The sequence below is a fragment of the Mangifera indica genome, chromosome 6, assembly GCF_011075055.1.
Source record: "Mangifera indica cultivar Alphonso chromosome 6, CATAS_Mindica_2.1, whole genome shotgun sequence".
In the NCBI taxonomy this organism is placed as follows: domain Eukaryota; kingdom Viridiplantae; phylum Streptophyta; class Magnoliopsida; order Sapindales; family Anacardiaceae; genus Mangifera; species Mangifera indica.
In genome coordinates, this window is record NC_058142.1 from 13,181,733 (window position 1) to 13,253,821 (window position 72,089).

The 72,089-nt window shown below is 30.9% G+C and overlaps 5 protein-coding genes, 2 long non-coding RNA genes, 4 other non-coding genes and 2 pseudogenes across 14 annotated transcripts; 6 read left to right on the plus strand and 7 right to left on the minus strand.

Moving 5' to 3' along the window:
* The first annotated feature begins 16,273 nt into the window (after window positions 1–16,273).
* On the plus strand, window positions 16,274–21,787 carry LOC123219154 (ADP-ribosylation factor GTPase-activating protein AGD12-like). Its single transcript, XM_044640922.1, has 9 exons — window positions 16,274–16,566; window positions 17,183–17,269; window positions 17,927–18,008; window positions 18,681–18,756; window positions 19,788–19,951; window positions 20,307–20,442; window positions 20,763–20,879; window positions 21,054–21,149; window positions 21,235–21,787. The coding sequence occupies exons 2-9, from the start codon at window positions 17,230–17,232 to the stop codon at window positions 21,514–21,516; spliced, it is 993 nt and encodes a 330-aa protein (XP_044496857.1). The 5' UTR covers window positions 16,274–16,566; window positions 17,183–17,229; the 3' UTR covers window positions 21,517–21,787.
* A 617-nt stretch (window positions 21,788–22,404) lies between these two features.
* On the minus strand, window positions 22,405–24,168 carry LOC123219155. The gene is made up of 2 exons (XR_006502822.1): window positions 23,661–24,168; window positions 22,405–22,931 (listed from the first exon to the last, which is right to left on the minus strand). It is a non-coding gene; the product is annotated as an uncharacterized LOC123219155 (long non-coding RNA).
* Window positions 22,765–22,868, minus strand: LOC123219837. Its single transcript, XR_006502918.1, has one exon. It is a non-coding gene; the product is annotated as a U6 spliceosomal RNA (small nuclear RNA).
* On the minus strand, window positions 23,978–24,080 carry LOC123219858. The gene has a single exon (XR_006502936.1). It is a non-coding gene; the product is annotated as a U6 spliceosomal RNA (small nuclear RNA).
* A 58-nt stretch (window positions 24,169–24,226) lies between the features above and the next one.
* Window positions 24,227–28,424, plus strand: LOC123219682 (annotated as a pseudogene).
* A 756-nt stretch (window positions 28,425–29,180) lies between these two features.
* On the minus strand, window positions 29,181–32,957 carry LOC123217933. Of its 3 annotated transcripts, XR_006502589.1 has the most exons (4): window positions 32,821–32,944; window positions 32,498–32,554; window positions 31,555–31,812; window positions 29,181–30,970 (listed from the first exon to the last, which is right to left on the minus strand). It is a non-coding gene; the product is annotated as an uncharacterized LOC123217933 (long non-coding RNA). The 3 variants fall into 3 exon arrangements; XR_006502588.1 differs by lacking the exon at window positions 29,181–30,970 and having other exon boundaries at window positions 31,522–31,812; window positions 32,821–32,948; XR_006502590.1 differs by lacking the exons at window positions 29,181–30,970; window positions 32,498–32,554 and having other exon boundaries at window positions 31,522–31,812; window positions 32,821–32,957.
* LOC123217932 (probable mannitol dehydrogenase) lies at window positions 29,437–31,254 on the plus strand. Of its 2 annotated transcripts, none has more exons than XM_044639022.1 (5): window positions 29,437–29,559; window positions 29,625–29,725; window positions 29,814–30,327; window positions 30,421–30,580; window positions 30,760–31,254. In XM_044639022.1, exons 1-5 carry the CDS (start codon window positions 29,437–29,439, stop codon window positions 30,972–30,974), a joined length of 1,113 nt encoding a protein of 370 aa, XP_044494957.1. In that variant the 3' UTR covers window positions 30,975–31,254. The 2 variants fall into 2 exon arrangements, with proteins under 2 accessions (XP_044494957.1, XP_044494955.1); XM_044639020.1 differs by having other exon boundaries at window positions 29,437–29,532; window positions 29,610–29,725.
* On the minus strand, window positions 32,809–32,911 carry LOC123219859. The gene has a single exon (XR_006502937.1). It is a non-coding gene; the product is annotated as a U6 spliceosomal RNA (small nuclear RNA).
* A 13,109-nt stretch (window positions 32,958–46,066) lies between the features above and the next one.
* Window positions 46,067–47,831, plus strand: LOC123219201 (probable mannitol dehydrogenase). Its single transcript, XM_044641000.1, has 5 exons — window positions 46,067–46,246; window positions 46,319–46,432; window positions 46,516–47,029; window positions 47,116–47,269; window positions 47,364–47,831. Exons 1-5 carry the CDS (start codon window positions 46,143–46,145, stop codon window positions 47,561–47,563), a joined length of 1,086 nt encoding a protein of 361 aa, XP_044496935.1. The 5' UTR covers window positions 46,067–46,142; the 3' UTR covers window positions 47,564–47,831.
* Window positions 47,832–51,234: 3,403 nt separating this feature from the next.
* Window positions 51,235–52,847, plus strand: LOC123219683 (annotated as a pseudogene).
* A 2,014-nt stretch (window positions 52,848–54,861) lies between these two features.
* Window positions 54,862–54,964, minus strand: LOC123219835. Its single transcript, XR_006502916.1, has one exon. It is a non-coding gene; the product is annotated as a U6 spliceosomal RNA (small nuclear RNA).
* A 4,133-nt stretch (window positions 54,965–59,097) lies between these two features.
* LOC123219409 lies at window positions 59,098–59,831 on the minus strand. Its single transcript, XM_044641367.1, has one exon. The coding sequence runs from the start codon at window positions 59,782–59,784 to the stop codon at window positions 59,320–59,322; it is 465 nt and encodes a 154-aa protein (XP_044497302.1). The 5' UTR covers window positions 59,785–59,831; the 3' UTR covers window positions 59,098–59,319.
* Window positions 59,832–69,141: 9,310 nt separating this feature from the next.
* Window positions 69,142–70,025, plus strand: LOC123219684. The gene is made up of 2 exons (XM_044641678.1): window positions 69,142–69,370; window positions 69,472–70,025. The coding sequence occupies exons 1-2, from the start codon at window positions 69,142–69,144 to the stop codon at window positions 70,023–70,025; spliced, it is 783 nt and encodes a 260-aa protein (XP_044497613.1).
* Window positions 70,026–72,089: the final 2,064 nt, after the last annotated feature.

The window sequence follows — 72,089 nt, forward strand, 5'->3', positions numbered from 1 at the left end:
CTGGGAAGATTCGTCTTTTCCGTCGAAGTTCTTCATCTCTCAAAGCTTCTCCAACGTCGATCGGATGTCCAAATGAGAGGAAAGAGATCATCGGAAAGAGATGATGTTTCGGGAGGGAGAGGCCGTCGGCAATGTCGTCGAAGATTTCAAAACGAAACTCTAGGGTGAAACTGTCATTTTTTAAAACTTAGGTTGGGAAAAACTTTTAGTTTTTAAAGTTTAGGGGGGTAAAAAGAGATAAAATTTTCAAGCATTAGGGTTCTATTAAATTTAACTTGCTATGGGTGGGTAAATGGTATTTCTATAGTTAATGGGGGGAACTTTGACAGTTTAGAATAGTTTGGGTGGGAAATAGTCCTTTGGCCTTAATAGAAAATGTTTTTGTTGGATTTTTCATTTTAAGATAATTTTGTGATTATTTTATATGACGTTCTAGTTGGAATATTTATTTACTTATTTTAATCAATCTTCTCGTGCCAGATTTTACTCATTTAATAAAAATATTCAACGCAGCCCCACAACTAATATTCAAACATACATAATTTTATATCAACTGCTAACCGATCTTCAACAATCCATTATTTTATATCAACAATTGACCCATTATTTTAGGGCTCTATTTTATTCAAAGCATCTGTGCAAAAATTTATATATCCTTAATTTATCATACACCCAATTCGATTCATTTATACTAAATTTTGTTTTTCTTCTTGTTAAAATGGTTCCCGAAAAAAGTCTAACTATTAGAAAATAAAAGTCTTACAAGCAATTGAATCTTGTGTCCAAGTTATACCTGCGCATGTGTTTTGCGGTTTTTTTAACACATTGAAAATGTATTTGATTGAAGTAATATTTTATTATCAAAACTGAAAACTTATTATAAAAATAGATTATATAGAAGATTATTGAGTATAATTTATTAATAAAATTATATATATTTATTTTATATACACAAATAGATACATATTTAATATGTATCATTAAGTAATTGAGAATTTTGAATTAAGAATAAAGTAACATTTAATCATATGATGATACATAATATGTGTATGTATTTATATATCAAAAAGTGAGTACATATAACATTGCTCATAAGTTATTATTGTGTTTTGATATAATTAATATATATAAATAATTATTATGTTTGATTGATAATAATTAGACTTGTCAATTGGATTGGGTTAAAGGGAGGTCCTGTTCGAAGCATGAATTTAAAGCCCACTCCGATAAAGTTTGATCTTGTATTATAGCATGTTGGACTTAGCCCATGTGCTTTTTAGATCCGGCGATGAGTTTTAATATTAAACCCATACGTTGGTATGCCTGATCTATTACTATTTAAAAATATAAAAATAAAAAAAAAAAAAGATGACAAAAAGGCTTCAAAGGGGCAACCAAGGCTTCTCTCTTTGTGGTAGAGGCTTTTAACTTTTTAAAAAAAAATCTTTTTATTTATTTATTTTTCTCCATATAAACTAATCTAACTGTTTATCGATTTCAATTTCTTTCAATATCAATTTTTTTATTATATTTTTAATTTTATTTTCTTTCATTAACTCTTTTTTGAAAATTATTTGAATTCACAAATAATAATTTTTTTATATTTATAATTTCATTTTCATTTCAATTTTATTATTACAAAATATTACAAATGGATTCAATGTCAAAAGAATTTTGAGATTTAAATGTTAAAAATAAGTAAATAATTAATATAATATATATATTTTATTTATGTTTATAATTTATACAGTATGTAAGTCAATTTATTTATACTATATTATAAACTTATAATATTTTTCATCATATAACCACAATATTTCTTCACCACATATGAGAGATTATAAATAAAATGTTTGAAGTATTGTTCTTGATTTTAATAATTGAAAATAATTTATATTTAAAAATTTTAATTAAAACTTTTAAAAAAATTATTTAAATGGGTTGACCTATTTAAGGTCTGGCTCGACCCATTTATATATAAGGCTAGACTTTGGGTTTTAAAAAATATATGAGCCAATTTGATCCGAAACTTCATTACTATATAGGTCTTTGACCTGACCCGACCCATAAACCCAATGGGCCAAGTCGGCTCATTGCCATGTTAGATTGTAATAGATTAAAATGATTGTATATATTAATTTGAATTAAAGATATAGAGAGAGGACAAACTACAACAAATCAAAGTTAGAAGGTGGGAGAGAAATGACAGGGATTGAACTAACACAAAACTCTTTGTCATAATGTCATCTCAATCTCCTAGATCTACTCTTAGCCACATCTTGATTTGATTTAGACATAATCGTTCTATTGTGATTGTGGAAGGGAGGTGATCGTGTGGGTGGCGACAACGTGGGTTGTGCGAATTTTGTAGGAGTTTGTAGTGGCAACAAGGGATGGTGGGTGATGTCCACAAGTGGTGTGGGTGCTAGGAAAGTAATTTTGATTTAGACTGGGGTATGTATGTCTGATTAATTATTTGAGCAAAGGTAAAATAATCATAATATGAGCTTAGGGTTGATATTTTAATTGAATATGAGAGCTTCTTATCCTCAAAAATTAGTAAGAAAAAATAAAATTTTAATGAAATTAAAATTATTTTGATAACTTTACTATAAACAAGATATATATTTTTTTAAATAAGCTAATTTATTTGAGACCCTAAATGAAATTGAATAGTAACTGATGACTTATTAGTAGACTCAAGCAAAGATAAGTAGGTATGAATTAATATAAGTTAGTCTTACATTGGTTAATCCAATATATTTATATATATATATATATATATATATAAATAATTATTATATTTGATAGATTATAATAAAAAAATATTTATATATTATCTAATACCTATCGTCATATTAATTATTATATATCAAGAATAATATTAAACATTTAAAATCTTATTCCAAAATTCAAATCATCAACTAATGGACATGTCATTAGACATGACATTACTAAGTCACCTATCACACCAACTTATTTATAAGAAATTAAAAAAAAAGAAAAACTTTAAATAAATATGTGAAAAAGAAAGAAAACAATATTTCTGATTCATAGCTTAGGATTTATGCAATAGAAACAACATTTTTAACAATATTTCATCCAAAACTTTTTTTTTTTTTAGGGCATTCTTACAAATAAATTAAAAAAAAAATTAATAATTGAGTTTAATGAAATCAGCATTCTTTACTTGTAAAATTCATATTCCATTATCCATAGTGATGAGCAATAATATTGAGAATGGCCTTAAATAGAATTCAAACATCACTCTCTTTTTTTTTTTTTAAATAAAAAATATTAATTGTATAAGTTCTGCCTTCTTTTTCCATCAAAGATGTCAACTTCCATTAATTTTTTTCAATACAGTTGTGCGCGCGTGTGTGTGTGCATGCGCATCAAAAGTGTCGGGCTAAATTATTTTTTTTCAAAATTTTTTCACATAAACTTCTCTCTCCCTCCCACAATTTATGCACTCTCCCCATATCTTATTCTTCTCAATTTCACATCCTCTTATCAATTTCTTATTTTTAAACTCTTTAAATTCATAAAATTTAGTCTTCGTTTCAATTTGGTCAATTAATCATTGCTTTTCATTCATTAAAATATTACAAATTGATCTAAATTTTAATGACTGAAGATATTATTGACGATGCATGTGGTGGAACAAGAGCATGGGTACTAATAGATGAAAATGGAACAACCATATGCTTGGTCAAAAAAAAAAAGAAAACAAAAATTTATAGTATGAGATCATTTTAATCAAATATAAAAAACGATCAAAGGAAAAGTAATTTGATGTGTGATGTGCAAATATTGCAGTTCATGTTTGACATGTACCAATTCAAGTGGCACCAATTATCTTTACCGACATATTACAGATTATTATAAAAAAAGTTCATACAAGATGAGAGGGCAACAATAAATTGTTTTTATGAGATCACGATTCATTAGAGCTAATGTTAGTGCAACAAAAGGTCCGAACAGTTTCAAACACATTGGAGAAATGTCTAATTTCATCTATGATTAAACTAAAATGCAAGACTATATGAATAAGTATGTTATTGCTTCTGACTAACATTTTTTTATGTTGAAGATAAAATTTTAGAATAGATGATGAAAAATAGTATTTACTCTGCATTTAAAAGAATTCCTAAAAGTACCCTTAGGGTAGATGTTCTTAGAAATTATAAATTAATGAAATTAAAAATTACATGAGTGCTTAGTATTTTTAATAGCGTTATTTCAATAATTTTACATTTATGAACTGCTTCAACTCAAAACATAGAATATCTACATGTAGCTACTCATTACATTGATTCTAATTGACAGTTGTGAAAAAAAGTAATTGTATTTAGGTATTAGAATATCCATATAGTAGTGTTACAATTTATCAGACATTAGGTTATATTTTAGATGAATATAAAATTTATAACTTTATTTTTATAATGACTTTTGATAATGCAAAAAATAATGATAAAGTAATTGAAATAATGTTGATTAATATATCTATTCCATTTAATGAAAATTATTTTATATTAAATGTGCATATTATATTATTAATTTAATAGCTTAAAATGGTTTAAACTTAGCTAAAGATCATATATCAATAATTAGACATATCATTGCATATATTTCATCGTCCCTATCACGGATGTAAACATATCATGAATTGTGTCACGAAATGTGGTTAAGACAAAAAAAGTTAAAAGTAGATATTAGAACTAGGTGAGATTTAACATACCTCATATTGAAAAAATGCGAAGAATATGAAATAACTATAAATACTTCTTTAATACAAAACCAAAACATTTGAAAAATCTGATCTTTTTGACAGATTATGACCGAGAGATTGTCATGACTTTAATGAACATGTTAGAACCTTTGAAGACAATCATAAACCAATGTTTGGGTGTATACTATCCAATTACATGTTTAATTTTATATAATATATTAGAAATTAATGATATTTTTAAAGAATATATATGTCATAATACATTCCAAAATATGTCAAGAAAAATGGAAGCGAAATTTAAAAAATATTGGAACGAAGTTCTTTTATGTTATGCTACTGTGACTTTTTTAAATCCTAGGACAAAATTATTAGAAGTAAAAAATTGTTTATATGCTATTAATAAAAAATTATTAATTTCCAGAGGTAATAGAATAGACAATGTTTAGAAATTTTTATTGGAAATGTATAATATTTATGAAAATAAATACTAAAGTAGGCTATAAAGTTTTGAACTTGAGGTAAGTTCTGGTAGTTCAAATAGAAGAAAATTATGTATATGGTCCCTCTTGTGCAAAGGTAAACAGCTTGTGGGTCAAAGTACAAAATTTGGTAAGTTTTATAATTATATTAATATTGATCATTATCTATAAATTATTAAATGATATAGTAACAATGACAAAGTCGATGTTTTAGAATGGTGAAAAGCAAATTAAGAAAGTTTCCTTGTGCTTTCTACCATGACATGAGATCTAATAACATTGAAATACACTTTTAGTGTAGGTGGATGCATGTTGATCAATAGACGATCCAACTTACACTCTAACATGGTTGAGATGATCATGTGCATAAAAGATTGGGTGAAAGTTGACATCAAATTACAAAATCGGGGTTGCAAAAGATATATCTGAAGAATTCAAGAATCTGGATGTTGAGAACGAGTAGATGGTATATATATCACACTTATATTTGTAATTATACATTATATAAATGAATTTATTTATAATAATAATAATTGAATCGTGTATCAAAAACCTGATTTTCTGTATTGTATATTATGTATCGTATGATATGCCTTTTAAAATAAACTAATAAAATATTAATAAAAAATTATAATTGATACATCATCATTTTAAAAAAATATTACAAATACCTATAAAATTTAAAAAAATTTTATATATAGCCCTAGTGCATCATCATTTTCTTTTAAAAGGTATATCAATTTATATCGGTAATATATATCGTATTGTATGATACGTTCATCGTATTGTATTAATTTGATATACTTTTTAATACATATCATTTTTCACTTATATTGTATCATATTATAAGATACTAGTAACTATGTTTTTAATATATTAGAATATTTTTCATCATGTAACCACAATATTTCTTTGTCACAAGTGAAGAATAATTAATAAAATGTTTGATGCATTGTTTTCGGTTTTAGTAATTGAAAAATGATTTTTATTTGAATTTTAAATTAAAAATAAAAAAATTAATTTTAGTTAATTATTGGATTGGCTTGTGAGCTTGGTATAGCATGCCTTATATAGTGGCATGTTGTGAGCCTTAATATGTTGGTGGGTTGACCAACATGAAAGGCCTGCATTGACATAGTCCACGAGCACAATAAATTGTGCTGAAGCTAACCCAACATGACCTACGAACACCTCTCTCTCTCTCTCTCTCATATTGAATCCTTTTTCTCTAATAACTAACTGAGTGCATATTTTACTCAAAGTAACAACTAATTTTTTATCGACAATTTTCATATTGGTTTAATTTTTACTTTTACTTTATACGTTTGTAAGTTTTGATGGTTATTCATACAACTCTTTCAAGTTGTATATATCCATGTGCAATGTTATAGAGGATTGGATTTGAATTGAGTCAATTTGATCTTGAAAGTCGGCTTAGTTTAATTCAGTTCAATTAGATTTGAATTCATGCAGTTTAAATTCAAATCAAGTTTTACTCCAAAAAGTCAACTTATTTTTCAAACTAAATCAAACTTGAACTAGTAGGTGTTTGATTTAATTTAGTTCGATTTGAGTTAAACTTAAATTCATAACTCGAATCCATAGTTTGCATTCGTAGCTTGAGTTCAGCTTAAATTTATAGTCTAAATCTATTAGTCAAATTCATGGCTAAGGTTTTTTTTTTGAGTTCACGACCTATTTATAAAATGATATTGTTTTATTCATTATTAGGTCAAACGATATCATTTGGACAATAAGTTACAAATTAGAACCTTGAATTCGACTCAAAAATTTGTCAAATTAGTTAAAATAAGCATGAAATTTACCATGTAAACTTTTTTTGGCAAAATTTTTATAGTTTTACTTTTTTAAGTAAACCTTATTTTCTATTCCAACAATACCCTTTATCCTGTTTCTTTTTATCCAGATTAGTTTTTACCAGAAAATGTTTTATTTTTTAAAGTATACAGATTACATTTAATTTTTTCGTAATTGTTAAGATTTACATATCAAAAACAGATTAATTTCTGATGTAATAGTTGATATTTACATACCTTTAGAAAAATGATGAACATAACTACACAGAGAGTGCATGTGGGTTGTGCATAGGTGCTAAAGGTGCGCGTTTTTTCAAAAAGGTGCGTGTTTTTTTTGAAAGGGTGCGAAATGCTGCAAAAATATATGAAAGTGTAAAGGGGTGCGGAAAAATATGAAGGAGTGCATAAAAATATAAAGGGGTGTGTGAAACTGTGAAGGGGTACGTAAAAATGTAAACGGGTGCGTAAAACTGTGAAGAAGTGCTGAAAATGTAAAAGAGTGCGTAAAAATAATATATATTATTAATATATAAAATATATTACTGAGTCTTTCAATGTTTTGACACATACTGCATGAGGTTTGCCCATCACCATATTGGTTGAGTTTATGAGGAATATAATACAACATTGGTTTTACAATCGATGAAACTTGACAGGTATATTTGTTAAAATTTGGTATATTTATTTATTGTTGATTACATTGGGCTTGACTAGTTTTTTAATTAGGTGAGCGATCTCACCGATTAACACCATTGGTGGAGGATAAGATTGTTGGATATGTGTGCAAATTTACAAATATAGTTGTCAAACTGATTAACATCCATAGATACGAAGTTCATAATTTGGGGCAGCAAGTGTTTCTTCTTAATCTTTTTTACTAGATATGTGGTTGTGTGAAATTTTAACTTTCTCAAATTCCATATACTCATGTCACGACTATTACGCGGTTCAACAATCTTTTAGATAGTTTCAAATGGGCCAACATATATTACTCAATGAATTATTTACAAGTGGTACATAGAGAATATGTTAATTCGGTTGGCCATCAATCAACATAGGCACTATCTAATATGTTGACAATTTATCAATCCTAGATGCAATGAAGATGATCCAATCATTCGTCTAGCCATGGTAGACAACCACCACAAAATTGCAACCACTGTCATCAACCAAGCCATAATCGATTGCATTGTCCAAGTCTAGCTCCGGTGCACATTGTTGGCTTGTCCTATACATTAAGTAACAACAAACAATGAGGTCGTCGTATAGACACGACAACCCATCCAGTAGAATAAAATATCATGGTTTGTTTTCTTTATTTATTGCTTATTTTCTTTATTGTAGTTTTGTGTTTTGTCACTGCATAAGTGTATTAATGTCAAAATGGTTTATTATGATGCTATGCCAATCATGATTAATTATTTACTAATGTTTCAATTGCACGTTATTGTTGGCATGAAATCTATATGTATGTTAATGAAAAAGTTGCCACTTTTTGTGTAACAAAGCCGCTTGTTCAATGTTACAAGTTATTTGTTAGTTGTAATGTACAAGTGAGTTGTTAAATAAAGGTTGTAGTTTTTTTTTTTTTAATGCATTTCCTTTCCAGATAAACATCAAAAGACACTCTATTATCATATTTGGTTTATATTAATGTTGTAATGGTTTATATGATGATTGTTTATTTTATTTTGTTATAGTTTATTTTGCGCTAATGGAAAATAACTGCATGATTAAAAAAAATATAACATTGATATTTGTGACAACTCAGTACTAATATAAAAATCATTAACATGAGTAAAACACCAATTAAATTATGCCCATAAAGTTTGCATGCCGGCCCAAGATTAAGGGTATTCCTCCAAGTTTGTATAAATAACCAAAAATATTTCATTAATTAACTCATCTAACCAATTACCACAACAAATGAATTGGAAAAAAGATTATTCTTATAAAGTGTTTTCTCATAGTATACTGACATGGTGATATGCTCTCTCAAAACTTCGAGTGTTTAGCTATGAATTTGAAGTCATGATTCTATGTTAGGTACTCTATAAACATTAAAATAAAAACTCCACAATCACCTAATTTAGGTTGTTGTTTTGGGACATCTTGCACGCACCTAAATTTTAATATTGGGGGTGACGGTGGTGGTTGGATAGCCTTTAAGTTATAAAAATTACTAGCTGAAATCATGTGTGACAGAATCTTATATGGTTTCATAAACTTTTTGAAAATATTTTTATTAGTGGTGTATATTGTGGAGTTGTATACATACATCATCAAGGAGATGAAATCAAATACACCACATACTTAGTGTTGATTGTCAAAATTGATTGAGAAAAAAATACTTGAGACGTAATGGAATTATATAATCAAATCGATAATACTGCATGTCAAAATTTGCATATAATAGTTTGCATAACAATAAAGTATACCGCCTTGTCAATTTGACTCCATGCTCGAAAATATTAATTCGTAGTATTGGGAGAAATGTTATGGATTTGATTCAGGAAAAATGATGACCAATCACCATTCGCTTTTTGACACGATTGGTGGTACCATTAGATCCCATAAAAAGGACATGTCTATTGTTTCTATCAGATGCACCAAGGTACCAATTATTGAAGGCTAAGTAGGCTTAGACTAAAGTTTGATTCGTAACACCGATTTCTTGAATGGGCATATTGGTCTTAATTGCAATATTCTTTTGTGTCTTGGTTGGGTTTGTGAAAGGACTAATCAATTAATTGTCCTTTTAGAAAACATGACTAAATGATGACTGTTTTGGTAGTGTGAGAGCCTTCCCTACATTTTTCTACGGGGGAAAATCATCTTGTCGCACATCGTCCTTTTGAGTGACAACACCTTATTGAGACAATGGCTCTAGAGGCACATCCACCTGCTCAGAGACATCCATCTGAACATATTACATATATGTCATTGCATATTAACACGTATATACACATGAACACAAAATAACAAAGTTAACTATCATAAACCTACCTTTATCCCAGTCTTTGAGTATATGAATCCTCAAATTCTTTTATCCGGTATAGTATAAAGGATTGAAATTGTTGCAAATCACCACATAGTTGTTGCATCTCCCCCCATAACATCTTAACATGCTGGTCAAGGTGTTGTTGTTTTGCAATCCAATCATCAAGACCTGTTATGATAGGAGCTGTTAGAGACGGTCCTTCGATACACCGCTATAAACAATACCATGAATTAACTGTTGTGCAAGAAAGGGCCTCTGGGATTGTTGGGAGTGCGACATTTAGGAAGTTAACTTATATGGTAGGGACATCTATAAGTGTGGGAAGGCATCAGGGAACATAGGTTAGAATCCTTATGATATGAACCCTTGTGAGGGAGAAACCCAAATAAAAGAGATGATATGGGCATATATGGGCTCTGAACACCATTAGTATACGATCGAGAAGACCCATCTGAAGGTGCTTAGAAAAAAGCATGACGTGTTGAATCAACATGCAAATTGTTATTAGAGGTTGTCAACTCATCATTGGATGATAACACAAGTGCCTCTTCTCCCATAAATGCTAATGTCGAAATATACCATTCTTTTTCCCAGTCAAACTACATTGGATGCAAGATAGGTGTAGTCAAATGCTAAAACAAAATGAAACTTTGTCAGAAGTAAACAAATGATATCCTAAAATAAAATGATATACTATAAAAGTAGAATGATTAACTTATCGGAGTTTTCACCATAATTGCTTTAATGTCATCCTATATTGGTAGCAAAATAGTCTTCTACTTAGGCATTCGGGTGATGCGATCATGTGCAATGATTCGTATAAAAGGCGATAGGTTTCCCAGTGTCTCATAAATCTAATACTACATAAAGAAGAACATAAACAACAACATATATGATTAATGTTTATGATAATATGTTTACAAATTTTAACTTGATTGATAAAGTGATGCTTACCTGAAGTGCAATAAGGATTCCCATCATCAGGTAATTAACCACAGGGATTAACATCGTGTAAGACTATTGGTTCTTTAGACAATACTCATATCTTAAATTTGTGCCCTACCATATGGAGGTTATTATCTTATTCCATGACAACAAACCTCATGGGTACCAACTAAATGCATCAAGATCATCGGCCAGATGCAAGAACTTATCGTTGATAACATTCTTATTATCTACCCTTAATAACAAGACATGCGATAAATATAGTACCTCAAAGTTTACAATATCCTCATCATTGTTTCTCTAAATCTGGTCTTTTACTGCACTTTAAATGTCCTTATATTGTAATGATCTTTGAACCCTTGGGAAGTATTATTGCTTCAATCTATGCCTTCATAAAATATCCACATAGTGTGACACATTTGTATCATCACTGAATATAAAACTAGTCATAAAAGCAAATTCAACTAGGCTGAAATGAACTTTGGTGCCATTTATTCTGAACATAGTTTTCTCCCAATGAACTCGTGGTTAATTAAATAGACTAGCATTACATGCATAAGAACGATGCTAAATCACATCTCATCAAATCCCAAGAATCTCCCAATATGGGTAATCTGAAAAAGCTCTTGTTGCATCATTGTTGGTTTCTCATTGACAATGCTTGCCATATCATCTTCATGCAGAGGGATATTTGGACACAAAATCTAAACGCTTCATGAAATTTGTACACCCTCTGCCAAATATTGATTTAGTGTTTTTGAAATAGAAAAGTGGAAAAGCATAACTGAAAATGGAAAAATGGAACAATTGAAAAATATGATGAGAACCCTAGCATATGAGTAGTTATAGTAGGCGAAATCGCCTATAAGGTGATATTGCCTACATGTTTTTTGTGTTCATCACCATTTCAATCCTAGGTCACACAACCAATTGCAACAAATCACAAACTTCATTTAAAAAAAAAAAATCCCTAATTTTGTATTCATCCAACCTTAGATCTAACCATAAAATAAGCCATCATTTAACAATGTAATCTTCTTCGGATTTTCTTCTTATCCTTGGCATCAGTTCATCTTCTAATGGCCAACATCGGTTCTTTGTCTCGTCGACGATGGTGATCTCCTATGGTCAGCGTTGGTAGTGAAGGCTTGCAATGGCAAAAACTTGCTTTTACTTTTTCTTTTTTGCAAACTAAATACAAGTTCACATGATGTTTTCAGATCCAAATTGCTTTTCCTTTGCTTGGTTTCAAAAGGGAATTGCCTATAGGGTCATTCATGCATGAACAATTAACCAAGTATGGATTCAAACATTGGTCAAAATAGGGGTATTATAGGATTTGTGTATATTTTATGGTATATTTGTTTTGTGTCTAAACAGTGTGATAGAATTGTATAGGTAAACCCAAAATATGGTTTTTTTTTTTTTTTTTCAATTTCCCTATATTTAATCATCACACCATTATAAATGAGAAGGAAACAACTAACAATTGCTACATTCACAATGGTCACTAATTTTTTCACATAAAGATTGTGGATATTGCTATTACTATTTAGTATTATAAATTTTAGACTTTCATAAATGTTATTGGATCTCTTTTACTCGAAAACTAGTTTAAGAGTTGAAAATTTCTCACATATTTATATACACATACCCAATTTGTTTCTCAACTAAAGTGGTATGCTCAACAATCTTCTCTTTCATGCAATGGGTCATCAATTTGATACACCTCACAACCAAGTCTAACAACCTCCCTCTCAACCAAACCAATTGGAGAGTAAAGGTGAGGAAAACCTAACATGTGGATTTTGAATAGAACTATTCATATACCTCAGATTCTGATATCAAATATGAGAATTTCATACTAAGTGTTATTGAATTGTCTCACCTCGAAAAACTAGTTTAAGAGGTAGACCTTCGAAAGTGATTCCAATTCAATTATGTAATTCTTTTTGTAGTTGAAAACTAGAAAACAAGTAGATATATCACAATGGATTACTCAGGAAATAGCATGTGACTGTATAACTCAAAAGCTAACTTGAAAAATAGTGGGTTTTAAATTTCATGAATATAATCAACATATATATATATATATATATATATATATATATAAAATCATTTTTAATAAATAATAAAATTATATGCACAAACAATATATATAACTTTATATATAAATAAAGTTATATACATAAGTTATGTTATTATGTGATTGAGTATTATTTTATCTTTAGTTTATAACTATCCACTTATATAATGACATATTATTATTTGTGTATAAAATTATGCACATAACACTACTTTTTAATAAAATAGATCACCTTTTATCTTGGTTGACCTCAAATACTTCTTTTCATATTGTTTACAGTCTTATCCTTTATAAAATTATCAAAGAAGGTTCAAAATTATTCTATACAAAATCCATGTTTTTGCTATTAATTAAAATTTATTTTTCTTTCTCTACACATATAGCTTTATTTTATTTTTGAAATAATCAAGGTTTGATCAATAACATATGTGCATTGGATTTTTTGGGATTACTTTTTCACATTTTATTTGTTTCCAACTTTGAATTAAATTGCATATTTACAAAAAAAAAAAAAAAGTGACGCCACAACCACTTGCATGCTTGATTGATCTCTTACATTAATAAAGATATATTAAAAAAAAAAGTATATATGATGGTTGGTTTTCTGTTCAATCAAATTTATTGAGATAAAGATGAAGAGGTGTTAACCAATACCTAATGATCAACTATATAAACTATATGTAGCAGCCAATCACGTCATGTAAACGTTATACCAAATCACAGTACGATCAGAAGACTTTTTGTTTAAAGAGTAGAAAGAATAACTCTTGGTAGTTATAACTGTTTTTCATGATTTCTTTAACATGTTTTTCCTATTCCCTATCATTATGAGATAACACGATCATTTCTTATCAAATTGAGAACACATGATCCTCTACTTTTCGTAATAACATAATTCTAGCATCAAGTTGTGTAATTACACTTTTCATAACAAAATAGACCAAAACAATATCGTTTTTTATATGTATTGATTAAAATAATATCGTTTTAATTTATTCAAATCAAACTCCCAAGCTTATAAGCTTGGTGAGCCCCCAAATTCAAGCTCGAACTTGTTTCGAGCTTATTTGAACTAAGCAAAAAAACAAGCTTGAGTTTGATTCAAATCCACTCCTAATCTTGTCACTCTTATGTTAGAATGAAGTTGTAGGTATATTAATGAGTGAAATACAGGACATAGATATATAACTTTATAATAGTGATTTTCTTAAGACTTTATAAATACTTATGAGATCAATCATACAACTTACAAAATTTCAAAATACTTGTAACTTCTAATACACTTAATTTTTACTTATGGATAGATAAACTCAATTGATCTATATCTTTAGGGTAACAGTTAACATATAGAATTATGTATTGACATGCCAAGTTGTGTGTGAATGTAAAGGTGGTGGATTCGAGTTGAGTTAAATGCAAGTTTGAATTTGCTTAAATTTGTCTCGACTCAAGAGAGTTGAGTTCAAGTTTAGGCTCGAGTTCGACAAGTTTTGAAAGAACTCAACCTAAAACCTATTTGAGAAAATTCAACATCACAATAAGACATTTTAATAACTTACTTTACTTCTTGTAAATAGATCTGACAATTCATGTTATCAAGTCATATTTGTATCATGTCAGTTTGAGTTTCAAGTTAGAAGTCTTCAACTCTAGCCCAACTCTAATTAGAATTGTATCAAAAAATTTCAACCTTAACCTAACGCTTTAATATTTAAGTTAATTTGACCTAACGCAAATTGATTCAAAATTGTCTATTGTTTTCATTTTTCTACGAATTTTTTGGGGTTTAATTTCTTCATAAAATTATCTCAACCTATTATTAATGAAATACATAATATAATATTTTATCTTATTTGCAAATGTTCTAAAAAATACATACCAAGACGTTTAAAATATGTCAATAATCTTACTAATTAAATCACATTCTTACTATAGTATAGTAAAATAAAATGTTTAAATAAAAATTAAGAATAATATGAATAATTATAATTATATAAATATACAACTATATCATATGTAAAGATTTTAACTGCTATTGATATTGTCCTTTAATATTTTTGTAATTTATCTCTAATAAATTCTACTAAAATAACATTTCTCTAAATATTTGAGTTAGTTCGAGTTATTTTTGTGTCAACCTTAAAACTATCCTATTTAGTTTCGAATTGTGTTGGGTTAACTCGAAATAAATTTCGTATTCGAAAAACTCAACCTTAACTTGATTTTTTTCATATTATGTCGAGTTAACGAGTCGTGTTAAAATTTGTCAACTGTACTTGTAAATAAGCTAACATGATTCCAATAGTCCCATATTTGAAAGAGAAACTTTAATAACTAACCTCAACCATTACAAATAAGCTTACTTATTTCTTTCTTTAACACAATTTAACTTCACTCTAATCAAGGGTGGAATTAAACTAAGTTCAAACTTAGACTTGTTTAAGTTTGGCTCGACTAAAAAGTTAAACTTAAACGTAATAAATTTTAATTGAACCAAGTTTGAGTTCAATATGAAGAGTATTATATATTATATTATATTTTTTATAATAAAAAACATGCAAGAAAATTGATTTGTGGCAAGAAAGTTGATTTGTGACAAGAAATGAATGAATAATCTTATTTATAATTGGTGAGGTATCTAAGGTATCATCAAAGGTGAATTGTTGAAGTGTATTTTTCAATGTGGGGCTTTTAAAAGATACACTCCAACAATCTACTCTACCTACCCATTATAAATAAAATTTAAGTGTTCAATCTAAGTCTAAGAATCCTACATTTGTAGGGAATTTCAACAACCCGTTTAACTGGTTATAAATACCCTTATTATTTTTATTTCTCATCATAACTTAACTTTTTCTAATATTTTTTTATATGAGAGCATAGAATTTAACAATAAATAATTTAAAAACAATTTTTTGAAATTAAAAATATTTTTTTTTTTGTTAAACTTTAACCAAACTCGAGTTTGGGTCTTATAATTTGAGTTTGAACTCGACAAATTCTTAAAACTACAACCATGATTATTCATTTTAGACTTAATCAAATTAAACTAACAATCAAGATGAATCTAACTCAATTTAAATTTAACTAATTCAAATATTTTTTATTAGGAAACATAAATTTTAAAAAATAAATTTTTAAGTTTAAAAACTATTTCTTCATCCGAGCTTAATAATTTTTTATACCTACGGATTTAAACTCGAGCTACGTCTGTTTGTTTTAAACCATCAAGTTGAATTGATACTGGAACCGTAGCTGACTTGGTTCAAATCCTTGTGCTAGATGGAGCGCAAGATAGTGAGAGAAAATTACAACGAAATATTTGTGAATCAATCTGATTTCACATGTGTATGATTCTCAGAACAATAATAAATTACCCAAATCAATAACATTTATTTATTTATACTTTGTTTTCATAACCAAAATCAAACTGAATTGTCGCTTCTCCGGTTTGACCGCCTCTCCATCAGCTGTCAGGATTTGTCCTAACCCATTCCTTTTTCCTGGTAATCAGATGTTTCTTTCGTTTGCACCGCCGTTAAAATTGTTATCTTGTTTTTGTTATTTATCTTTGCATGATTGCATTTGTTTATTTCACAATTTTTGTCTCCATGGAAATTGCTTTTACACGTTTCTTAATCTCGAGGTTTGTCAACATGTATTGTAAAAATCACTTCTCTTTTCTTATTCGAGCTTGGCTTGTCGGTGTGAGTTGTATTCTTCATTGTTTTGAGGTTCTTTTGGATTTTAATCATCTGGGTTCTGCATTTTTTAAGTGTTATGTTTTGGGCTAAAACATATCAAAATCAGATAAAATTTTGATGTTATGATGGTAATTTTGATTAATTTAAAAGATATAATACACCCACCTGTGTCATTTCACTTGAATTCAATTGTTTCAGGTATAAATGGATTGTTATGTTTTAATCATGTCAGACAGTTGTTGAACTTTGAATTGGGATGATTTTGTTCCCCGGAAGAAGGAAAAGGGTCAAAGAGAGTGAATGATTTTGTCTAAAGGATTTAATATTTCAAAAGTTGTTGGGAGTTTTATGGAGGTGTTGATTGTTTCAGTTTTATTTTTTCCTTTCTTTAAAGTTTGTTGGGGTCAAATTTTTGCAGGCATCTTGGTCAATATAGTATTTGTTGGATGACTGTGGGTCGAAAATATGGCAATGAGGAGAATGGAACTTAGGAGACCTGCTTCAGGTAATTTTATTGTATGATAAAAGTGGTCTAATAGTTTTGTTTAACTGATATGTGTAAATTTTTTTAATTGTAAGTGGTTTGCGTTTAGTTATCCATGTAATCTACTTGGAGGCTACATGGAGTGCAGAATTGTTGAGGAAGTAATTTATGATTAGCTTTCTTAGAAAAATTACAAGTCATGATCAAGATATGTATGTCACTTTTTGAAGAAATTATACCTTAATGCTTATTAGGTGGTTTTGCTATAAGCAATACAGGGATACTGTAAAATCATGTTGGGGTGGAAACTACTCATCATACATTTTTATTAAAATCTAACTTTACTACTGTCACAGTCATTATAGCCATCAATGGTGCTATTTGACCTGAGAAAACGCTAGTTGGAGGTTTAGGTTGTGGAGAGGAAAGGAATACAGAAAGTTTAAGCATTAATTAGTATGTGGTTTTGTTGGATAAACAATACAAAGACAATATCGATGCTCTATGTTTTGAGGGAAAACATGGTGATTTAGTCTGTTTCTTCGTGCTTTAAAACTGATGTTTTTTTATAACTGATATTGTAAAGTGTTCTTGGGAAGAATTGAAAATGGTGGTTTTTTTAATTCTCTTAATTTTCCTTTAACCATTTTTTTTTTTCATTTATGTTTTTCTATAAAGGTAAATCCAGGTTAAAGGAATTATTGCTTCAAAGTGATAATCGCATTTGTGCTGATTGTGGTGCTCCAGATCCTAAATGGGCGTAAGTTATAACTCTTCAGTTCAATTGTACTACATAAAATATTCAGTTTTGTAATTGTTTATTACATTTAGAATTATTTATGGCATTAAATGTAAATAGTAAATAGCAAGTAGCTTAATTGAGTACCTAACGGATAAGATTTATTTGGTGCATTTATTGGACTTGTAGTATTAAGTTGATTAGTTCTTGGTATTGTCAGGATAAACTAGTTTTAAATAGAGGTTGGAATAATATGGTTGATACAGTGAAGCCGGTGTAATTAAATTGCCTGACAATAGCATTGTGTTTTCTTCCTTCAAGATCAAGGAGTTACGATTCCTGTCTTTCATGATATTAGATGGAAAGGTCTTATAAGTGTTATTATAAGAGATTCAATTGAGTTTTAAACATTGGTGAGGAAGGGTTTGGGCAGGGGAGGCTACATCTCTTTTGTGGCTGAATAAGGCCACATATAAAAGCAGAAAACCATTTCCATAATATGTTGAGGTGATGTCTTCTGGAATATTTCTTCCAAAATCAACTAATGGACACATTCAGAAAGATATTATACTAGATGCTTAGCCCAAGAAGTGACTATGTAATAAAGATGCATAAGTAACCATGAGTTTATGTCTTTTGCTATGATACATGCCAGTAAAGTGTAGGGAAATCAATTGACCTCTGCATATGCAGGTCAGCTAATATTGGAGTCTTTATATGCTTAAAATGTTGTGGTGTGCACAGAAGCCTTGGTACACATGTCTCTAAGGTAACTCTGGCTTGCCTCTGTTTTAATTTCCTTAATTAGAAAAGGATTTCTTTATAGGAATATTAACATGTGTGATCATGTGCATGTATTCTCATACTACAGATATGATTAATTTACCCTGAAAAAGAAAAAAAGACGGAATCTGCATATCTCATTCTTGCTGTAACTATTTTTTAGTTAGCATTATGTTCAGGTATTTGCCTGGTAAACTTAATTATTTATTATTAGATTTTGATGTAACAGAATAGAGCCAGAAAGGTTTAATTATGAAGCAAAATGCTGCATAGCCTATGCTGATAGTGTAATCAGGGAATGTTTGCATAGCTGTAATCACCATCTGGTTGATGGCTTAACACCATTTTAATTTAGTACCTTGTGCATGTAACGTCATAACATTTATGCATGTTTGCTACATCTATTTGATTGATGAATTTTTATGAAGGAAATAAAATAACTATATATAAAGAACACTAGATGTAGAACTTCTCTTCTCCTTGTAAAACTCAAAATGACCATCATATTGTCCAGAACAAGTTTTGGTCTTTGTTTGATATCTTTCGTTAGAATGGGTTTTAGGTTAATTAAATTAGGGGCAGATATTTGGATCTGAAAGAAGATAATAGATCATTTATGAACTTGATTAAATATTGTTTTCATACTAAATGCATGATTCAAATATGCTTAATTAACTCTTTTCATGCTTTGTCAAGTTTTTCTAAGTGTCTTGTTGGAACCTGAACCTAGCAAATTTTTTATGTATTATGGCTTCATAGCACAACAACATTGATTTGTTAACTATGATCAAGTGGTTGATTATTATGGTAGTTAATTGACTAAGATTTGATAATTAACTAGTAGAAGGGATTTGAAGAAGAAAAAAGTGGAACTATTTAGTATTGTCTACCAAACTAGACTTATATTTCTTTTTCATCTCAACATCAGTGGGTTTTCCCTGGGTGTTCTGTTCAGTGGTGAATGACAATTATGTTTGCCAGCTTGAATTCCATTTGTTCTTGTCCTTCCACTTCCAGGTTCTGTCTGTGACATTAGATGAGTGGTCTGAGGATGAAATTGATGCCATGATTGAAGTTGGAGGAAATGCCTCAGCAAATTCAATTTATGAGGCTTTTATACCAGACGGAGTTGTAAAGCCAGGACCAGATTCCAGCCATGAGGCCCGTTCAAAGTTTATTAGGTTTGTCAATTCTTAAATTTCTTTTCAGCTTTACATCCATTTATGTGCATAATTGTAGCTCTTCTTAAATTCTGTGTGTAATGCAACTTTAGTTTAGACCTCTACCAAATTGTGGATCACAATAGGGCTGGTTGATGATATGAAAGTGCTTACTATAGTTTCCCTTTAAACCTACTAGCAATCTAGTATACAATTGTTTCCCATTCGTACTCCTACTTCTAGTTTTTACTATTAAACTTGGATGTCTAACTGACATTGTTATTTCGGATTATGCATTGGTGAAGATGTACCAGGTTTGACTTCAATAGCTTTGGTTTTGGAGTATTTATTTGTATAATTTCAATTTTCTGTGAAGGTCAAAGTATGAACTTCAAGAATTTCTGAAACCTAGCTTGCGGATGTCGTCAGGAAAAACTTCTGCTTCTCTCCAAGCAAGCCATTCCTGGCAAATTTTAGATAGCTTTAGAAGTAATACATCACAGACAGAGTCGGTAAGTTTCATGGTTTTAATTTTTCCCCTTCTGTTCTCCAAACGAGATCATAAAGTTTTTAGTAGTCATGGAAGGTAATTTTTTTAGAATAAATATAGCCATCTTTAAACCAGATATCCACAATGGTAATGTATCATACATGTGCATTCTTTTGTTGTAATGATAAACTTTTCCTTGTTCGAATATTGTTTATGCTATTGTTCATAGAAATTGGCTCATGTTTTGTAATTTGGTTTAGTAACAACGTGATGATATTGTGTCATTAGCTACATAGTTGTACCATGAGTAACTTCAATCCTTGTCATTGATAATTGTAACAGGCAGGTATGGTAGAGTTTATTGGTTTATTGAAAGTCAAAGTGATAAAAGGTAAAAATTTAGCCATCAGAGATATGATGTCAAGTGATCCCTATGTCGTTCTGAGTCTTGGACAGCAGGTTAGTTTCTCTGTTTCTGCGTTTTAAGTTCTATAATCCTTGGGACTGAATATCTGGGGTGGATATTATAATGTATTTTGAAAACAGCTTGGATGATTGCATTTGCTCTCAGTTAATAGTTTTTATTTTATTTTTCATATTTTTGATGATGATATGGGTATTTTTTGTCATCAGACCACTCAGACAACCGTAATGAACAGCAACTTGAATCCAGAATGGAATGAGGAGCTTATGCTTTCGGTTCCTCAGGATCATGGACCTGTAAAGTTGGTAAGCCTCTTTTCTATATTGTCACACATTCATTTTCACAATGATGAAAATAATTTTTTTTACCTTTTGAATTTCCATATTGAAGAAAGTGTTTGATCATGATACATTTTCGGCGGATGACTTAATGGGAGAAGCTGAGATTGATATCCGGCCTATGCTAACAGCGGCCATGGCATTTGGCGACCCTGAAAAGTTTGGAAATATGCAGATCGGGAAATGGTTGAAATCAAATGACAATGCACTGATAGAGGACAGTATCATTAACATTGTTGATGGGAAGGTGAAGCAGAATGTATTACTGAAGCTCCAGAATGTGGAATCTGGAGAAATGGAGCTGGAACTAGAGTGGATGCCTCTTGATCAATAGGCATCTTTACACCCCATTTTGATAAAAATCTGAATTGACTTGAAGTTATTCTTATGGAATGGCACCTTATCTTTACCTTTCCTACTGTGTTTCTAAAATTAACTTTGTACTAAAATTTGCTTGTTTGATGAAGATTTTGTTGTCTTCCTTTGTTGATGTTCTAAAGTCTTTGCAAGAGGTTCAGAAACAGAAGAAGAGTTTGTTGTTACAATTTTGTATGAAAATTGGGCATTTGTTATGTGTGACAAATTTACTCGAGTATTATTGACCATATGTTGTGCTAAGTACTCTCTTCATCATTCTGATAGGAATAAATAAATCAGTCTCTGAAAACATCTTTCTACAACTGTGCCTCAGTTAAATGTACCCATTTGGAACCAAATTTAATTATATGAAAAAGTGTCTCCGCAGGAGTACTGGCGAAGCAATCTTTGTTATCGCTGCTACAAGGCCAATCTGAATTCATATTGTGCTTCTTGTTGATGGTACGATCAGAAAGTGCAAGAAGGGATGGTGGCTTTCTGACTTCTTAACAGGAGTTATAAGTGACATTGCTCTACAAAACTATGAGCTGAAAAATCTTTGTGGCCATCTGCAGAAATCCAGTGGTATACTACATGGCAGAAAAATGACATACTGTAATAATTTAATCTCAGCTCAGGTAGCTAGAAAAAGGACAATTGCTAAGTAGCTTGAGTTCCAGAATATTTGTAGAGTATTAGGAAAGGTTTAATGGAATTTTCAGGAAATTGAGGATAATGAAATTTAAAGTGCACATGAATTTGGCAGATTTACCCAATTAATTATTGCCTTGTATAATCAGCAATCAACGCTTTAAAACACATTAAATTCAGCAATATACCAAATCCAGTTTAAATTTCAAAGACAGACAAAAAAACCCAGTTTACAACACATTAAATTGTCACGCAATCACCAAATTCATACCAAACCCAGAAGCAAAAATACGGTTCAGAAATCCAAAGGGCAAAGAGAGAAAAAAATTTGGACCATTTCAGAAACACAAACAAAGAATGTCAATGGATGGAATGGAAGAAGAAGACTGATCAACACATATCCAATCAAAATATTGTCAAAAAAATCCATCAATAGAAACACAGAACATTGCATCAATCCCAGAATTAAAAAAAAAAAACTGAGCTGCCGAGAACAAAGACTAAAATCCAGGAAGACAGAAATAAAACCCAGCTGGAAAATTGAAAGAAAATAATCAAACCCAAAGAATGAAAAAAAAATTAGGACAATTTCTCAATCAGTGTGTGTCATCATTGTGCAGGGGCCATGCTAATCTTCTCTTTTATAGTTCCAACTTTATTGGATGTCTCTGAAGAGACAAAGATTTGGTCCCTTGTGAGTCTGAGCGTGGCAAGAGTCTGAGAGTAATTGAACAATATATTCTGTCCACGACAGAAGACAGAAGAGTAGAATTTGGTGTTAGTGTCATTAAAAGTAAGAAATTGATGAAAAAAATGAAGATTTTGCAGACAGAAAATATGTTTATGCATTTCATTGATAACTAATGAGGTAACATACGAGTCTGTCTGTCAAATTATGAGGTTGGAGCAGGGCCAAGTAAGGGAAGAAACTTTAGAAGAAGGGAAATTAAAAGAAAGCTATTAACATCGCAACAAAAAAGATAGATGCAAACAAATTTCAAGAGAATTGTAATGTGATTAATTTTCCAGAATAAGGGCCAAAATTGAGTTGAAATCCAAGGAAAACTCCGAAGTAATCTTTTGAATCCATTCACAACAGGGCGGCAGAGAATTTTGCAAAAAATATCAAAGCATTTGAAAAGATTCTCATTGAGCAAATAAGGCAAAGTGATCAGCTGAAAGAGAAGACAAATTTGTGCGCCGAAAACAAACAACATGAAGAGATACACAAGCCATGACGAATTGAATGATTAAAGAGCGGTCAAATTCTGTTAAAGAGATATATCATAAACATCAATCCAACAACACCCACCACCCCATTAATTATAATTGGTATGAAAAATAGGCACATAAAATTAGTAATCAACCGATTAAAACACATTAAATTTGGCATGCAACTATCAAATAGCAAACCCAGAAACACAAACATTCAAACCAAATAATCAAACCAAGCCCAGTACAAAATCATACCATTGTGAAAAACCCATCTCAAAATTCATACAAAATAATAAAACCCAGTTCAAGTTCGAACGAGTGTGAGAAACCCAGCTCATAAAATCAGCAATGACAGGTTTAAAACACATTAAAATTAGCACGCAACTATCAAATACCAGACTCACAAATACAAACGTTCAAACCAAATAATTAAACCAAACCCAGTTCAAAACCAAACCATTGTGAGAAAAACCAGCTCAAATTTGGTACAAAATAATCAAGCCCAGTTCAAAATCAAACCAGTTTGAGAACAGCTCAAATTTGGTACAAAATAATCAAACCCAGAAGAGAAAAAAAATTTGGACCATTTCTCGATTTGTGCGTGTCATCCTTGCGCAGGGGCCATGCTAATCTTCTCTGTATCGTTCCAATTTTATCGGATGTCTCCGAAGAGACAGTAACCTGATACCTTGTCTTTGCTTATAATATATTCATCTGTTTCTCAACTGGACGATGTGGGAGGCATAGTTGGTTTCTAACTAGATGACTCATTCTACACGTCACGTGATCTGTTCACTTTTAAATGAATTTGAGTAGTCCTGATGTTGGGCTCGAAGCCCGACAAATCTACACCAAAGCCAGGTAATAATGTGACCATTCTTATTATTAATTTTTGGCCAAAGGCCCAAGTTTTAATATGTTTTCAAACTCATATTTACAGAGTTTAAAAAATTCAAAATTTTATTCATTAATTAATTTAAGTTAAAATTTTTGTTAAAAGCAGGAATAAAATCATTATTTTATTAATAATATAAAAAATATTAAATTTTTTTATATTTTTTCCTTTAAATTTTAAAAACTAATAATTTCACCGTACTTAAAGTTTTCTAACTTTGAGAAGTTACATCCCCCTCCTCTCAAACTTAAGGTTTTTTTCTTCTTCCCTCCGACCAATGTCTTCAATGTCGACAACCTCCCCTCTCCACCCTAAAACGTTGGACGACGTCTTCCCTCTCCTAATCTCTTCGTCAGAGACGAAGAAATTAGTCTTTTCATCGAAGACAAAGAGATCTAGAGAGAGAAGGTTCCCGTATCTTGTCAGACACCAACCAACATTTTAGGATGGAGGGCAAAATTATGAGTTTTCAAAGTTAGAAAACTTTAGGCAAGAGTGAATTTATTAGTTTTTAAAACTTAGGGGGGAAAAACAATGAATTTTATATTTTTTAATATTATTAGTAAAATAACAATTTTATTTCTATCTCTAAAAACAAATTTTATCGATAGTTGACTCATTAGTGAGACTTTGAGTTTTTCAAACTTTGTTAGTGTGGCTTTGGTTATAAATCAAAACTTGGGTGGGAAAAAGACCTTTGGCCTTTATTTATTTATGAATATTCAAAGTCAGACATCTTATTTTCTTCAACTAAATAGGATTGATTTATAGCAGACCTGCAAAACCATCCTCAACAGATTTATAGCAATATCTTTGAGCTCAACTTCTTGTATGTACTGCCACTTACTATTAATATTTCTTTCCGATTTCTCTACCCACAAAATTGAAGTCAGGCTTTGAACGAGAAAAGCAAAGGCAGAAAGCTTTTGGATGGGCAGCTTCTAACTTTCAGGAATTCTTCACCCTACTCATTTCACTAGGTCAGTCACACTTTTTAACTTGTATAAATATATTAATTTCTTACAAACGAGTATAATTTTGTTATGCAGGGCCAATGGTGAGAATGATACAACACTCAAGATTCTATATTGTGGCATTTGTCAAACTGATTTCGACAATGTTAAGAATACTTATGGAATTTCTCTCTACCCTGTTCTCCCCGGGTAAATTTAATTAAATTTCAGTTTTCATTATCAAATTTGGAATTCCATGTGAACTGACTACTTTTATATTAATTGCAGACATGAGATTGTGGGAGAGGTAATCCAAGTGGGTACCAAAGTGCAAAAATTCAAACTAGGAGATAAAGCAGGAGTCGGTTGTTTTGTAGGTTCATGTGGCAGCTGCTATGGTTGCCAAAATGATTTGGAAAGCTACTGTCCCAAGAGCATCACCACCTATACAATCTTTGACAATGGTGGAGATAAAAACTACGGCGGATATTCGAATTTTGCCTTTCATATTCCTGAAAATATGGCATTAGAGGGAGTTGCTCCATTGCTTTGTGCAGGAATTACAGTTTTTAGTCAGATGAAATATTTTGGACTTGACAAGGCAGGATTGCATGTGGGTGTGGTTGGTCTTGGTGGATTAGAGCATCTTGCGGTTAAGTTTGGGAATGCATTTGGGATGAAAGTGACTCTGATTAGTACATCGCCAACCAAAAAGATTGAAGCCGTTCAACAACTTAGAGCTGATTCTTTTCTTGTTAGTCATCACATGGACCAAATGCAGGTAATTAGCTTCAACTTTGTCTAGATTTTTCTATATTATTATCATTATTATTGCTGTTGTTGTAGTTGTTGGTAAGTAGGGAGGAGAATCTGTTAGAATATGCCCTAAAAATCAATCGTTTTGTTAGTTTCAATAGTTATATATTTTACATATACATTATTAATAAAAGAAGTGTTTTGTCATACTTCATATATTTTTTGCGTCACTTTTATATCTATATTGTAGTTGTATATTACATCTATATTAGCTATATGCATATGACATGTGAAAAGTCCCGATGAGTTTTAATAAACGTCATCAAATCGTTCCTTGCATAGACAATCTGTTTGGGCAATAGTATTGCATAACGAATGTGTGTTATATCACCATAATATATCAATGGATAATATTAGACATGGTGGATATACACATAGATAAACAATAGAACCGTTTGATAGTTAGAGAACCGATCAAAGGTTATTATATTATATTGTTTATTGAATGTGACAGCTGAACGATGATCACATGGGCATTAATACATAGTCAATGATACATCGTAAATTATACTAGTGTATAGATCCTTTGACTTGAGATATCATGGTTGTGCTTCGTTCTGGAATGTATGATTCATATGGTGTATACCATAAGACTAATCATGTCTCGTTCAGAAGTCGTTTTGATCATATATTGCTTGAGCGAGAGGACAAGTGATGATCATACAGAGATTCGTCAGCTCGACTGCTCCTAAGTTTTCATACGAATATCGAGAAACATGAAAATCTAAGACATTGGCCAATGTAGATAAAAGTCCACATGAAAAGAGTTTCGATGTGACACGTTCTGAGGTATAACTTGATATTCGAAAAGATTAAATATTGAATTTTGACATTCTATGAATCCAAGTTTAATCGGGATGTAACGACGGAGAGATTGGACTACATGATAAATGTGAGTAAGAAATGTTCATTTGACATTATGTGAAGCTTATACTTCATTGTGATGTAGGGCATAAGACATTGCTAGATGACACCACATGATCAATGGGAGCTTCGTTTTGTAGCGAAAAATGAAGTATATCGGTTAACGACAGTTTTGGGTTATACAGTAATATAATGAAACGTATCGTTTAATATAGGGCGCACGACTACGTCACTATAAACCTTAAAGGTCATACCCAAATTTCAAGGAAGAAAATGGTGTTATGAAGATAAAAATATTTATCCACGGTTAACTAGCACTTTTCGAGAATAAAAATGGTATTTTTTGAATAAGATTCGGGAAAAGGGTAAAATTATCATTAACACTTTTGAAATTGTTTAGAAAGTGGAACATATAATTTTGGGCACAAATTAATCAACATGTGTCAAAATATTGGTTACTCTTAATTATAAACCAATTGAAATTGGACACATGCTTAACTTGATAAATCAAGTTTAAGCTTAATAAATGGGAGAGAAATGTAAAAAAATAATAAAATTTTCTTCTTCTTCCTTTTGCCATGAAAAGTTTCCATTTTTCTTCCTTAAACGGTGCAAGTCAAGAGATCACTTATTTTAGTGATTCAAGCTCCCTAACTTCAAATTAAATTACAAGATACAAGGTAGTTTACATATTTTTATGCTTTATTTCTTGAAATAACATGTAAATTTTATATTACCATTGTTACATATGATGTGAACATGATCTAAAATTCTAATTTTCTTGCCAAAATCCTATATAATCATGGAGGAGAAACTTGGTCAACAAAATTTAGATTAAACTTTATGATTAAATCACCATCTTTATGAACCTGAAGTGGTTGTGCAAAAATATCTTGTTTTCTAATGTACGCAATGATTTGTATTTGTGAATTTGAATTAGAAATAAAATAACACTAAATCATATAATGACATTTAATAATCATTGATACACAAATTAGTATTCATTGCATTGAATATGTTTTTATATATAAATAAATAATGTACGATGTAGGAAGCTATGAGCACCCTTGATTGTATCATTGCTACAATCTGTCCAACTCATTCTCCTCAAGCTTAATGGAAAGCTAATACTACTAACACCACCTGATTTGCACAAACCAATTGAGATACCAATTATACCTTTATTTTCAGGTAAGAAAACTTAAATATTTTTCTTTGTTTATACCTCTTTCTAAATTTATTTCTTTGAAAAGATAGCTGAAGAAAATTATAAAAATTTCAATAGGTGCAGTTAGAAGAACAATTTCAGCAAGCATGGCAAAGGGAATGAAGGAGACACAAGAAATGATAGATTTTGCAGCAAAACATAACATTACTGCTAATGTTGAAGTTGTTTCAATGGACTATGTAAATACTGCTATGGATCGTCTTGTTAAAAGTGATGTTCATTACCGATTTGCCATTGACATTGCGAATACTCTCAATCCTTAGCTCCAAACCAACTCTACCCGCCATAAATTCAAATAAATGATGTTGTTAATTAGTTCATTTCTATTTCTAGTTCATTATGGTTCATGTTGGTTGGATTGAGAGTATTTGGCTTCATTCAAGAAGGTCCTGTGGAGCATGTAATCCAAGAAGGTCCAATGATCATAAGTGTTGTCTATGTTCGTTTTTGCACAATGGAAGAAGGGGAGGAGTGGGCTATTTGTGCAATGGGATCGGTAACACAGAGACTATTATGGTAGTGCTACATCAAAAGGAGGAGATGAAAATATAGGCTGCAATGGTAAGAAGAGATGGCGGGTGGTGGCTATCACAATGGGCTCTATTATGGCGTGTCATGACAGTGGAGGATGATGATGAGTTGATGCTATGTGCTATAAATGAAAAGGAGGAGGGAGTTGGTTGTGCTAAATGGGTGATAATTCAAAAAAAGTTTCCATCCAGCACTTTTGTCTGTCTTCTTCCATATTTGATTTCATTAGTTCGTCATGATTGACTTCATTTGAAATACCTGTTTTTCCACTTTACATGGCCGTGATTTTTTGAATGATTTTCGATACCCTTAGTGCTTCACATTGTTTTACACAATATTTTCTCATTCTATGACTAAATTATGAATTATCCATCTTACTCTTTTCACAACTTCGTATTTTCTATTTATTCACAATGTGACTAGATATTACTTTATTTTTATTTTTAAATCACTTAATCACATAATAATAATAATGTAAATAACATATCTGAAAAAACTGTAATCAGCTTGCACATCTCAGACCTTTAGTAAATATTTCTTGTAAAAGAGGCAAACTAGCCGCCATTTCCACCATCCATTCCAAGTACAAGCAATTTAAAACAAATATTTTGACCAAGAGCAAACCTCAGCCATGACATTACTTTTCTTGAAAATTAGATTATAAATAAGAGAGTCCAACAAAATATAGAGGACTAATAAACCAGATTGAAATTTATTACTGAATATTCAAATCTCTAACACAACATGTCAGAATTGCAAGAAGAGCAATCTCATCAAATTGCCTTTGGATGGGCAGCTACAGATTCTTCAGGAATTCTCCACCCTTTCCATTTCACTAGAGGTACATTAATGCCCTCATTCTTCTTTGTGTTTCTATGAATTTAACCCCAAACAGGTATGATTTCTGTTGCTAATGCAGGGTAAATGGTCAGAATGATATTACAATAAAGATTCTATATTGTGGGATTCGTCATTCTGACTTGCACTTAATTAGGAACGATCTCGGAATTTCCTCCTATCCTATTGTTCCTGGGTATATTAATGTTCTTAAAACACAATCCATTCTCCAAATTGTCTTCTAAAATCATACCCAATTTGATTTATTGCTTTGTGTCTCGCAGGCATGAGATTGTTGGTGTGGTAACTCAAGTGGGGACCAAAGTGCGAAATTTCAAATTAGGAGATAAGGCAGGAGTGGGAGGCCTAATAGGCTCATGTGGCAGCTGTGATCAGTGCCAAAATGACTTGGAAAACTATTGCCCTAAAAGGATGCACACCACCACAATCTTTGACAATGGTGGGGATAAAAAATATGGAGGATTTTCTGATATTTTTGTTGTTGATCAACACTTTGCCTTTTCTATTCCTGAAAATCTTTCTTTAGAGGGCGTGGCACCATTACTTGGTGCAGGGATTACAGTCTTTAGTCCCATGAAATTTTATGGACTTGACAAGCCTGGAATGCATGTGGGTGTGGTTGGTCTTGGTGGGTTAGGGCATCTAGCAGTGAAGTTTGCCAAAGCGTTTGGCATGAAGGTGACAGTGATAAGCACATCACCAAGCAAAATGAGAGAGGCAATTCAACATCTTAAAGCCGATTCATTTATTGTTAGTCATGACTTGAAGCAAATGCAGGTAAAAGACTAGTTAAAGCTAATGCAAACCCTTTATGACAACCAAAACATTCTGGTGTCTAATTTTTTTTGTAACTGCTTTACATTGGAGCAGGCAGCTATGGGTACAATGGATGGAATCTTTGACACAGTCTATCCACATCATCCTTTGATGCCATTTCTAAATCTCTTGAAGTTCAATGGAAAACTAATAATGTTGAGCGGCCCTGGTTTGGAGAAACAAACAGAGTTATCAATTATGCCCTTAATTTTCGGTAAGAAAGCTGTTAACATGGTTTTTTCATTCCATGTTTAACTTTCGTTTATGGAAATAAACTTTTAGGATCTGAAATCTACTCTAGCATTTCATTTTGCTTTTAAAAAATATGTTTTCGAAGAATAGTAGAAAGAAATCATCAAGCATTACATAAAAGGGAATGGAACTTCTATGCAGAGAGAAAAATGATTGCAGGAAGTTCAGCAGGGGGCATGAAGGAGACACAAGATATGTTAACCTTCGCAGCAAAACACAACATAACAGCAGATGTTGAAGTTATTTCAATGGGTTATGTGAACAAAGCCATGGATCGTCTAGCTAAAGGAGATGTCCATTACCGATTTGTCGTAGACATTGCAAACACAGTCAGGCCTCCAAAATCCATCAGCTAGTAATGGGGAATTCATAACCAAGTTTTAGTTGTATAATTAGAAAGTGATATGTCTTTGAATTTTTAAAATGTTTTATGTTTGGTTTATTCTAATAATCATACTTAGTACTTCTACCTTGTTACATTCAGGTGTTTATTATGTGAAGATTTTCGGCTCTATATAATACATATAGGCCTATGTTGTTTTAAGACTCTAGAGTAAAATTTGATAGATATGACACATTGAGTGTCAGGTTCCTAATGATGTTAAGATTTTTAATGGAACCATTCTCTCTTCCTAATGATGTTAAGATTTTTGAAAAACGTGCATTTCTGAATGCACACAAAATCTTCAATCCACAAGAGTGTTACCTATTTCACTCTTTTTCACCATCATTGTTGGTTTACTGTTAGCTAATGTATATGTAACAATCTAATCTTCATTATGCTTAGTTTTCTAAGTAGAATTTCTTTAAAAATTGTAAACAAATGAAAAAAATTTGTAACCACCTACTAAAGTTTTGATTCTTTATCCAATATAAGGCTTTAATCTCAAAATTAAAAATGAATGAACAGAAAGGAAAATGAAGAATAAATATAACCTGGATCTCTGTGATATGAATGAAATACTCATCACAAGAAAAGATGCAAAGCCGTGACCTTGATACATCCTCTATTATGCCCATCCTGAGCCTTAATCACAGGTTATCAGCAGTCTGCATTGATCATACAGAACTCAAGTCATTCAACTGTAAATGCATTATATAAAATGCCACCTATAATTTTTTTTGCTGACTCAAGTGAATATAATCAATCAAACATCCATGTCACTGCAAACGATATCTTCTTTCCATGATGCCCTGCAAAAGAAAAAGAAAAACAATCTGAAATGCTTCTAAAGGCATCTGAAATCTTGCCACCAGACCAAACTGTGCCCAAATTATCTTCAATTTATGCCCCATTTGAGAGCAAATGTAAAGAGGTTAGTCCATATTCAAGAAGTCCGGTAAGGCACAAAGAGATGTACTCAAACTCTGAGCTAAGAAACAACTGACTATAAAGTCTTTTACCATTTATAGAATCCATGTGATATCAATTACACAATAAAAAACTCCGTGCTGAGCAGAGACGAAACGTGTTAACTCAAGTAATCCAATTATTATTAATATAAAGGCAATTAAGTTAAATTTAGTTGCTCAAGAATTGCTTGTTTTAAATATTCTAGCGTTTTAAAAAGAAATAGAAGCAGAACAAACAACTTATAGTTAATGGTACACGAACAGAAAAAAGTAAAAACCAATTAACAGAAACTTTTGGGAACGAGAAAGCAGAATGAGTTAAGCAAATTGAGTGCACAAAAGCCACTGTCCATTCAGCGATTTTTAAGAGATGATTTAAATCTATTTCAGAAGCAGAAATAAAAGAGAATGCAATCTAAATATAACAAGCCACAACCAACACTATTGCAGAATCAGAGAAAGAAAAAATAGCACAGGCCATCATGTATTCAATAATTCTGTTTAAAGCTATTTCAGAAACACTAACCAAAGAATTTCAATGGATGGAATGGAAGAAGAAGACCCATCAACACAGAGCCAATCACTATATTATCAAAAAAATCGATCAATATAAACATAGAACATTGCATGAATCCCAGAATTAAAAATAAAAAACTGAGCTGCCGAGAACAAAGAACAAAATCCAGAAAGTAAAAAGATAAAACCCAGTTCGAAATTTAAAAAAAAAAAATTATCAAACCCAGTTAGAAAAATAAAATCAAAACTAGTTCAAAAATTCAAACCCAGTATAAAACACATGAAATTAATAAAATTATCAAGCAACCCAGAGGAGACGAAAAAAATTTGGACCATTTCTCGATTTGTGCGTGTCATCCTTGCGCAGGGGCCATGCTAATCTTCTCTGTATCGTTCCAATTTTATCGGATGTCTCCGAAGAGACGATTGCTTCCCGCATTGTCTTTGCTTATAATATATTCATCTGTTTCTCAACCGGACGATGTGGGATGCATAGTTGGTTTCTAACTAGATGACTCATTCTACACGTCATGTGACCTGTTCACTTTAAATGAATTTGAGGAATTTGGTTGGATACGACAGTCGTATCCTGAAGTTGGGCTCGGAGCCCGACAAATCTACACCATGGGCCTAGTGTATCAGCCCTTATTCATTAATTTTTTTTCTTTTTAAAATGAAATATATTAATTTAATACTCTGTAGTTAAATAGATTTAATGGAGTCATTAATCGCTAAAAGCGGTTTAGAGTCGAATTATCAGACCAAATGTGTAAGGAGAGGCATAAGGGAAACAAAGAATAAAGCAAGAGGAGAAAGAAAAGAGAGAAAGTAATCTATGTTTAAATAAGAATTTTAACATTAACTAAATCAATAAACTAGGAATACTAATAAAATATCTACTCATTAAATTAAGACTAAGAATTTGAATATCAAAATGACATTATGATTGTGTGATTCATTAGTTCTTAAATCATATAAATTATCAAATGTCTCCCTTCGGCTTGTTTATTACTATCGAAATTTTCTCACTTGTTTGTAGTTGTTGGGCACCAATAACATTTCTATCAAAATGTGGATATAATAAATATATTATTTAAATTAATTAGGTATTTAAAATGAAATGTATATTAATGCAGAGTAAGAAAAGCTTTTTCTTTTTTTGGAAAAAAGTTACATCTGATTTTTTTAATGATCGGGGAACTTCGTCTAATTTCACTGGACACATAATCCTGAAGTGCAATGATTAGACCTACAACTATTATACTAGATAAATCGAAAGTGATATTTGATTTTATTAATGTTTTAAATTTAATTCAACATGTATTTTGAAATAAACTAATAGTTTACATTATTTAAGCATTATTATTTTTTTATAGTGATCTCAAAACAATTGGTACTTATTAGCAAAGAACTAGCATATAAAACAAATGTTTCATTCCTGTAAGGAGTATTGACCTAGTCGAGGGGTTGATTTGACTAGTTTAATTGATAATTGCATTAGTGAAAAATAAATAAACATTAAAATAATATTTAATAAACCATAACATGATAATATGTGGTACATATTTCTTCCTAGATGGTCACAATTTGAGACTGAATAATTGTAAAATTTTATAAAACATTGGTATGATAGTTGAACCAAATTGATCATTTGTAATTTGTCTAGTTCAACCTTAAATCAATCTGGTTCATTGACTAAAATATATTTAAACTATTAGGATAGATGTTTTAGGACCAATCGAATTTGACATTTGTGATATAATTTTACATTAATTATTAATAAAAAAATTTATTGTTATTCAGTTCATATGTTGTTTATTTATATGATAATACGAATAACATCTTTTTATAATGAAAAAACCGTGACAAAGGAATCAGACGACTGATCATGAGAACTTTATGTACACATTAAATAGTAATTCTAGAAATATCTGTAATATTGACTTTGCAATGAATAAGGGCACATGCAATAATAATGGGATTATAATAATGTTGAGCGACCTCACTAAAAATGGTGATATTTCTCACATGTCGAAGTTATTATAGACAATTTGGTGCAACACATAGGTATACATTATAAACATGTTCATTAGATTGACTCGACTAGAGGATATTCATATGGATGATTGCTCCAATATTTATAGAATAAATCTTTTGAACATCATAGGTACATATGATCTTTTGATTTGAGGTCACCATAATATTTCATGTAAGGATCGATATGGTTTGACACTATCTAATGTATCGTCATAATTAGGGTAATTATAAAATAGTAATAAGCTATATTGTGAGATACATGGAGGTTATGATTGATCGATAAATGATTATCACTCTTAAGAAAAAGAAAAGATATCTCACATGAAAATATTAAAAGACGTCTATGATTGCTAGAATCTATGACCACAATGAGACGATATTATTGTCTAATCCATGTTAGTTATTAATGTGTATCAATTCATATTAAGGAATCACTAAGATAGACATATTTTTTATATCTTAGTCTTGAGAGATATTGATTGATGAAATGATTGAATTGCACGTAAATGTGATGAGTAACAACTTAAGAGATGTATATTGACACTTTATCATCTAGGTAACTATAATGTTTTGTTAGAAGTCAATCTTAGTCTGTATCTAGATTCACTCCGAATCTAGATGCTACTAGTTCGATAGAAAGTTTATTGGTCATACGCATAAAGGAATCAAATCAAACTTAAAGGAGTTGATTGTTTATTGATAATCTTAGTGTTCTAGGTTGAGCAGAGAGACCACAAATAAATTGGGTTTGCCTAATAGGTTGAGAGAACCTAGTTTGATCATGCCTTGACCAAGTGCCAACCTTGCACTTGGTGTGATGGTGCCGACCATGCAATTGCATGATGTTGATCAACACCATGTAACAAATAGCCATGTCGATCAACACATAAATGTGTGCTAGCCATGCAAGGCATGACAATGTCGACCGACACAAATTTATGTACTAGTCATGCAAACAAAGCCATGTTGAATGTGTGCAAGTTGTGTAAAGCTAGGTCATGCTAGCCAGCACACTTAAGTATGCCAACTGTGTAAATGGCCTTAAGACATGTCAACTATGTAATTTTTCTATATCTGTTGAGCATGTGTGTTAAGGGTGTCATGCGTGCTTGGAATTCCACATATAAATAAGGTGTGAATTTTTCTTGTAAAGAACATAGAATATACAAAATGAAAACCTAGCCTTCATTCCCTCTGTTTCTCTCATTCCTATGAATGCCAATAGTCTAGTTAAGAGTCCTAATAGCCTCTTTGACTAGATTTCCTTTGTTTGTGTTTGTGTTTTATATAGATACCAAGACACCACCTCGTGAAGGTTGGATAAGCTATCTTCTTTAGCCATGTGAAAGTTAAATGAGCCATCAACATAAGTATAATTTTAAAACACTATATCAATTTTTTGTATGTTCATAAATATATGTTTAAAACGAGTATCCTAGTCAAGGTTTTTCAAGTTTGTTTGTTTTAATTTTTAAATTCCTTTGTGTTGCTAGTTATCAGCGTCTTGAAAACTTTATAATGGTATCAGAGTCATCATTTAACATATTTTTATGAAAATTATATCTGTTGTTAATTTTGGTTAACTTTATATGTTGATTGCATATAATTGGATTAATCAAGACTAGTTAAAATTTGTAAAGCTGATTTGTAATCGTATTGTTGTACGATTTATTAAGTATCATGTACAATATAAATTGTATTAAATTATTGAGCGATGATTCCTGGATTTTTGTATGAGTTTTGTTGATATATGCAAGTTTGATTTTAGTCAAATGCCATAGGTTTCATTTTGTTGTACGAAATCACCTTCAATTTTTGTTGATTGCATGATATGAAAGTTGTCGTCAGAATGAGTATGGTTTACGTGTTGTATTCCTTCAACTTAATGATTGGTTTACCAAAAATTGAGAGATTTTTTAGATTTTTCATTACTAAAAAAACCCATAAAACTACATTGGAAATTAAACACTGGGTTCATGACTAGACCAATTTTTGGTCCAAACGTGACCATTCATAGTGCTTGGCACCATATATTTTGCACGGTTGGGTTAATTTTTGTCCAGTCGTGATCTTGCCTTGGTGCCAACCGTGTACCAAGTTGTACTTAAATCGTGTCCAAGTCATGAATCTAGTCGTGCAACATTTTGGAATATTTGTAAATTCTAGATGTATGGCTGGATATTATACTTGCATGTTTGACAAGGTTAAAATTTTTGATTTAGTCATATTTTGTTGAATTTATACTGAATTGAGATTTGCTTGAGTTTAAGGTTAAATTGTCATTTTGTAAAAGTTTAGGGGTTAAAAATAATTTAACATTTGAGATAATAATAATTAAAAATTAATTTTAATTGATATGTATATGTATAGACGTATGTATGCATGGTGCATAATACACAGTCAATGAACCTTGTGGATGGTTTTTTATTTTATTTCATTTTTGGGTTGTATTTCTTGAATAGGGTCTACACGTCCTAACTTTATCCATTTTCTTTTTTAGAATAGGTCATTTTATTTTCCTAGAAATATGTAACTAGGAAATACAAGTCATGTAATTATTGAAGACTAAAGACAAAAGGGCAAGTGCGAAGACCTGAAGATAAAGATTTATCTAGGTTGACTAGTCAAATTCCTCTTGGCTTGAGGGACTTTACATTAGTTATGATTGTATACTGACACGTTTTATGTTTATATTGTAGAATGAATATGTAAGTTTTATTTTACAAATATCACCTAACATGCGGCTTTAAATCTGATAAGACTAATTAATAAAACTTTCAATTTAAATATTAAGTCTTAGATTTAATTGATGTCTCTCAACATGACAACGTAATTAAACCCTTATTCGTTGGAACCTTGTTCACTAAAACGAAGGATACACTTCTATTAGGTGAAAAATTAGGTGACGATCATATTGAGTTCGACTTAACTCATGTACTTTGTTTGTTTGTCAAAGCGAAGGTAAAGTATATTAGAGGCATACGTAAATAATACATTTGTCGATGGAAGAAGATATGTAATATCCACTCTACTGATACTGAGAGTCACGTTTAAGGTTGCATAATTTGTTAGGGTAACACTTGACTTAAGATCGTGGGCTTTTGGTGATTAATTTGAAATTTACCTATTTGATTAATTTAAATTTGTTCACTAAAGCGAAGAGAATAATTAATGCGATAGTGAGGGTTACTGACTTGAGAAAAATAGTGAGAACATTTTAATTATTAAATTCGTAATTAAAATGAATATTAATGATTAAATAAAATCGCTGATTCTTTTATCTGTAAATTGTAGATCACAAAAATCACTATGTCAAATCTAATATATTGATTTTCTCAAAATGAAACATAGACTCATTAGAAGCAACTTCACTAATAGGTACACAAATCTTCAAATTATTCTATGTCAGGAGAAGAAGTCGTATAACCTTGAGGGGTCATTGCCTTCTGAGCCTGGTCCCAATGCCACCTAGGAGCAAAATAATACTTTTAGTAAGTATCTTGATGACTCTATAGAAGTTTAGTATCTTATGTTAACTTTCAAAGACAATGAGGAAATGGATGCATAATTCATACTTACATGCCTTTGAGAGTTATATGACACTCGTACAAAAGTTGAACGATATAGGATATCAAGTACGTTGTTTGACTGCAAACTCTCTGAGGGAGGACAAGTTGGCCCTCATGTGGTCAAGATGATTAGCTATATTAAGTCATTGATGAACTTGGGCTTTATCATGGATAATGAGGTTGCCATTGACTTGGTGCTAAAATCCTTACTTAAATCATGGGCTAATTTTATTATGAATTTTAGCCTAAATGAAAAAGACTAAACCCTTAAAGAGTGGTTGTATATACTCAGATAGGCTGAATAAAAAGTATGAAAGGTAGCTTTAACTAAGTTACTTGTGGTTGAAGTTTAAACATCAAAAGTCAAAGCTAAGGGCAAAAACAAGGCTAAGGCTAAGGCCAAACCTAGGCCTAAGAAACAACCTAATACTGTTACTCAACCTATAAATGGTATAGGGAAAAGAATGTTGTCTGTTTCTATTATGGCAAGACATGTCACTAGAAGAGACGTTGCAAGACTTTTCTAGAGAAGAAGAAGAAGAAGACAACTCAAACCTCTGTTTCAAGTATGTTTGTCATAGAGATAAACTATTCTCCTTATTCATCCTGGTTTGTTATGTAAGGATTGCAGTAAAGTAGATTACTCGCCAAATGAGAGGTTGACATACGTGTTAGAAATAGAGTACATTTTATTGCATTAGCCATAACTATTTATTATCTTAAGTTACCCATAGACTAATTTTAAAATTAAAAAATTGTTATTATATTTCTTTTATTTTTGGAAACTTAGTTTATGTGTTTGTTTTAGATAAAAAATGATATTTATTTTCAATTGCTGATGGTATTATAACTATCAACTTAAATAATATTCTTTATGGAATAATTGAATTTCATAATGGTTTATATATTCTAAAGCTAAATAATAAAATTCTCAATGTGCAAAATAATAAACAATCAAAATCAAATGCTTTGATATGACTTTAGTAGATATGAGTATGTGTTTTGATTAAGTATAAGTCTGAATGCTTTAATAAATTCAAAGAATTCAAGAATGAAGTAGAAAAGTAATTTGGGAAACAAATTAAAGTCATCTAAAGTAATCAAAGAGGTATATATATGAGTATTGAATTTAGACAATACCTGAGGGAATATGTGATAGCATCTCAACTCACTCCTTTTGATACTCTACAACATAATGGTGTTTCTAAATTGAGGAATAGAACCTTGATAGAAATGGTTAGGTTCATGATGAGTTTTACAAATCTACCCATGTTTTTCTGGGGTCATGCCTTAGAAATTGTTGCCTTTACATTGAATTGTGTCCCATCTAAATTTGTGAATAAAACTCTATATTGTAATACTCTTAGGTACATTTCAGGGGTATTTATATCTTTTGACCCTGTTAGTGATATTTTCAATTTTAAATATAGATATATATATTCACATATATGTGTGTGTTTTTAGATATATATATATATAGGAAAAAAAAAGAAAAAAATGGGATAAAGATTATATATATAGAGAGAAAAGTAAAAAAAGGCAACTTTAACCCTTTTTTTTCCATCATTCTCTCGTCTCTTCCAAAAGGACACAACTTTCCTCTTGCTTTTGCTGTGTTTTTTGAAGAAAGTGGGTGATTTGGAAGGGTTTTGGAAGACAAATAAGAAAGGAAGATAAGAGGAAGCACTTTGAGAGCCTTGGTGATTTTGGTGATAAAGAAAGCAAAACAAAGAGGAAGAAGTCAACTTGCAAAGATTAGTTTGAAACAAGGTAAGGGGTATCATCCTTGATATGTTGCATATTTTAGGCTTTTGGTTCCTTGGATCTATGTTATAAATGATGATTTTAAAGTTGAGAAATGTTGTTTTGCCATTTTGGGTATCTATGTGTGTGATTTTGTTGAGAGTATAGAGTTAGATAATATTTACAGTTTTACCATTGATTTTGTCCCATGTTTTGGCTACCTTATTTGATGAATCATGGGTGCTATTATAGCTTGTTGGAAAGTTCTTTGAATCCTCTTTTCAATGATATATAGCTTGTATGAATTAGAGACTATTTGGACTATTAAATTGCTTGAACAAAAAACCTGTCTTACCAAATAAATAATGAAGACAGTTTTTTGCCATTGAATTCACCCCACGTTTTGGCTGCCTTAGCTGATGAATCATGAGCTCTATTATAGCTTTTTGGAAAGCTCTTTGAATCATCTTTCTAATGATATATAGCTTGTATAAATTAGAGATCATTTGGATTGTTAAATATTGTATGAACCATAAGGATTGTTTTACCAAATAAACAGTGAAGACAATTTTTTGCCACTGATTTCATCTCACGTTTTGACTGTCTTATCTAATAAATTATGAGTGTTATTATAGCTTGTTGGAAAGCTCTTTGAATCCTCTTTTTACAACGATATATAGTTTGTATAAATTAAAGACCATTTGGGTTATTAAATTGTATGAACAAGAACGCTGCCCTACCAAATGAACAGTTCTGTGAACAGTATTTCATAGTTTTTGGAAAGAAAGAAAAGGAGAAAAAGGAAAGGAAGAAAGAAAGAAAGGAAAGGAAATAAAGGAGAGAAAAATAAAAGCAAGAAAAGGAATTTCGGGCTCAAGATTCAGGGGTCATCCCAAGAGTATGGTCTAGTGGGTTATGAATAGATTTAGATAGAAGCAAGATTAGTAAGTTATAAGACTCGCATACATGCTATGAACTATAAGGGGGCACTTTACACTACACCGCTTGCAGTAGGGCACGTTTGTAGTAGGACATAGACCTTTAGTAGAGTCCGTTCGCAGTAGAGCATGTTCATAGTAGAGCTCAATTCAGATTCAAAAATGATGTTGTGAAAGAAAAAAAGAGAGCTTGAGCTTAGAAAAGTGACAAATCCCTATAGTTAGCTTCCAAAAAGTATTAACCAGACATTAGATGGGACAAAGTATGACCCAAATAGTAAAGAATGAACTAGATTACCCCTCTCAATCTCTTATAAAGGTTATGATGTGAGGTTAAGTCCCGAGAGTGAGTTAGAACAAGAAAAAAAAATAGTTTACTTTATTCTTTCCCCTTACTAAATGTTTTTATCTCTTACTTCCTTTTTTTTCATAATTGCAGGTACAGGTGATCGAGGTAGCTACAAGGCAAGATCAGGTCAACGAAGATAAATCTGGCTAGAGCAGGTTATCTCTAGTTTATATTACATGCATACAGTCGCATGTTCTTGTTGACTTTTGACCTTTTTAATATGATTGTACAATTGTATAGGATTACTCCATATTTTCAGATGCTTCCAAATGAGTTTTTATATGAGTATATACATCTTTTGTTCGTTTCCAAATTTTCAGTTTTTTTGAATAATTTCTAAATACTTTCAATAATGAGTTGAATTCAAAGTAGTTTTTAAAGTATTTTTAAAAATAAAAAAATAGACACTCTGGATATTAATTCGTAACATTTCTTCTTCAATAGGTAGTACTTCTAGGGGAGGGATGTTACATATATGAGTTGTGGACTAGGTAAAAACCCAATTTAGATTACTTAAGGATTTAAAACTATAAAGCTTATGTCAAGAAATTGACTTTGAATAAGCTAAGCATTAAATTCGAAAAGTGTATCTTTGTAAGGTATTCGAAGGTTACTAAGTGATACTGATTTTATCACTCAGAGGAGCAAAGATCTTTATTGCTCGTACTAATGTGTTCCTTGAGAAAGAATTTATTCTCAAAAGAACTAGTGAGAGAAAGTAGAACTTGATGAAGGTTTTATACCATAAGATACCACAAATGTTAGATAGAACGATGTGCTATTACAAATGATTGATCATAATAAGGAAGTTCATCCACTTCAAGTGGAACAATCTTAACATACACAAGAGTTATGTAGATCTATACAAGTATATCACAAGCTAGAGAGATTTGGGTTTCTCTTGACTTAGCAAGGTGACATATTAGTCATTAATGATAGTGAACCTAAGATTTACAACGAGGTTGTTTTAAGTCCATAATCTAACAAATGGTTAAATTTCATGAAATCTAAAATAAACTTCATGTACTAGAATCAAGTATAGATTTTAGTTGATACACTTGAAGGGGTAAAACTCATTGGGTGCAAATAGGTTTTCAAAAGGAAAACTGATATGGAAGGTAACATGTATACCTATAAAGCACAGTTAGTTATCAAAAGTTTCACTTAAAAGTTTGACATTGATTATGATGAAAACTTTTCACTAGTCACTATGTTTGAGTCTATTAGAATTACACTTGTTATAATTGCATACTATGACTATAAAATATTTCAAATGGATGTCAAAATTATTTTCCTGAATGGTAACCTTGTAGAGGATGTCTATATAGCATAATTCGATGGTTTCATTCTTATTGGACAAGCAAACAAAGTATACAAACTGGAAAAGTCTATTTATGGACTTAAACAAGTTTTGAGAAGTTAGAATATTCATTTTGATGAACTTGTTTATGAGTTCATATTCATAAAAAAAAAGAAGATGAACCATGTGTGTACAATAAGGTTAATGAGAATGTAATTTCATTTTTGGTATTGTAAGTTGATGACATCTTGATTATTGGAAATAACATACAGAATTTGCAATTAGTAGATGTTTAGTTATCCAAGTGTTTCTCTATGAAAGACTTAAGGGAAAAAGTCTACATTTTTAGGATTAAAATTTATTGAGATAAAGAGCATAGACTACTAGGCCTAAGTCAAAGCACATACATAGATAAGGTATTGATTAGATTCTATATGAAATAATCCAAGAAATGATTTTTACACATGTCCCATAGTGTATATCTTTCAAAAAATATATGTCTAAGTATATAATTTGAGAGCGATAAAATGAGTAAGATCTCATATGCCTCGACTATAAGATCAATTATATACATTATACTATGTATGAGGATTGATATCTCATATGTCTTGAGTGTTTGTAGTAAATATCAATATGATCTAAGTGAAAAGTACTAGATAGCTGTCAAGAACATTCTAAAGCACCTGAGAATATATAAGGATGCGTTTTTGGTTTATAGAAGGAAATTTGAACTTACTGTAAGAGGCTATAGTGACATCAATTTATAAACTAATCAAGATAAGTACAAATCTCAATCGGAGTTTGTGTTTTGTTTGAATGGTGGTGTAGTTAGCTGAAAAAGCTTCAAGTAAAGTATCATGGCTAATTTTACAACAAAGTATGAGTATAATGCCCTCTTAGAAGTGATAACAGAGGTTATATAGACCAACAAGTTTGTAATTGAATTTAGAGTGGTTTCAAGTATCATTGGGTTGATTGAGCTCCATTGTGACAACAATGAAGTAATTGTTTAGGTAAGTGAGTGATTCATCAGACAAAGAAGCCACAATTTCATCAGAGGTCTAAGCACATACTCAAGCGATATCACTTAATCTTAGAGATTGTATAACAAGGTGACATATAGATAGCAAGAATTGGTACAAATGACAATTTAATTGACTTACTAACAAAGCCTCTGTCACAATAGAAGCATGATAGGTATGTAGCCAAGCTCAACATTAGATATATGATTAATTGACTATAATACAAGTGGTAGATTGTTAGGGTAAGTGTCCTAAAGCCAATCAAATTTGACATTTGTGAACTGAATTTTACATTAATCGTTAATAAAAAGATTTATTGTTATTCAGTTCATATGTTGTTTATTTATATGATAGTATGAATGACATACCCTCAAAATAATAGAACCGTGACAAAAGGATCAAATGATTGATTGTAAGAACCCTATGTACACATTAAGTGGTCTTTTAGAAATGTCTATAATTTTAACATTGCAATAAATAAGGGCATGTGCAATGATGATGGGATTATCATAGTGTTGAGGGATTTTATCAAAAGTGATGATAACTCTCATGTGTCAAAACTGTTATAGACAACTTGATGAAACACATAAATGCACGTTGTAGACATGTTCATCAAACTGACCTAACTAGAGAATATCCATATAGATGGTTATTTTAGTATATATGGAATAAATTCTTTGAACACTGTAGATGCATGTGATCCTTTGACTTGAGATCGTCAGACAATCTCGTATAAGAATTGGTATGGTTTGACGTTATTTAATGTGTCGTTATAATTGGGATAACTACAAAGATAGTAATCAACCATATCATGAGATACATGAAGACTATGGTTGATTAATAAAGGATTCGTCACTTCTAAGTACATGAGAACATATCTTACATGAGAATACTAAAAGACATCTATGAATTCTTGTAGGATAAGGTTGTAGCCTAATTTATGTTAATCATTGATGTGTATCAATTCATACTGAAGAATCACTGAAATAGACATATTTTTATGTCTCAACCTCATCCATCTATGAATTCTTGAATCTGTGGTCACAGTGGGATAAAATTGTAGCATAATCCATGTTAGTCATTAATCTGTATCAATTTATACTTAGTTATCATTAAGACAAATATTGATTGATGAAATGATTGAATTACACGTAGCTATAATGTTGCAAAAACTTAAGATATGTCCACTAACATCCTGTCGTCAAGGTGGTCATGATGTTTTGCTAGAGATCAATCTTGGTCTATGTTCATATTTACTCCGAATTTGAACACTAACAGCTCGATATAGAGTTATGAGTCACATTAATAAAAGAGTTAAATCAAACTCAGAGGAATGGATTGTTTGTTGATAATCTTAGTGTTTTAGGCCGAGAAAGAGATCGTGAGTAGATTGGGTTTGCTTAATGGGTTGAGAGGACCCAATTTGATATGGCTTGTCCAAGTGCTAGCCTTGCACTTGGTGTAATTATGTCGGCCATGCAATTGCATGATGTCGACTGGTATCATGTAACAAATGGCCATGCTAGTGTTGTGCAAGACATGGCCATGTCGATTGACACACATTTGTGTGTTAGTTGTGCAAACAAAGCCATGTTGGTTAGCACACATTCATATGCCAACTGTGCAAGGCTAGGCCAGACTAGGCCATGCTAGTTGGCACACTTAAGTGTGCTAGCCATGCAAATGGCCTTAAGACATGCCAACTATGCAATTTTTCTATGCCAATCATGCATGTGTGTTGAGGGTGTCATGTACACTTAGAATTTTAGTTATGCTTGGACAATTGCACATATCAATAAAACATGAATTTTTTGTGTAAAGAACATAGACTATAAAGAATGAAAACCTAGTTGTCATTCCCTCTATTTCTCTCCTTTCCGTGAACGCCAAAAGTCCAGTTAAGACCTTAGTAGCCTCTTCGCCTGGATTTTCTTCGTTTGTGTTCGTGCTCCACATGGATACCAAGGATCCGCCTCGTAAAGGTTGGATAACATACTTTCTTTAGCCATATGAAGGTTAAAGGAGCCATCAATATAGGTATAATTCTAAAATACCCTATGAGTATTTTACATATTTGTGAATATACGTTTAAAACAGGTATCCTGATCGAGGTTTTTCATATTTGTTTATTTCTAATTTTTTAAATTTCATTACACTGTTAGCTATCAGTACCCTAGAAACCCTATATAAACATTGATTCAAATTAAAATAATCGTGAGGTTCTAATCGAACCAATTCATCTAGGTTTATCAAAATTTTTAAACATTGCACAAAACCATCCACATAAGACTGTTTTTATTATTTCTTGTCAAAAAGGCTAGCTAAGGGTAATAATGAAGAAAGTTAACAGTGATTTGATTCAGAGTATTCAAGATTGGACAACTAATCTGGTTGAAATTTCAGTAAAGTAAATAGGATTACCATTATGTTCATTGATCTTAAAGTTATACTGGGAAATCATTAATGATAGGTTAAGCATCCCACTCTCCATATTAAAAAATGTTGTAATAATATTTTATCTAAAAATAAATTTAGACCTACCAAACCTCACCCATTATGTCATAACTGACATACTTCATTACGTAAACTTCCAATAAAACTACCCTATAAATAACCAGAGCTTCAAAATCATCGTCCACCAACATCTCTGATCGAGCTCAACTATTCTGTAATATTTTTCATCTTTCAATCTATAAAATGTCAGGATTTGAAAAAGAAGAAGAAAGGCAAACACAGAAAGCTTTTGGATGGGCAGCTTTTGACTCTTCGGGAATTCTTCGTCCTTTCCATTTCACTAGAAGGTAGCTGGGTTTCACTTTTAACTTTGAAATATATTGCACTGATTTTCTTACACATGATATAACCAATTGCAGGGCCAATGAGGAGAATGATATAACAATCAAGATTGTTTACTGTGGGATTTGTTATTCTGATTATCACATGATTAAAAATGATTTTGGGTTTTCTTCCTATCCTATGGTTCCGGGGTATGTTAATCTTCTTAATTAAAACCAATCCTTCCTTAATTTCTCATAGTTCTTCTGAGTTAATTAATTTTATTAAACAATAGGCATGAGATTGTGGGAGTGGTGACCAAAGTGGGAAGCAAGGTGAAAAAATTCAAGGAAGGAGATAAAGCTGGAGTGGGTTGTAAAATTGATTCATGTGACAGCTGCCAGCATTGCCAAGACCACTTGGAAAACTATTGCTCTAAAAGCATTGACACCTACACAATCTTTGATCATGGTGGAGAGAAAGTCTATGGCGGATATTCAGATATTCTTGTTGTTAATGAACACTTTGCCGTTCATATTCCTGAAAGTCTGGAATTAGAAAGAGTGGCTCCGTTGCTTTGTGCAGGAATTGCAGTGTTTAGCCCGATGAAATTCTATGGACTTGACAAGGCAGGAATGCATGTGGGCGTGGTTGGTCTCGGTGGATTAGGGCATGTTGCTGTTAAATTTGCTAAAGCATTTGGGATGAAGGTCACTGTGATTAGCACATCTCCCAATAAGAAGATTGAAGCCATTGAACAGCTTAAAGCTGATTCTTTTTTGGTTAGTCATGACACCATGCAAATGCAGGTAAGATTGAGGCCACTGGTTTTTTTGGTTTACTTTTTGACTCATGCTAGAGTATAATCTTGATTTACATATATAAACTGGTATAGGCAGCTGCAGGCACAATGGATGGTATAATCGACACAGTCTCTGCAAAGCATCCTCTAGACCCATTAATTGATCTCCTGAAGCTTAATGGAAAACTCATATTGTTGGCTGTGCCAAACAAGCCCATTGAGTTGTCAGCTATGTCTTTACTTTTGGGTATGAATCAATAAATTATAAGCTTCAAATTGTTAGACATGTTTTAGGGTTTCCATGACTACATGGATTTAACATTGAAATTATCTGTACACAGGAAGAAAGATGATTGCTGGAAGTGCGACAGGAGGGATGAAGGAGACACAAGAGATGGTAGATTTTGCAGCAAGACATAACATTACTGCAAATGTTGAAGTCATATCAATGGATTATGTGAATAAAGCGATGGATCGTCTTGCCATGGGAGATGTTCGTTATCGATTCGTTATTGACATTGCCAACACTCTCAAGCCTTAGCTACCACTGCAAAGATCAATCACTCTACCAAGCATCAATTTATGCAAATAAATGCAATATATTTTCCATTAATTTGGTGTTTAATTAACTTTACCTCATATTTCATATGTTATGCTGAATTGAATTTGTATTTTATACTACTACATATTTGAATTATATTATATTATTGGTGTATCGGTATGTAACACCCCACCCGAATGTCCTATCCTTCGGGATAAAATGCTATTAAAAATCTATTATACATGAATGTTATCTTAAATTAAAATCAGATATTCTATAATCACTACATGCACAGATCTATAAATGTGAGATTCATCAAAGTCTTTATTAATGAACATAAATACTGTCTCAAAATCATCCAAAACATTATTAAAATAAAATCTCAAGCACAATATACTAGAATAAATAATCAAAATTATAAATTATAAATCATAATTTGAGTCCATTGCTCACACGTCACTCTATCATTGTTTTGTTGTCCCGTCGTCCTTACTTCAAATTATGTCACCTACAAAATCCAAAGAAAGAGAATGAGTACAAAACACTTAATAAATAAAAATGTTCTATCCTACAATTTTTCATTCAAATTTAATCTTACAATCTCTTAGTCAAATCTAATTCTTTTTCTTTACTAACCTATGGTATTTCTATCTCAATCCAAGGCTCTCGAAATCTCAATTGAATCTAAAAGAATTAACGTACCCACTTTAGTGACCACTTCTAGACTCTCTCTCTCTCTAGTCTTGGTTGCCTAATCTCATTATAAAACGATAAACTCGCGATCCTAACTTATCAATCTATAGACCCCAATCGTCAAACTTTCTATATCTAGATAAGTCTTAGCAAATTAACAAACACGAGATTGTAGCAAGTATCTCTCAATATAAGGACATTAATCAATAAACTTCAACCCTATCTATGGGTTGTTTACATGACAAGTATTCCCTTAATTAGTCTATAGTCTCATCATCTCTATGTCTTGTAAGTATCGATTTATCTCATATCTCATCGGGATATAATCTTTATCAACACCCAATTCTTAGAACTCCCCTGTACTTCTATCTAGTCCATTTTATCTCTACCTAAGTTCCTCTCAATTATATCAATTCGTTCCCTTTGGTATCTCGACATTTTAATGACCTTAAAACTTGTTCAAGCTCATCTAAACTCTATTCTAAATATAGCTTGTGCATAACCAAGTCATGACCATGCTTTTTATTCTATGTATAGGTGTTCACTTAGCCACACACGGGCATACATAATGTTAGGTTGATGTATGATCACTCCTAGGTCAAATCTTGGACGTACATCATCAAATCCTTATAATTTGTTCTCATAATAAAATTATGAGCATTAACAATAAAAACTAATTTGTGTACTAAAAATAATGTATTACTATATGATTGAGATATATGGTGTAAACTGCTACAAGCATTCTAAATGGTATCATTGCCACAATCTCTTCAACTCATTACTCAATCTTCTCAGCCTCAATGAAAAACTAATGTTACTACCGTCACTCGATTTGCACAACCCAATTGAGATACCAGTCTCTTACTTTCTTGTAAGAATATTTTAATAATTTTCTTTGTTTATACCTCTTTTATAAATTTATTTCTTTAAAAATACAGGAAAATTTGCACATAAAGAAGGTTAAAAAATATTATAAAAATTTTCAATACATTCAGGTAGAAGAACGATTCCAACAAGCATGGCAAAGGGAATGAAGGAGACATAAGAAATGATTGACATTATAACTAAACATAATATTACAACTAATGTCAAGGTTATTTCAATGGATTATGTAAACAACGCCATGGATTGTCTTCCTAAAGCACATATTCGTTATCGATTTGTCATTGATGTTTTAGATACTCTCAACCCTTAGTTCAAAAGCAATTCCAACCACCACAAACATAAATAAATGACGTTACTAATTTGTTTATTTCTATTTCATTAGGGTTTATATAAATAAGAGTTTTGGTTATGTTGATACTTTATATGTGCAACATAATTTATAAATGATAGGATACAAACGAGTAGAAATAAATCAATAATATATCATTAAATGATTAAATGATTTGAAATTATTAATAAAGTAGACAATTAAACCACTTAAACAATAATGACATGTTAACTTGTTTGTATATGTTAATACCCGCCTCATATATGTCAAGTCTTGTGCCGATGGAATCAATTATGTATACCAAATGCATGGAGTTATTGTAATTATTTTAATTATGTAATAATACTTAAAGTAGAATTATTTAAAATTTGATTAAGAAGAGCACCGAATTATACATTTTTTGAACCAGAAAAAAAAATCCTAAACTGTCTTGCTAAAGGAGATGTTTATGATCAATTTGTCATCCACATTGCAAGTACTCCTCTCCAAATTAGGGTGGCAATGGCTAGACCAAGCAAACAAATGAATTGCCCATGGATACCCGTAGAAAAAAAGATGTGGTACAAGATCTTAAACCCGTACCCATAAATACCTTTTTTTCTAATGCGATCTGAATATACTCGTGTACCCACAACTTTTTTTAACGTTTAATATATCCCGTTCTTGAGAATCATTTGCAACATCGAATATTAAAAATTCAAATGCGAGTAATCAATTTCTTTCTCTACAACCAAGCTTTGACCTCCCACACCAAAATAATATTGGCATACATAATTTTAAACTCTCATAGTTTTTTCAGGCATGTTTAATACTCATATAAATCGACCTATTTTCACCTATATTTGTTTGACCCAATTCCCACTCACCTGGTCTAGCAATGAGGCATGATCGAAATTAGTTTATAAACAACATATACTATAATGATATAAAAACATTATAATTACACAAACCATTAGAAAATATACACCAAAATAAAAAAGTATAACCAATATAAAAAAGTACAAACAAAACATATACAACAAAAATGTAAACAAAATTTCCAATGTGTTATAGTGTCTATTCTAACATCTTCGTGTTTTTTCTTTCAAAGAATCATCAAGATTATAAATATTAGAAAATTATAATTTCTAATATAAGGCTTCATGTTAATGAAATTATATTACGTATGCCAAGTACATGTCAAAAGATATCATGGAGAAAATGATCCTAATATAGTAACTAAATATTTCTTGTTAAAGAGGAAAACTAGCTGCCATTTCCACCATCCAACCAAAGTACAAACAATTTAAATGAAGGCCAAAGAACTTATTGCCAATGAATGATTACTTCTTTCTCAAATTCTCATCCTTTAATTTTCAAAAATCCTTTTATCTACTCATAAATTGTTAAATCTATTAGTTTTAAAAGTAAAATTATCTTTTTACCAATAATATTAAAAATAAATTAAAATTTTATCTCTTTCTCTCCTATTGCTAGCGGAAGAGATAGGAGAGGCCGCTAGAGAATGAAAAAAAAACCCTAAAGGGAAACTGCTACTTTTTAAAACTTAACCTAGAGAAAATTATTAGTTTTTAAGGTTTAGGGGGGAGGAAAAAAGAGATAAAATTTTAAAACTAACAGATTTAGTTAACTTCAACAACCCATGGGTAGGTAAAAAGGTTTTTGAAACTTAAAGGGTAGAAACTTAAGAAAGGAGTAATCTTTGGATAAGAATAAGTCTTTTGGCCTTTAAATGAAATATTTTGACCAAGAGTAGACCTCAGACATGATGTAACTTCTCTTGAAAAGTAGATTATAAATAAGAGAGTTGTCAAAATAATATACAAGATTAATAAACCAGATTGAAATTTATTATTGACTATTCAAATCTCGAACACATGTTAGAATTGCAAGAAGAGCAATCTCATTAAATTGCCTTTGGATGGGCAGCCACGGATTCTTCAGGAATTCCTCATCCTTCCCATTTCACCAGAAGATGCATTAATGCCCCCATTCTTCTTTGTGTTTTTATGAATTTAATCCCAAATGGATCTATTTTCTGTTGCTAATGCAGGGTAAACGGTGAGAATGATATTACATTAAAGATTCTATATTCTGGGATTTGTCATTCTGACTTGCACTTAATCAAGAACAATTTCAAAGTTTTGTTCTATCCTATTGTTCCTGGGTATGTTAATGTTCTTAAAACACAATCCAATATCCAAATTTCCTTCTAAAATCATACCCAATTTTATATATTGTTTTGTGTTTCGCAGTCATGAGATTGTTGGTGTGGTAACTCTAAGTGGGGAGCAAAGTGCAAAAATTCAAAGTAAGAGATAAGGCAGGAGTGGGAGGTCTAATAGGCTCAAGTGGCAGATGTGATCAGTGCCAAAATGACTTGGAAAATTATTGCCCTAAAAGGATGCACACCAGCAGAGTCTTTGACGATGGTGGGGATGAAAACTATGGAGGATTTTCTGATATTTTTGTCATTGATCAACACTTTGCCTTTTCTACTCCTGAAAATCTTTGTTCAGAGGGCATTGCACCGTTACTTGGCACAGCGATTACAGTGTTTAGTCCCATGAAATTTTATGGACTTCACGAGCCTGGAAAGCATGTGGGTGTGGTTGGTCTTGGTGGGTTAGGGCATCTACCAGTGAAGTTTGCTAAAGAATTTGGCATGAAGGTGACAGTGATAAGCACATCACCATGCAAAATGAGAGAAGCAATTCAACATCTCAAAGCCGATTCATTTATTGTTAGTCATGACATGAAGCAAATGCAGGTAAAAGACTAGTTAAAGCTAATGCAAACCTTTTAAGATAACCAAAACATTCTGATGTCTAATTTGTTTTGTAACTGCATTACATTGGAGCAGGCTGCTATGGGTACAATGGATGGAATCTTTGACACAGTCTATCCACAACATCCTTTGATGCCATTACTAGATCTCTTGAAGTTCAATGGAAAATTAATAATGTTAAGCGGCCCTGGTTTGAAGAAACAAGCTGAGTTATCAATTATGCCCTTAATTTTCGGTAAGAAAGCTTTCAACATGGTTTTTTCATTCAGTGTTTATCTTTGGTTTATGAAAGAAGCTTTTAGGATCTGAAATCTACTCTAGCATTTCATTTTGCTTCTAAAAAATATGTCTTCGACGAATAGTAGAAAGAAATCATCAAGCATCTTCTTCTGCTTCTTACATAAAAGGGAATGGAACTTCTATGCAGAGAGAAAAATGATTGCAGGAAGTTCAGCAGGGGGCATGAAGATACGTTAAACTTTGCAGCAAAGCACAACATAACAGCAGATGTTGAAGTTATTTCAATGGACTATGTGAACAAAGCCATGGATCGTCTAGCCAAGGGAGATATCCATTACCGATTTGTGTAGACATTGCAAACACAATTAGGCCTAAAAATCCATCAGCTAGTAATTGGGAATCCATAACCTAGTTTTAGTAGTATAATTAGAAAGTGATCTGTCTTAGAATATTAACAATGTTTTCTGTTTGGTTCATTCTAATAATCATACTTAGTACTTTTACCTTGTTACATTCAGGTTTTTATTATGAGAAGGCCGAAGTTGTTTTGAGACATTTGACTATAATTTGACTAGATATGAAATATTGAGTGTCAGGTTTCTAATTTGTGTTTCATTCTCTAGTCTTTTTTAAGTATTTTTCTCCTCGTTCATACTCTGCCAATCCTATCCCTTAAATTGCTTCAAGTAGAGACTGAAAAGAGAATTCTCTCTTCTTGATGATGTTAAGATTTTGAAAAACATGCATTTCTGGATGCAAACAAAAGCTTCAATTGGCAAGAATGTTACCTATTTCATTTATTTTTCACCATCACTGTTGGTTTACTGTTAGCTAATGTATACATAACTATTAACTCTTACATTAGCTTAGTTTTCTAAGTAGAATTTCTTTAAAAAATTTTAACAAATGATTTAATAAAAAAATCAAAATCTATAAACACCTACTAAAGTTTTGGTTCTCCTAATTAAAAATGAATGAACGGAAAGGAAAATAAAAGAGTAAGTATTACCTGGATCTCCATGATACGAATTAAATATTCATCACCAAGAAAAGATACAAAGCTGTGACCTTGATTCATTCTCTATTATGTCCATTCTGAGCCTTAATCACATGTTATCTGCAACCTATATTAATCATACAGAACTCAAGTCATTCAACTGTAAATGCATTAAAAAAATGCCACTTTCAATATTTTTTGCTAACTCAAGTAATATAATCAAATCAAACATCAATGTCACTGCAAACAATATCTTCTTCCCATGATGCCCAGAGAAAGAAAACAAAAACTATCTTTAATGCCTTTAAAGGCATCCCAAATCTTGCCACAAGGCGAAACTGTGCCCAAATTATCTTCAATTTATGCCCTATTAGAGAGCAAATGCAAAAGTTAGTCCATATTCAAGAAGTCTAGGAGAATGAAAAGAGAAGAGAATTATTGGTCAAACTCTGACTTAGCTAAGAAACAACTAACTACAAAGTCGTTTACCATTTATAACAATCTTGTGATATCAATTACACTTTCAAAAACTCCATGACAAGCAGCGACGAAATGTGCCATGCTCGGTAACTCAAGTAATCCAATTATTATTAATATAACGCAATTAAGTTGAATTTAGTTACTCAAGAATTGCTTGTTTTAATTGTTGTGGCGCTTTAAAAAGAAATAGAAGCAGAACAAGCAACTTTGTTTGATGGTACTTGAACAGAAACAGGTAAATACCAATCAAAGAAACTTTTGGGAACGAGAAAGAAGAATGAGTTTACAAAGGCCACTGTCCATTCAGCGATTTGAGGGATGACTTAAAGCTATTTCAGAAGCAGAAATTCAAGAGAATGCAATCTGAAGGATGAAGGAGTCACACTATGCCAATAATTCTTGCCATGAAAAAGCACATAAATCAAATTCAAAGCTAAAAAATCACAGAGATATTATAAGCCACAACCAACATTATTGCAGAGTCAGAGAAAATACATCGCTCAAACAAACAAGCAATTGCACAGGCCATCGTGTATTCAACGATTCTGTAAAAAGCTATTTCAGAAACGCTAATCAAAGAATTTCAGGGGATGGAATGGAAGAAGAAGACCCATCAACAGAGAACCAATCAATATATTGTTAAAAAAAAAAAAAAATCCATCAATATAAAAACGGAGCATTGCATCAATCCCAGCATTAAAAATAAAAAACAGAGCTGCCAGAACAAAGAACAAAATCCAGGAGGTAAGAAATAAAACCCACTTCGAAATTTGAAACAAAAAAATCAAACCCAGTTTAAAAAAATAAAATCAAAACCATTTCAAAAATTCAAACCTAGTATAAAAACACAAGAAATTAATAAAATTATCAAACCCAGAGAGGAGTAAAAAAATTTGGACCATTTCTCGATTTGTGCGTGTCATCCTTGCGCAGGGGCCATGCTAATCTTCTCTGTATCGTTCCAATTTTATCGGATGTCTCCGAAGAGACGGTTACCTTTGGTCTTGTCTTTAGTTATATAATATTGTATTGTGTCTCAATTGAACGATGTGGGAGGAATAGTTGAATTCTAACCAGATGACCTTCATTGAAACCAATCCAATGTTCTCGGTTGATACCTTTTTATCTGCATCCCTAAGGAAATATTTGATGATCTTCAATTCTATTTTTTATTCTTTCAACTTCTTTCTTTACACTTATCAACAACTTGGTTTCCATGGCAAACGTCACTGTAAACCCTGCCATAGCTTATTACTTTTATTTCTCTCGCCTGCTTCATCTTATACCACAAAGGATAGTATAATACTAAGTTTATGCTCGTCTTCAACCTTAAAACAACACCAGCTTTAGCTAAGTTTTCTTTACAAAATAACTAGCTATTTTGCTAAAATTTTACATAAAACTCATTCTAACACAAGTAAATATTGATCCAAACTAAAGTTAACAATTTTCAATACGATTCACTAACTTGACATAATACGACATGAAAAATATCGAGTTAAGATTAAGTTTTTTTATACGAAAGTTATTTCAAGTAAATCTGACATGACACGAAATTAAATTTGATAGTATTAAAGTTCACATAAAAATAACTTGATATGACGCATATTGACTCAAATATTTCAGAAAAATGTTACTTTAATAAAATTTTTAAAAATAAATTATAAAAATGTTAAAAGACAATATCAACAGCAATTAAAATCTGTATAGATTGTATATAATTGTATCTTCATATAATTATAATTACTTTTTTTATTGTTTATTTTTATTTAGATATTTTTATTTTATTATCAAGTAATAAGAATTTGATTTGGTTAGTCAGATTATAAACCTTTTTTAAAGTTCTTATTCTTATAATTATATGTTGTATCTTTATAATAAAAATTTGAAATATATACAAATTATATATAATTATATCTTTGTATAATTATAATTACTCGTATTATTTTTATTTAAATATTTTATTTTAATACGAAGTAGTAAAAATTTAATTTGGTTAGTAAGATAATTAATGTATTTTAAAAGTCTTAGTATATAAATTTTTAGACCATTTGTCAATAAGACAAAATATTATATTATGTGTTTTATTAATAGTATATTGAGATAATTTAGTTAAGAAATTAAAATAATAAAAACACTTTGAAAAATGAAAATAATAGATAATTTTGGAATAATTTGGGTCAGATTGGATCAATCTGAATATTAAATGATTGAGTTACGATTAAAAAATTTCGATATAATTCTAGTTTGAATCAGGTTAAAGTTGAAAGTCTCTGATACGAAATTCAAATTAACACAAAATGAACTGTCAAGTCTAATCCAAACCCCTATAATCTTATCTATTTTTGTTACATAGTTGAAAACCTTAGAATTTCAAATACACAAACTTTGTGCTTTTTGTGGGGGAAATGAAATTTTTTTTTTATAAATGTTGTTTTTTGTAAGTTAAATTAGTTAGGGTATTTACAATTCAAATAGAAAATTTTATTAGATTAGGTGCAATGCATGTTTATGATATGTTTGACATGAAACCGAAATAGAAAATGTAACTGGTGAAAAACAAAGAATAGGTGCATTACATTTGGAGGTCTAGGTAAGACCTTTGAATAGGGGTGTCTCAGACATTTCACATAGGATGACACATCTATATCATGCCCTCAGATGAGACTTGTAATTATTGCAAACTCCAAATGGTTGAAACGAACATCAACGCCATTTAATCTGAACCAAAGTTTTTTTTTTTACGTCTCTATGGTTAATTAAATGAAATAGCATAAGTGTATAAGTACGATGCTAAACTATTTCTAATTCCAAGAAGTACATGAAACATGTTATCTTGAACTTTTTCTCTTTTAGATCATGGTTAATTTTTTGTTGATGATGTTTACTATATTCTTTGTCCTGTAGAGCGTCAATCGAACTTAAAATTCGTGGACCTTGTGAAATATGTACTCACCTACACAATGGTTAACACCATGTCTTTGAAAAAAGACAAAAAAACATCTTTGCATTAGATTAATAACACAAATTATGATAATACAAATTGGGAATTGAAATTTATATACAAATTGCTTTTTTGTGAATAGTAATACGTGTTACTATTCATACAAGGTGCCCAGTGGGGCACGCCTAGGCCCTATGATCCTTTGGCTTATTTTTACTCTAAATAGTACCATGTGGGTCACGTCCAAACGAGACTTTATTGATTTTTTTTTTTGTTTTTTTATGCTCGACAGTTCATTTGGATACATCCTACTAATCCTATGTAAATCTACCAACTTTTCACATATTATAGCTAACAAACACATAATAGTAAAGAATTTTCTTTCTAACACAAATCATTCATTTTTAACTTAAAAAAAAAAAGATTATATTTTTCTTTAACCAAAACCCTAAATCTAACAACAAAAGTCATTGATAACTAAACTTTTTCTAGCGACAAACAAAAACAAAGACTCAACAAACAATCAAGTACTATCCCTCAATAAAAACCAATTTTTAAACCAAAAAATTAATCTTAGGTTAAAAACCAAGATTACACTCACCTTCATTGCCATTGTAACACTGAGCACTATTGAAACGTTGAAGAAGATTGCACGATCGAGGTACTGTTTGTCTGGATTGATTGTGTATAGAGTGAGTGATGCTAAGAAGTAAAGGGAAATGAAACAACGTCTACTTCCAAAGAAGGAAGACATAAAAGGCTGGTCAAAATAAGAGGTATTTTAGGGAGTTTGCTTTTATGTGGTATAATTGTATGATGAAAAAAAAAAGTGTATAACTGTATATAAATTTCAATTTTCCTAAATAATGACTTAAAACATTTATAAATACTTTTTAATTTCTAATTTTTCTATTTTTAAAACCATTTGCAGGTATGAAGATGTGTCTCCTATGTGAAATTTTTGTAAGATGATAAATACAACTCAATGAAATTATATGAACCGCATGTGTACAAAAAATTCTCATTACTAATGTTATTTTGTTTGAGCCAAAGAACTATGTCCCACCCAAAATATGCTAATATCTCAAAGTTCCCTCCGTTAATTTTAAAAATTTCATTTATCCACCCATGAATGGTTAAAATTAGCAAAACCCTAACCCCTAAAAATTTTATCTCCTTTTCGCCCCCTAACCCCTAAAAACTAATCATTTCCCCCTATGCCTTTTGTTTAAAAAAATATGTGGTATATTGCCAACCACGAAGAAGGAAAGCAATTAAAGTGCATCTATTCTTATCCATTTAGCCATGACATGTATCAGATGCAAGTAAGCATCATTTATCACTTGAAAAAAGATTCCAAATAACCTAACTTGATCGGTCAAGATTGAAATCACTTGGAATGTTTTATTGACAACCTAACTGAATCATCCAATCCGCCAGGTCCATATGTTAGGTTGTGCTAAAACCTGTCACTTGGTGGGTTTTCATGTCGAACTTGTCCCAAAATCTGAAGACTCGAGATAAGGCCCAAAGCCTTTGGGATGTGCCCTTTATAAGTCAACTCGAAAAATGAATTTTTTTATTTTTTAATTATATAAAGTTAATTTTTTAATTTTTTTAACTCGTTATAGGAATGGGTTATATCAAATGGATTATACCATTAAAAAAAATTAATAAAAAAATTAGACATTACAGTACCAAATTGCCCTCAGAGCTTTACCTCAGGAAGACCTTACATAGCCCATGGGTTTGATACAGCCTACGGTTTTCTTTGTTGGGTCTAAGTTAGCCAGACCAAAAAAGTCAACACCTATCTTAGGCCACAAGTTGGTTCAACCCACTAACACCTGTTATCCATAGCCATTAATTGATATTTTGAATGTCAATGGGAAACTAACGTTATTGTGATCCCAAACTATTATAATGCAGGTTCAAAAATAAATAATATCATCTTGTTTCTGAATCCTTCTGAAGTTTGAACAATCATAGAGGACCCGGCACGCATATCTAACTTAAATCTTGTTGACTCTGGTCACGCATTAATTATATATTAAAACATTGCTATAATATTTATATGCAAATATTGAGCTGGATCTAACTATACCAGCCGACAATTTAAAGCCGACAATTTTATTAAACCAGTTAATACAAACAGAGTTTTAATCTCAGAACACGATAATTTTCAATCAGATAACAAAATTTCACCGAATTCATTTCCTCGTTCATATCCATATAAGATAATACAAGCAATATGTACAAGTATTTAAATTGCAAAATGTAGAGTGAAAAATAAATAAGGAAAAAAAAGTATATTCTATAAAACAAAAACGAAAAATGAAATGAGAGATCAAGAGACGATAACCACAACTTCAAAGCCACAACACAACACAACACTACAACTTTACTTTCTATTGTTATTATTGTTATCGACACATGATGACGGTGATGATGATTTACGACTCTGATGCTTGAAAATATAAATGAAAGCAGAAGCAATTAACAAAGCCAGACCTGTGACCCCACACACTAAGCTGGCCACCAACATCACGTGCCTCACGTGGTCCCTACCTCCACTACCGCCACCAGCAACGTTGGCGTTCCACCACGACGTATCGTTTGAGTTCATCGCTCTTGGCAATGCAACGCTGTTGGAAGAATTACTCGTCGAAGGCGACGACGATCCTTTGAAAAACAATCGCATCTCCGGTTTTGTTTTGGCCGCCGGCGGCGGTGCACTCTGGTACTCTAGGCCGTGATCCGACGGCCGTAGCTCTCTCGCCACCGTTGATTTGATGATCATGATTGTGATCAACGGTAAGTGTAAACTGATTATCACGGAGACTGTCCTTGAAGAAGAGTAAACCATCTCTGTTTTTTTATTAGTGAGTGCTTCAAGTCCACGTCGAATTCAGTTTGTACTTTTTATATGTTTAATGGATGAGGCAACGGAACGACGTCGTTGCGACGTTTAGTTTTAGTTTGCCTTTTTGTCAGTGGCGTGGGACCCTGAAAGACCTATAAATTTAGTGAGTTATCTGACGTACAAATTACGCGTGACTTCTTGTCGAGGAATAAAGCCAAAACGACGACATATCACCGAATCTTCTTTTGTCTTTAACTGCTAAAATCTCTCCAAAAGCAAAAACGCATATTAATTGCACTGTGATTTGGAAAAGACAGTAAAAATATTTTCACTCAATTATCCCTCCTATTTGTTAAAGAATTTTATAATTATATTTTTTGCTTCTCTTATATATACGTAGTTCATCTTTTATTTTTATTTAAAAAGTCAATAAAAAATATAATTTTTTAATCGTGGATTCATATGATTTGTCTATTGGTGGAAAAAATAAAAACTTATAAATTATAGAAAATGCAAACTAATTCTAAAAGAAATTAATATAATAATAGTTTAAAATTATCTAATAATCGAATCAAACTAATTTTTAAATCTCAAACCTAATTAAAAAAAAGACTATTTGAAAAATTGCTCCAGATTTAAATTTAAGAATATAAAAAAAACTGAGGTTTGTTAATTTTTGAAAACCGGTTAACTAAACCGTTTTTAAAAAATTGAATAAAAATTAATAAAGTATTGAACTTATTTAAAAAATGAAAAAAAAATAATAAAATAGAATAATCCTTTAAATTCAGTTCAAAATCAGTTAATTAAAGATTTGGTTTGATTAATTTGTATTTTTGATTTAATTTAAAATATATTAATCTTTAAATTAGTTTGATTTGGTTTATGATTTTCTTTAAACTGAAAATTTGGTTCGATTTGAAAAATTACTAAACCAGTTTGGTTAACCAATTTTAATCACCCCTAATTAATACGAATATGTTATTGATCAAACTTGGTTCATCTATGTCATTTTTTATTTATGATATAGAAAATAAAAAAGAATTTAAATTAACTACAAAAAAATATTCTAATTGAATTTTATGTAATATTGTACTGTTTAACTTTATAATTTTTATGGAGAATAAGATTATAATTATGAACAAACTGGTAAGATTAAATTTTTATCCTTAAATATAAAGTAACCATTGTTATTTAAGAATGTAAGATTAAATGTGGATTACCATTAAAATTTGAATGAAGACATTTATAATTATGCTAAAACCTAAAATTTTCTTATTTAAGTAAATCTTCCTAAATTTAGCTCAGTTTTTAGTCACCTCTAATTATGGCTAAATCGCCATATATAATTGTCGAATGTGTGTGTATATATATATGTTTAGATATTAATGATAATATATTATAATGTGATTGTATGATTTTAAATTTATGATAAAGTAATACACATACATTTGCATAATTATCCATTGATATTTAAATTAATATTTATTATAAATACATATAATATTGTTCTTATTCTATTATCATTTAGGGGGCATTTGGTTTGGGTAATGTTTTATTACCAAAATAAAAAGATTACCTTAAAGATAGATTACTTAAAAGATTACTAGGTATAAATGATTGTTATATTTGATAAAATTTGATAGGTATAAATAATTATTGTGTTTGGTTAAAGGTAATAAAAGATTATTAGTAAATTATTTTACTTAAATGCCCTTAAATATAATTATTTTTAAATATTTTTCATATTATTTGTCATATTAATTAAAAATAAATTTATTTTTGTCTCAAAAAATTAATAAATACTAATATAATTATAATAAAATCAAGATTACTTTGGTAATCTTTAAATACCTAAGGTGAAGGTGGTAATCAGATTATCACATATATTACCTGCCACGTCAGCATAGATAATAAAAGATTATTGTAATATTTTATTACTGACAAATCAAACAAGGGAATAAAAGATAGATTATCAAGGTAATCTTTAAAACCGATAACCAAACGACCCCTTAGGGTTTAGAAATTTTGTTCATTATCAACATCACCCAATTTGCTAATTTTAACAAGGTATGGGGTGCCATTCAAAATATTCTTTAAAGGCCAAATGACTATTTCCCACCTAAGGTTTCCACCTATTCACTATCAAAAATCTAAATATTCATCAATCTGTTAAATTATACTATTATTATCAGAGGTAAAATTATTATTTATTAAAATATTTTAAAAAACTTAAAAATTTATCATATTTTCTCTCTCTAAGTTTAAAAACTAATAAATTTTCTTTCACCTAAGATTTGAAAAATTAATATTTTTTCCTAAAATTTTTTTAGTCAACATTATTGGTTGCCAAAGATGGTGACAACAGCATTTCCCTTTTTTCTTGACATCTTTCTTAGTCATATTTTATTTTTGACTATCATTGATTGAAGAAATTGACCGACAAATTTGTACAACTAGCATTTCAAGTTATTGTTAAGTCTTTGAAGATCTTATAAGTATATATATTTACGCTTACAAGGTCAATAAATATGTTTAAAAAAAATCCATTATATTTTTCTAATTTTATTTTTATATGGCAATTTGAAGTTGTTATTATTAAGTCTTTGAAGATGCAAACGATTTGTACATTTAGCATTTCAAGAATGACTTGTTTGTTTCTTCACTTTCTTGACTTCTTTTTTCGGAGGGATCTCATTCTAGGGTTCTATTTCTTTCTTTCTTTCTTTCTTTTTTCCACCAACAAATGAAATAAAGGAACCTAATAACTTGCTATGAAGATCTCTTTATAAGGTATCCATTTTTTTCTTTTTTAATATGTTATTTACCCCTATAAATGAATGAAAAATACTTTAAGGGTTTTCTCAACCCATTGAAATTTAATTAAATAACAATTTTTATTTTTGAAATTACAGAAACAATAAAAAATCTCCTACTGTTTATGTAACATTAGAATTTATAAATATTTATTCAATTATCCATTTTTTTGTTTATTTAAATAACACTAAAAATTAACATTAAGAGGGTTTTTGTTATTTCTATAATCACAAAAATTATGGGGACATTTATTCCACAAAGATACATCTTTTTTATTTTCTCCAATATTAGTCTTTTTTTTTTTTATCTTGATATGGCTTTGTCATTTTTTCTTCTTTTAAGAGAAAGGGAAAGAAGATTATTTGTTTGTTTTCCTTTTTGTTTCTTAATGCTTTAATTACTAAAGCAAACAACAACAACAACAACAACATTGCTAAAATAAATAAAGTAAAGAGCATTCAAGGAATGATTATTGATTTTTTTTTTATTTTTTTACTTTTTTTTAACAAATGAATATTAAGAATTAAATGAATGTTGCATTGTACCCAAGGGCATGTTAAATAGGTTAAAAAGTAATTTAAATGTATATTTGATTATATTATTTTCAAGTTGTTTCATAAAATTAAGGGCTTTAGATATTAAAGCTTCTATCAATTTGATTTTAAATTAATTTTAGGTAGAGTGGTTTTATTGGTTTTTCTAGACCAACTGAAGAAGTCTCATTATTTTATTTTTAAATATATAATTATAAATTCTTGTTTAAATGAAATTAGATATAATAACATCTTAAGATAAAAAACTATTATTTTTTAATTTGTTTTTATTCGGTTGAAAAGATTGATTTTTTCTAAAAATATTAATTTTTTTTTTGTTTTAATTAAAAAATAATGACTAGAATAATTCTCGACCGATGTGGACAAATCTTGATTAACCAAAATTTGTATTGTTTCTATTGAATGGACTTAAATTTTAGATTTTTCTATTAAAGAGATTAAATATATATTATATTATACAAAACAAGCATAAAAGGTGTATTATGTCTTTTCTAAAACTTCTTTATTATGTATCCTATTTGTTTGAAATATTTTTAAGGGTAATATTTTGTGCATAGATAATATATACAATTAATGTTATGTTATTATGTAATTAAATAATTTAAACTTAGAGATAAAACAATATCTAATCATATAGTGACATTTTATTAGTTGTATATAAAATTATGCATATTATTTGTGTACATAGTCTCATTGTTTTTTTTAGTGATAGTGATGTTTATTACCTTTAAACATTGCCTCCTTTTATTTTTTAAGCATATGTTGTTTATTTAAATTAATTTCTTTAATTTGCATGATGTTTTTATTGTAATCTAAACAAATTATATTTTACCATAATCTATGAGTTATTTGTTAAGCTCAATGTGTAAACAAAACCTCAAATTTTCAACTTAAAAATCTCCACTATAAAAAACGAAAAACAAATTAATTTTGATTGAGTTTTTGTTATAAAATTTGAGAAGCAGTGTTTTTAAAACCAGGTTAGTGGTCGAATCAATTATTTTACTGGTTCACAATTTGATCAGTTTAACTATTCCCAAATTATTATATATTTTTTAAATAGTATCAAGTATTTATCATATTTTTGAAAGATCAAACATATGAAATTCATTAAAAAACAATTTTATATAATTATCAATAACGACCGGGTATATTTTCTTTTTTGAAACATAAATTTTAGTTCAGTAAAATAAAAAAACCTCAGAAAAAGAAAAAATAATTTTAAATATATTAATTAAATAATTGACACTCTAGTAAACAAATAAAAAAACAAATACAAATTTTATCAGTAATTCAGTTGAGATTTTACAAATTTTAATTTTTTTAAGTTTTAATGAGACAAAAATAATATAGTATTGTATAAATTCAATTTTGTTAATTTTAAACAGTTTTTTCGATTCAATAGGTTTACCGGGTTTAACCAAATTTCAAACCAGTCGATGTTTATATATAAATTGAACCTGATTGTGGATTGATTCATGGTTTAACTAGTTAATAGGCCGGTTCAGTTCGGTTTTAAAAACGATCTGTAAATATTTCATCTACACACAAATTATCCACATCAATGTTTTAACCAAAAAAAATCACATCTTTACTAGTTAACATCGTTTAAAGTTTGAAATTAGGTGATAGTTTAATACCTTTAATAGAAAATGGTGAAAGTTTGACCAGTTTAATAAGAATATCGAAAATATTGTTCCTTTCAATAATAAAATTAGAAAGTTCAATCCATTTGTTCAAAAAATTACGAAAGTTTGATTCTTCTTGCTGTTATTATCTCAATGAAATTATTAAATCTATATTTAATTTATATATATATATATCATTCTTCTTTGAAAACATTTTTGATATCATATTTATCCGTTTATATGTAATTGTAAATTTTTTTTATATCTGGTATTCAATCAATACTCTGTTAGAATTAAAATATTATAAAAAATTAAATTGAAGATTTTTTAGTATGGAGTGCTAACAAAATGGATATTAACACTAATGCATTATTATATAATTAATAATTTATTTTATTATTAATTTAAAATTATTTAATCAAATAATAATTAATACTTGTGGATATCTATTTTGTCTTTACATGGAGTACTATTGCTTTTTTACTTAAAAGATATAGATTAAAAAATATCTTTTATATTAAAATATTTAATGGTTGAGATGAGATATCGATACACTGATATATAATATAATATAATTCAAATATGATATAAATGAAAATTCATGAATAACATATGAATTGCATTGATTTGTATCAGTTTATATTTGTATCAAAATTATACTGTCGCATGAGTCAAAAAGTGTTTTTAAAAAAAAAATAGAAAAAACATACCTAGGAACAACAAGATAGGAAGAAAATCCAAAATCATTTTTGATTATGTGATAATCAGTTTGGCAAATCCCACAGTAGAGAATATTGATTGTTATATCATTCTCACCATTGGCCCAGCAATTGATTATACCATGTGTAAGAAAATAAGGGCAATATTTTTCCAAGCTCAAATTGGTATACCTTCTAGTGAAATGGAAAGGATGAAGAATTCTTGAAGAGTCAGAAGCTGCCCATCCAAAAGCTCTCTGAGTTTGCATTTCTTCTTCAAATCCTGACATTTTATAGAGGGATATTAATTAAAATAGGCAAGCGGATTCCCGCCTAAACCTTTTTCGGCAACAAATACTCTGTTTTACCTTTCTAAGCAAATCATCTTTTTCATTCCAAAAATGTCCCTAATCTAATTTTACAAATTCAACGCCTGACTTTTCCGATTAACCGATTTCTACCACGAAAATCATTAATATTATATTAAGATTAAATTATCTAAAATAAATAAAATTATAAATTAAAAAAGGATTAATATTTAAAAAATAATTTATTTGTATATATCAAATTTGGATATATAAAAAATGATAAGTTTTTCTTTAAATTATTTGTAATGAAAAATATCTAAAAATTTTATTTTTATAAAATAATTGAAGTGAATTTGGATATTTATAAAATAATCTATTAAATAATATATATTTATAATATAATCTATTTTTATAAAATAGATTATATTTTATTTTTACAAAAACAGAATTTGGCAAGGGGTGCGTGGATTTGGTAAGGGGTGCGGCAGTTTGGTAAGGGGTGCGGCTGCGTGCGAGCGCGCTGGTGCGTGCGGGCGGGCGCGCGCGTTCTGGTGCGTGCGTGCGGGCGCCCTAGCGCTGGTGCGTGCGTGCGGGCGCGCGCGCTCTGGTGCGTGCGAGCGGGCGCGCGCAGCACCCGCACCCTTCTAGCAAATTGCCGCACCCCTTCACCAATTGCCGCACCCTTTAGCCAATTGCAGCACCCTTTCAGCAATTCCCGCACAGTTCAACAATTCCTGCAAATAATGGTGCGACAATTGCTCACAGCGTACGGCCATTTCTGAAAGGGTGGGGCAGTTTCTGAAAGGGTGCGGAAATTTGTTGAAAGGGTATGAAAATTTCTGAAAGGGTGCGGCAGTTTCTGAAGGGGTGCGGAAATTGTCAAAAGGGTGCGTGAATTTTCTGAGGGTATGGAAATTTCTGAAAGGGTGCGGCAATTGCTGAAAGGGTGCGGGAATTTACTGAAAGGTATGACAATTTCTGAAAAGGTGCGGTAAGTGCCGAAAGGGTGCGGGAATTGTCAAAAGGGTGCGGAGATTTGCCTAAAGGGTATGACAATTTCTGAAAGGGTGCGGTAAGTGCCGAAAGGGTGCGGGAATTGTCGAAAGGGTGCGGAGATTTGCTTAAAGGGTATGACAATTTCTGAAAAGGTGCGGCAAGTGCCGAAATAGTGCGGGAATTGCCGAAAGGGTGCGTAGAACAACTTATCGTCTTTTTTAATGAAAACCTTTATTAAGAAAATTTTAAAAAAAGTTAATAATTATTTTTAATAAGCAGAGAATTTAATTCTTCATTAATATTTAGTTAGGGTAGATTTGTGGTAGCTGAAAGTATTTACTGCAATAATAATAAAACTAAGATGATTTACTTCCTCCAGTAAGAAACCGTTGTTATTTTACAGAGATTTCTTTGCTTCTTCGCTTACTTTTAATATTTCAAAGCTTCATTATAACTTCAATCTCACTTTTCAATCTCAGTCTTTTGTTCTTGAATCCATACATTAGAAAAAATGGTAGGAGTGATGTTTATGCTAGGATTCGGGGGAGAATGGCGCAACGATGAAGGTAATAATCTCAAATATATCGGTGGATTTCAGAAGCTGTTTTCGGCTAATAGAAAAATTGATTACGAAGGATTCAAGGAAGGAGTATGTTTTCGTTTAGGTATCAATCAATGTTTTAATGAAATTAAAATTTATATGCCAAGTCCAACAGAGTTTAGCGATTCACCTTATTTATTGAAAGATGATTATGATATCCGAATGATGATGCAGTTATGTAAATCTCGCAAAAAGTCTCCTTTTTTTCTTGAAGTGGTTTTACAGCAACATTCACAACCAAGTCAACAGACTCATCAAGAGACTCATCAAGAGATTCATCAAGGTCAAGAGACTCATCAAGAGATTCATCAAGGGATTCAACAGAATCCATCAACCGAAGTTCATTCCATGGATAACATATATACAGTACCAAATAGTGTACCAGAGAGTGTAGCAGGAAGTGTACCAGGATGTAGCAGGATAAATATAGATGGTATTGAGAGTGATATTGGTTGGAATTCTTTTTCTCAAGACTTGGCATATGGTGAAAGAGGCCCAGAACCAATATGGGGTACACCTGAAGGCTGTTATCAAACAGATGATTTACCTCTCGTGCATGATATTAACCCTCAGGAAGAAGATGAACATTGCGGTTGTGATAATGACAATGATAGAGATGATAATCCTGCGGAAATGCAAAATGATGATGTTGTTGATGATGCAAGGGTTGATACGTCAGTGACAACCCCTGAACGTGTAGTTGGTCGCAATCCATTTTTTGGTGGTCCAGAACCCTATAGAGATGTTGAAAATGAAGGAATTGCGGTTCATACGGTTGCACCATCAGGCGGCAAATTAAAAGTGAAAGACCAGTTTGCATCTAAAGCAGTTTTAAAAGATACATTATATAGAGATGCAATCGAAAATGGCTATCAATTCAAAGTCTCGAGCTCAAATAAGAAAAGATGGGATATCAAGTGTTTACATCAACAATGCAAATGGAAAGCAGGAGGGGTTAAGTTAAGTAATAGTGATATATTTGTATTACATAAATTAGGAACACATACTTGTCCTCGCGATATCATAAGGCCTCACCACAGGCAAGCAGGTAAAAGGACACTTGGAAAAATCTTACAGAACTTATTTACTGCTGGGGATCGCGTGTATAGGCCAAAGGAAATTATAACAGATATGGCAGATAGGTTTCAAATTGATATATCGTATGCACAAGCTTGGCGTGCAAAGAATTGGGCATTGAACGAAATTAGAGGTTCACCGGAAGAGTCATTTAGATTATTACCCATATTTTGCTATAATCTTCAACAACGAAACCCTGGTACTATTACAGAAATTGAAACTGACTCAGACAATCGATTTCAATTTGTTTTCATATCTTTAGGATGCTCTATCAGAGCATTCCGTCAGTATTGTCGTCCAGTTATTTGTATTGATGGTGCATTTTTGAAAGGTCAATATTGGGGTACACTTTTTATTGCTGTGGGCAAAGACGGAAATAATCAAATTTATCCGATTGCGTTCGGAGTTGGTGGAAGGGAGGAAACAATGACTTGGACCTTATTTCTCCGAGCGTTACACAGATGTATCGGGGATCTCAATAATCTAGCAATCATCTCAGACAGACACAATGCCATCACTCGTTCTGTGAGAGAGGTGTTTCCTAATGCACATCATGGCTGGTGTAACCATCATATAAAAGGAAATATGCGTGCTCGATATTAGCAAACAAAACATATAGAGGGATTATTTTGGAGAGCGGCGAAGGCTTATCGAACAGAGGATTTTGAAGAGGCTTTGCATATGATTAAAATTGAAAACCCCACTGCAGCTGCTTATTTGGAAGGGATTGACTACACACGGTGGGCTCGTGCTCACTTTCCTGGCATTCGATATAACATAATGACCACAAATATTGCTGAATCATTTAATGCTTTGGCACGGCATGCACGTAAACTTCCAGTGGTTATGCTTATTGAATTTCTACGTTCGACATTACAAAAATGGTTTTATACTCGTCGCAATATAGCAGGTAAAAAAGTCATTTAAATTGTTAATATTCATAATATGATCTGTATAAACCATCTATGCCTGTATTTTTATAATTGTCTGAAATGTTATAATATTTTCTAGATACTTGCACTCATCCTCTGACTCCATGGGCTGAAGAAAAGTTAGCCAATCATATTCATAAATCAGCTAATATGATTGTCAAACCAATAACCGTCGATAGATACGAAGTGTATAGCAGTGGTAGATCTGTCGCTATCGTGAATCTTGCAACAAAAGAATGCAGCTGCAAAAAATTTCAGCTTTCACAAATCGCATGCGTACATGTTGCGGCAATTGCCAGATTTCAAAACCTCTCCAATTGTTATCCTTGGGTAAATAAATATTACTCAACTGAATATTGGAAAGCTGTCTATCGGGAGGCTGTTGAACCTTTGGGAGATCCTTCCGAATGGGTACAACCTGAAGATATCCGTATTGTTAATCCACCACAAATGCAACAACGACGTTCCGGTCGTCCTTCAGAACGTAATAGAAGACCATCAGAAGGAGAAGAAATATGTCAAATTGAATGTAGCAGATGTCATCAGAAAGGGCACACGCGTTTAGTTTGTAAAAATCCCTTATCGGCAGCTACAACATCTTCATCAGGTCTAGGTTTATCAGAAAGAATATAAATTCATGTAATTTTGAACATTACTATATTAAATTGTCTTTGCATATATGATATATTTGTTCATATGCTGTGTGGGTTTTTTGCTTTTTTTTTCTTTACACCCAAAGTTTTGTGAAAAAACACTATCATCGACGGCCGAAGGGTTTACTAATTATTTCACATATTATAACGATAAATAATATAAAAATAATCCTTTAAATTCTGTTTTCCTGTCTCATAATCATCAACTCGCAAAGGATTCGCCAAGTAGAGTTTTTTTTTTTTTTTAATGCTTCCTTTTTCTGATTCAAAGTATTGGGTTTCTTGTTAAAGATGCAAATACACTTTGTTTCATATTAGGTCAGTTTCTTTATTTATTTCTTTTTATTTTCCAGTGTTTTGTGGTTTGAATAAGTATTTTATTGGTTTGTGTACTTATTCTATCATGAATTTTTTGTAGTTTGTAGAGTTAAAGCTGATTGCTCTTGTTATGATGGCTTAGTTGAGTTCTAGTAAGTTCATAAAAAATTAAACTTTCGATGCTTTCTTTTGGATCTTGTTTCCATATATTGAAGGAATTGCTGGTTGCTTTCTAATTTTTTTTTAAGTTGAAATTCTGATGGCTTGACTTCTTGATATTGTTTTTTTCCTTAATTTGAATTTGTGTTGGTGAGTTACTTTACTTCTGGATTATACACTTCGATTTATATTGGTGAGCTCTCAACTATTGAGTGTAAAGGAAGCCACAGCAGAACAGTGTACTTGTAATGTTCTGCTGTGGCTTTTACTATGGAAAGCGAAGTTTTCATTTTTTTCTTCCTGTTGATGCCTGGAAATGACTTTATGTTGTTTCAATATATCCAGAATATATTGTGCCACAAAATCTTGTATGGATCGATGCTTGTTTGTTACTCAATTAGAGTGGATATTGCAAAAGCTTTTGCTTGCTCTTAAAATGGAAGAAAATTTGCTTTCAAAGTAAGTTCAAAGTAAGCTTATGCTTTTTGTGTTTATTGTCTGCATTTGTTAGATATTGACATGGTAGTTAATTTATAGAAATTAGTGTCATTGAGGATTTCCTAGTGGATGGAAGAGTCATGAAATGCACTGATGGATCTTCTGCAACATTGAGCGAAAGTAATTCAAAAGTCAATGTCCATCTAGATGGTGCAAATACAATGTTGGAATTGTTGAAGCAACTTAAGCTAACCAGTTGGTAGCAGGGAGCATTGTATTGGCATCAATATCTGCATCAACAAATTTAGTAAATTACCATAATCATTTAGGCATTCATTAACAGTATTACTTAAAAATTTCGGCAGCATCTCCTCTGTAATTTCAATATTTCCCAACCTGTATATACCAAATTCAAAGAAATTGCACTCCAATATTATATTTATCCATCAACCCAAACTCCAGCCACATCAATATATCAATCAAAATATGCAATATTATATATTAGAAACTTCCTAAATAAATCAACCTATCTATGCATATGACTAAAACTCAATACATCTTAACCAATAAATACAAAATAAATATATTAAATTTACATACTATTAAAAAAAAAAAAGAAATTTTTACAAGTTGATATATAATACAAAATATCAGAGAAATATTGAATTCCCGGCATGCTTCCATATTTTGGATGCAAGAACGCACCGCATATAGGAAGCATTTCTGGCCCTAAAATTTAATCTCTTCCCAGTTGCTTTATACTCTAAAATATATATTGCGAATATTCCGCAATCACCGGAGGCAGTGCCTTGTTGTGGTACATCTACACATCTAGTAATAGTCAATGGATCTAACTTTGGCTCCAGACCCCGTGACACCCAATAGTTGGTCGCACTAATAATAGCCGGAAGATAAGAATATCGTTGCATAGCCTCCAGAAATCTTTCTGTAGATCCAAAAAATGCCTTCGAAGAGTCATACACCGTCAAAGTCCATGCATTTAGATCCAATTCACCGCATGCCCAGTGTTGAGATTCATAATTGATCGGAATATAAACCTGTAAGGTCAGAAATTCATTCCCATAAGTAAAATTTTTACTTTATTATATACTGACACAAATAATATATC

Bases quoted from the DNA above. Each gene is read 5' to 3' on its own strand.
- LOC123219154 (XM_044640922.1), top strand. From the start codon at position 17,230: ATGGCAATGAGGAGAATGGAACTTAGGAGACCTGCTTCAG. The intron at 20,443-20,762 runs GTAAGTTTCATG...TAATTGTAACAG, and splicing joins ATACATCACAGACAGAGTCG to GCAGGTATGGTAGAGTTTAT. The intron at 21,150-21,234 runs GTAAGCCTCTTT...TCCATATTGAAG, and splicing joins ATCATGGACCTGTAAAGTTG to AAAGTGTTTGATCATGATAC.
- LOC123217932 (XM_044639022.1), top strand. From the start codon at position 29,437: ATGTCAGAATTGCAAGAAGAGCAATCTCATCAAATTGCCTTTGGATGG. The intron at 29,560-29,624 runs GTGTTTCTATGA...GTAAATGGTCAG, and splicing joins TAATGCCCTCATTCTTCTTT to AATGATATTACAATAAAGAT. The intron at 30,581-30,759 runs GTAAGAAAGCTG...ACTTCTATGCAG, and splicing joins AATTATGCCCTTAATTTTCG to AGAGAAAAATGATTGCAGGA.
- LOC123219201 (XM_044641000.1), top strand. From the start codon at position 46,143: ATGTCAGGATTTGAAAAAGAAGAAGAAAGGCAAACACAGAAAGCTTTT. The intron at 47,030-47,115 runs GTAAGATTGAGG...AAACTGGTATAG, and splicing joins ATGACACCATGCAAATGCAG to GCAGCTGCAGGCACAATGGA. The intron at 47,270-47,363 runs GTATGAATCAAT...ATCTGTACACAG, and splicing joins AGCTATGTCTTTACTTTTGG to GAAGAAAGATGATTGCTGGA.
- LOC123219409 (XM_044641367.1), bottom strand. From the start codon at position 59,784: ATGGTTTACTCTTCTTCAAGGACAGTCTCCGTGATAATCAGTTTACAC.
- LOC123219684 (XM_044641678.1), top strand. From the start codon at position 69,142: ATGATTAAAATTGAAAACCCCACTGCAGCTGCTTATTTGGAAGGGATT. The intron at 69,371-69,471 runs GTAAAAAAGTCA...AATATTTTCTAG, and splicing joins TACTCGTCGCAATATAGCAG to ATACTTGCACTCATCCTCTG.